General features: G+C 37.7%; 2 protein-coding genes across 5 annotated transcripts; both read right to left on the bottom strand.

Moving 5' to 3' along the window:
- Positions 1 to 4,671: 4,671 nt before the first annotated feature.
- fkbpl (FKBP prolyl isomerase like) lies at positions 4,672 to 16,252 on the bottom strand. 2 transcript variants are annotated; one of them, XM_028801261.2, is made up of 3 exons: positions 16,158 to 16,252; positions 6,722 to 7,085; positions 4,672 to 5,757 (listed from the first exon to the last, which is right to left on the bottom strand). In XM_028801261.2, exons 2-3 carry the CDS (start codon positions 7,025 to 7,027, stop codon positions 5,161 to 5,163), a joined length of 903 nt encoding a protein of 300 aa, XP_028657094.1. In that variant the 5' UTR covers positions 7,028 to 7,085; positions 16,158 to 16,252; the 3' UTR covers positions 4,672 to 5,160. The 2 variants fall into 2 exon arrangements, with proteins under 2 accessions (XP_028657094.1, XP_028657096.1); XM_028801263.2 differs by lacking the exon at positions 16,158 to 16,252 and adding an exon at positions 16,119 to 16,142.
- Positions 16,253 to 21,421: 5,169 nt separating this feature from the next.
- Positions 21,422 to 71,708, bottom strand: LOC114651316 (class I histocompatibility antigen, F10 alpha chain-like). 3 transcript variants are annotated; one of them, XM_028801250.2, is made up of 13 exons: positions 71,520 to 71,708; positions 53,513 to 53,554; positions 49,373 to 49,636; positions 45,332 to 45,610; positions 43,921 to 44,187; positions 40,094 to 40,213; positions 37,719 to 37,748; positions 27,827 to 27,853; positions 24,924 to 24,950; positions 24,203 to 24,253; positions 23,167 to 23,193; positions 22,406 to 22,450; positions 21,422 to 22,088 (listed from the first exon to the last, which is right to left on the bottom strand). In XM_028801250.2, the coding sequence occupies exons 1-13, from the start codon at positions 71,572 to 71,574 to the stop codon at positions 22,051 to 22,053; spliced, it is 1,272 nt and encodes a 423-aa protein (XP_028657083.1). In that variant the 5' UTR covers positions 71,575 to 71,708; the 3' UTR covers positions 21,422 to 22,050. The 3 variants fall into 3 exon arrangements, with proteins under 3 accessions (XP_028657083.1, XP_028657089.1, XP_051788733.1); XM_028801256.2 differs by having other exon boundaries at positions 22,406 to 22,447; XM_051932773.1 differs by having other exon boundaries at positions 53,513 to 53,545; positions 71,520 to 71,707.
- Between the last annotated feature and the right edge of the window lie 381 nt (positions 71,709 to 72,089).

The raw sequence follows: 72,089 nt of genomic DNA, 5'->3' as shown, positions 1-72,089 counted from the left end.
TACTTTTATAATAATTGTTCGATACATTGTTAATTTTATTTGACTTGTTGTTAATGGTTCTTTAATGTACATAATTTAAAAATATAATTATTGTCTTACAGTTTACTCCTCAAATATCCATCCCCAAATCTGAGTATATGAGAATGTCTAGGGGGGACCACTCCCAATTTTTAAAAGACATTTAGAAATATAGTATTAGTATTCTAGTGAAGGCCATGTGTGTAGGTCTAGTGGCGGGAGTCAATCAGGTTGCACGCATTTTGGTATGTTATTGGGTGGCATTGTGTGGGAAGGAAGTGGTTGTTTGCAGACTTTGGGTATGAACGCTTACATAAATGCTCCATGCTTAGGCCTAAAGTGCCACAACCCTGACGGTGATAACAACAGAATTATCTGAAACTTTACTGTTTATTGTTTGCTGGAGACATTGGAATTTCTGGAAAAACTCTTTTAGTGTTGGAATCTGTTATCGCGTGAGTATTTCACCTATGCAGATTTGGAGGACATGCACAACAATATTTTTGCTCTAGCTTTAAAAGCATAAAACTCTTGTTATTTTCCTATTAATTTACTTTTTTCTCTGTAGTTTGCTAATTTAATTGTATCCTAATAATGAAAATTAACAACAAGCAGTGAAGATATCTGGGGAAACAACAATCAATGCTGAAAGCCAGCAACTGCATCATTTTCATTGGTAAATACAGAGTCTCCACAAAGTACTCAGACTCCGACACTTTTGACACATTTTGTTATGTTGCAGCTTTATGTTGAAATCACTAAAGTTTGTTTGTCCATTGTTAAACACTCCATATCACAGAACAACAAAGCAAAAAACTGTTTTTTAGAAATTTTATTAAAAATAAAAAACTGAAATATCACATTGACACAAGTATTTAGACCCTCTACTCAGCACTTCATTGAAGCACCTTTGGCGGCCATTAAAGCCTAGAGTCTTCCTGGCCATGATGTGACAAAGTTTGTACACCTGGATTTGTGGATTTTCTACTAGTCTTCTTTGGAAATCCTGTCAAGCTTTGTTCAGTTGGATGAATAATATCAGTGGACAACTAGTCTGTTGAGATATTTGTAAGTCTAGTCCTTGGCTGGGCCACTTAAGAATGTTCACAGAGATGACCCTAAGCCACTCCTGTGTTGTCTTTAATTTTTTGCTCAGGGTCAGGGTCTTGTTGGAAGGTGAATATTCAGCCCAGTCTGAGGTGCAGAACACTTTGAAGCATGTTTTCATTAAGGATATCTCTCTATTGGGCTCTGTTCCACTTTTCCTCAAGCCTGGTTAGCTTCCTAGTCCCTGCCACTGAAAACCAACCTCAAAGAATGATGATGCCACCACCATATTTCAGCATTACGAATAGCATTGCAGAGGCAATGAGTGGTGTATGGTTTCCTCCAGACATGTCATTCCAAATAGTTCAATCTTGTTTCACATTGTAAGCTTTCATGTGTTGGCTGGACACTATGCCAAAAAAACTTAGATTGGTGAAGTGTTGCAGTACTGGTTGCCTTTGTAGTCCTCTGAAGATCTGCCAGGGTGATCATTGGGCTCTTGGTCACCTTTTTTACTAAGACCCTTATTCCCTGATTGCTCAGTCTGGCAAGAGCAGCCAGCTCTAGGAAGATTCATGGTATGTGAATATATAATGTAAAGTTGACGGTCTCATTTGCTCACTCATCAACAAAAACACCATTTCCTGTTTAGTTAATTAGCTGAAATTGGGCAGGGTGGCACATCTAGGCCAGTAGGTATCCACTAAGAAAGGACATTTCAATTGACGAATATTTAGTGGTAAACCACCCTTACAAAAGAAAAAATAAATACCCCAAAAACTTTAAAAATGTTTTGACTACTTTGATTGAAATTTGATGACATTATAGAAAAAAAAATTAGTTGACACATAATTTTACTTTTCGACTAGCTGAGCTACCCATCTCAGGAAAATGACGTGAAGTGGATGAAAGAAAGTTAGGTGAAACTCAAAGAAGACGCTGTTAGTTAAGAAGCCTCCTTGGGTATGCACAGTACTCCATCTTCTGTTGGGTTTCTTCTTGCTGCTCTTATGCACTAAAATACAAATTCATGCTGGACTGGTTTGTTGAGTGCCCTTATACATATAACCTTCAAAATAATTGGGGTTGGGGGTGGCTTGGTGGTAAAATACATGTAATACTGTGGAGAACTAAGGTGTTCCTTGGAGGTCAGACTGCAATGTGTCACTACGCTCTGGTTCACAAAGCAGAAACAGGGAACTGTCCATACAGCATACCAGCCCACTTCAAGGCCAGTGTATACCACAAGCCAGGAGTGACGGCATACCTTGGACAGTTTAAACACTTGCACAACTCAGGAAAGGGATTCCCCACTGACAGAACATAGATAAGATGGACAATGTACATAGTTCACAAAATTATTACATTTCTACTGTTCTGATCTGTATCATGCTTAAAAGACTGAAGTCATGTCATGTGCAAACTGTAAACAATAGCGCTGTATGTAATATTAAATGATACTATAATTTCCCTATAAACCCTCTGTAGAAAAGGCACTATATTGGTGCCTGACCTGGCACAGAAGGACACAGAGGCACGTATAAAACACGGACTTTTTATTTTTCTTCTTCACCCGTGGGCGCACGTCTTCCCCGTGATCCACAGGCAATACACAGTCCCAAAAGCACTTAGTATAACACAAACAACAACAGCAGCACTCTTTTCTCCTTTCCCACCACTCCTCCACAAGCGTAGTCCTCTTCCTCCCGACCCTGGCTCTTTGAGTGGTGGTGGCTGGCCCTTTTTATACCCCACCCAGAAGCGTTCCAGGTGCTTGATCACCTGGTCCTAATTGCATTTCCAGGTAGGGCTGAAGATTCGACCAGCCAAGCTGCAGACGCCATGCAGCTCCCCCTAGCGGCCATCTGAGCCCCCAACCAGGCTATGGAGGACTCCATTTCCCATGGAGCCATGCGCCAGGTTGGGGAATCATCGTCCACCAGGGAGGCTGCCACCAAGCGTCCCGGGGGAGGTACTGAAGTGTCCATGGCTGCTCCCCCGGAACATATGCAGCAGGGGCGTCCCTGCCGGGCATGGGACCCGGCTGTCCTTCACACCTCCAAAACTTTGCAATGGCACAAGATTACAGATCAACGTATTACAATGAAATCTGACTGAAGATACCATTTTTAGAGGATCGGCTACATGGTGAAATTATATTTATAGCCAAAATTCCCATTATTCTTACTAATTAACCGTTGAGAGAATACACTTTTCTCTCAAATTGTGTTTTGCAGTGCCCATCAACAAAAGTCAAGGTCAGTCACTAGGAAAAGTAGGAATGTTTTACTCATGTGCAATTGTATGTAACATATTTATGTATAGGGGCTCCAATGAACTAATAATGGTAGCGTCTGGGAAGAAAAACAAACGAGTATTGCATACACAAAAGTATTTAGTTAGATACATTCATCATACTTCTGACTCATCCAATTAACTGACGGCACTATAACTGAGATCCCATTGTCTTGGGAAATTTCCCAGGTGAAGCTAGTCTTTATTAAATACAGTTGACCATTCAAATAGTGTATGTATGCATGTCCTGGATTAGGTACCACTAATATTCTGTGCAGCCTTTACCACATTCTGCAGTGCTTTATGATCTTGAGCTGATTGGTGCCACACCAGGATGTTATGCAGTCAACTAGGGCAGAAGACATTTTTAGTGTGTTTAATGACATCCAGAATGTGTTTTTGTGCTCATTTCTGATCATCATTGATGGTCACTCCAAAAAACTGAAAACTGCTGATCCTCTTCACAACAACTCCACCCCCCATGTTTATGCATAGTTCAGTTGAGCTAGTTGCCCTGCTACCGCCGTGTCAAAAGTCAAGTTCTCTGCAATCTCCTTCATCATTGCAGATAATTATGTCATAATCATAGTTAATGGTGCAGTTGTTCCATCATGCAGTAGTAATAGGTGACCAAGGAGGACTGCAGGGGGGCTCAGCATACTGTAACCTTATTTATGGGGCACCAGGAAGTGACGCTTGCAATCTGTCAAAGTAAAGTTATGGATGTGACATTAAATCCCAAATCTAGGAGCTTTAACTTTAATAATGCCTAATGTATAAACACACCACTGGCATAGCGTTTTTTTGTTATCCAGGTGTGCCAAAATGGTATAAATTGCAAGGAAATATGGCATTTTTCTATGGACCGGTACTATCTAGAATATTCTGTTAAATGTATTATCTGGCACCAGCCCCACATCAAAATTGGAGTGAGTGCCACCCTTCTGCAATCTATGAGACAATCCACATTTGCTTTCCTTTGGCACAAGTTAATTGTTGTTTTTGTTAAGCAAGTGGACACCACTGATTCTCTCCATGAGATATTTAAAATGAAACTGAAAATACAAGGTAACCAATCAGTACAGCTTTTTAAAATGTACACTGAAACTCTATCCAAACCAGTTGCTTTATGAATGCTGACTTGTTTAAAAATCATTTTAGGCCATTTATATGCTGTTCATATTTTGAGTAAATATACTTTAAATTTATTGTGTCAAAGAAGTCAGCCCATAATAAGTCATCACCACAAGAAGTAAAATTTGTTTTTCCATACGTTCTATCTAGTTTTAAGGAAATGATCATCTATAGAAAGCAAGAGAGACAATTAATTTTATTTATAACAGTCAACAATTCAGCACAGCAAGATAACGATTCACAGTTGTTATTTTTTTTTGCTCAGTGTATAGTTAATAGTTTTCTTACATCTTCTCCTCCTTGTAATGTAAACAAGAGCATCCCAAGCAGGGTACAGTGACTAGTGTTATATATCGATAAAATTAAAAATATAACTTTTAATGTTGCTATTACACAACACGATTATTACAGCAAAAGATGTGCGATAAGTTTTGTTGTTTTAATTTAACATCTCAACAGCTCTTTAAACATATTAATAATCATTAACATCCCCAGACTAAATGTAAAAACAGAAACACAACTTCCAAAAAAATGATTTGCCTCTGACCACACACTGCTATTTACATTCAGTCGTTCTAAGAGGTCAAGCTGATCACACGAAGGCTCTGGGCCCCATCTGGAAGAAGACTCTAGTGGTTCAATGGAGTATAGTTTTAGAAGATCTTGTCAGGTAAACAGCTTGCTCATGGCCCTGGCAAGTTGGGCATTTTCAAGTTTTACTTTTGCATCCAAGTCCTTCAGAGCCTGGACGGCAGATCTGGAACCTGGCTCTAATTCAAGTAATTTTTTGAGGTCCACACGTGCCTGATCAAACTCCCCTAGTGACATATAAGCCATTGCCCTTCGGTACAATCCCTTCACGAGACTGGAGTCCAGTTTGAGAGCTCGGGTAGCACTTTCAAGAGCATTGTGGGGCTGCCCCAGTTTTAGCTGGCAGGCTGCTAGGTTGGCATGGAGCATAGCTTTAATTTGCTGGTACTCTGAAGCTTCTGTAGGTGGGAGTAGGCACTGCATGGTCACAAGAAGTCGCATGGCGCGAGCATACCTATCTGCTGCTCCCCAGATATCACCTGCTTGAAACCTCTCTCCACCTTTCTCTTTGTAATGTAGAGCTGCTTCCCATTTTTCTTCAAATGTCATTTCCCAGGATTCCTTGCCACAGGTGAAGCATTCCATCTGAACAGTATATTTGTATTCACGTGTGTCATATGGTGGTGATAGACTCTGAGCAGCTGTTTGAGTAGGTAAGGGTCTCACTAGCAACTGTAAAAAGGCCAAAACAAACAAGAAAAGGCAAAATAACCAAACTGAATATTTTCTTTCTCATTCTTCCTATAGCGCTATAATGCATTACTTTAATGTGTTGCATATTTCAAATAAAATAGATTTATTGTAATATTCTTTGTATTTCACAGTCAAAATTTAAAACAAACTTAATTGACATGGTCGTATCAGTATCAGTATCAAAGGAATGCCCTTCCCAAAAATTATATTTTTTTATGTTACTTAATCCATGTATTTTGTAGTGATGGCCAAGAAAATATTTGAATCTCATGTTTTCATGCAGAATGTGAGAAAAAAAATTATATAACAGATCTTAATAGCGACATGTGCAAACTACGTGAAAAACCTCCATGGAAGAAAGAAAAAAATTCTCACGTTACTCATGTCTAATAATCCACATGTCTTAAACAGGAAAGCGCATTCCCATAATTCTGTGCTTTTGAAATGAAGACGCATCTCTCCCCATCATTAACTGGTTAAGAGTCCTGTCCTCTATTCAAAAGCATATAATTATGCTTGTGTACCATGAATGCTGCGTAGTTCAGCAAAAAATGTATGCTTTTTCCACATTTTGAGCATACAACTAGATAACGGAATATGTGGATTATGCGACACAAACTTACTTTTTTCCCATGGATGTTTTTCACATCATTTGCTGTTGTGTAGCCTGTGTCGCAATTATGGTTTATTATATCATACATTTTTTCTTTAGTTCTGCATGAATGGAATTAAAAAATTTTCTCGGCCATGATTACAAAATACATGAGGCAAGTAACATATTCAGATTAAAGAAAATATTTGGGTGGAGTATTCCTGTAGGGATGCAGAGTCAAAAACTAGAAACCCCCATATATCATAAAAAAGTAAAATACCAAAGATTTGTCATTAGTTACTGTAAATAACATAGAAAAGGAGAAAATATAGCGGTTTGAAGACGACCCACCTCACATTTCTCCCCAAGTGACATTCCCTCGAGACAGCCTTCAATGACATCACATTCTCCTTCTCCAATTTTAATTTCTGTTACTTGATTTATAGGATAAGGGAGAAGAAACTCATGGGTGTCCTCTTCTGAATTTTCTGACTGAATAATTATTTTGCAAACTGATCCCACCTTTGCTCTCTCTGTTCCATTTCCTTCCTTCAATATTCTTCGCTTTACTTGACAACGATTCCCAGCAGCAACGGATGTCCATGATTTGCTAACATTATTCAAGTCCTGTGTGTCATATTTAGCAGCCCCTTCCATTGGTCAGTGGCGTTCCCAGTTTGTACTTTGCATTTATGTCTCCATTACTATGGCCTGTCTGAAAGGTAGAATTTATAATATGTAATTTTTAAAATGCATTTATGTCTCCATTATTATGGCCTATCTGAAAGGTAGAATTTAGGTGTGTCATTTGTAAATCCATTTCTTTAAATGTAATGAATAATACCATCAAAAGTTTAAAATGCAATTTGTTTAGACTAAACAATAAAACATATGCCTTATATTATCTAAACACAAAATGTAAAATGGAATTTCTTCTTCACTGAACTTAAGCCAGATCACTGTCACAAATGTGAGGTTCACAATTATGCACACTTTGAGTTGAGTCCTCCATATTAATATCAGGCCCTGCAGGTAATGCAGATTGGTGGTGTGTCTACTTAGAATTTTATTGCCAACATATTACTAAAATTTCAACGCACATCTCAGATTTACTTGTAACCTTAACATCTCAACCAAGGCTGGACGACATATCGAGTTTTTAAAAAATATCGACATTTTCATACGAGATATAGTTTATATCGATATAGTCTATGTTGCGTTAAAATTATACTCATACAGCCGCCAGTTCACCTTTCTCTTCTCCCCGTTTGTCTCTCGCACAACTTCACCCTGCCCCACCTCTTTCCCTCTCTGAACACAATTCACCCCTCCCCCACCACTTCACTCGGTAAGTCCTGCAGGCAGCGTCAGGATGGAAATGGATAAAGACACGAATTAAGCTATTGAAGAATAGTTGATTGGTAAAAAGGAAAACAATGGCTCAATTATTTGGAGATGGTTCAGGTTCAAAATGTCAGATGAGCAGCAGAATAATGTATTCCATAGAGAATGCAAAAAACAAGTCCCAACAAAAGCTTCGAACACTACTAAACTTTTCTACCATTTACAACAGCACCATAAAGTGCAGTACGAAGAGTGTGTGAAAATATGTGCTGCTGCCCAGACTGTGAAGCTTTCCCAGCCTCCTGCCCCAAAACAAACCACGTTACAAAACTCATATACCTGTACTGTCCCTTATGAGAGAAAGAGTGAGAAGTGGGGTGACATTACCAAAGCAGTGGCTTATTATATCACTGATTTTTTTTTTCCCCTTTTCTCCCAGGGATGAATATTTTTCCAAAAAATTCAGGTTTCTAAAAAGCATACATGCATCACAGGAAAATTAATGGAAGGAATTATTAAGGATAAGATTGAGCAACACCTGGCAAGGACAGGAGTTATTCTGAACAGTCAGCATGGGTTCAGAAGAGGGAGGTCGTGTTTTACTAACATGCAGGAATTCTATGAGGAGGCAACAAAAGGATACGATCAAAGTGGAGCTTATGATATTATTTATCTGGACTTTCAGAAAGCATTTGATCAGGTGCCACATGAGAGGTTGGGCATCAAATTAAAAGAAGTGGGAGTTCAGGGTGATGTTTTTAGATGGGTGCATAATTGGCTCAGACACTGGAAGCAGAGGGTGATGGTGTGAGGAACCTCATCAGAACTGGCCTATGTTAAGAGTGGTGTTCCACAGGGGTCAGTGCTAGGGCCGCTGGTGTTTTTAATATATATATAAATAATTTGGATAGGAATATAAGTAACAAGCTGGTTAAGTTTGCAGATGATACCAAGATAGGTGGATTAGCAGATAATTTGGAATCCGTTATATCATTACAGAAGGACTTGGATAGCATACAGGCTTGGGCAGATTTGTGGCAGATGAAGTTTAATGTCAGTAAATGTAAAGTATTACACTTAGGAAGTAAAAATGTTAGGTTTGAATACACAGTGGGTGGGGGAGTACACCTTATGAGAAGGATTTAGGAGTCATAGTGGACTCTAAGTTATCGACTTCCCGACAGTGTTCAGAAGCCATTAAGAAGGCTAACAGAATGTTAGGTTATATAGCATGATGTGTGGAGTACAAGTCACAGGAGGTTATGCTCAACCTTTATAATGCACTGGTGAGGCCTCATCTGGAGTACTGTGTGCAGTTTTGGTCTCCAGGCTACAAAAAGGACATAGCAGCACTAGAAAAGGTCCAGAGAAGAGTGACTAGGCTGAATAGGAATTAGTACAGTGGATTGAGACTGTTATTTTAAAATGAGTTCATCAAGAACACGGGGACACAGTTGGAAACTTGTTAAGGGTAAATTTCGCACAAACATTAGGAAGTTTTTCTTTACACATTAAACAACAATAGACACTTGGAGTAAGCTACCAAGTAGTGTGGTAGACAGTAAGACATTGGGAACTTTCAAAACTCGACTTGATGTTTTTTTTGGAAGAAATAAGTGGATAGGACTGGCGAGCTTTGTTGGGCTGAATGGCCTGTTCTCGTCTAGAATGTTCTAATGTTCATAAATCAATGTAAAACGTTTGTTGCTGCATGCAGTGTGCTGTTGCTGCATGTTAGAGATCTGGCAGTGGCTGGGCATGTCAGCTGGGGATTGAGCAGATAAAGCCAGTACCGCACTTTCATTTTAGATCTCGATCTCCAGATCACTTGCACCAAATCATAGTCCAACAAGTCAAAGTCCAATTCAAAATAATAAAATATATGCAAAAATGTTATCCACCGAGTATTTTGCTTTGCACATTCGTTTCACTCTCTCGTCCGATGTCGATGCCATTCTAGATGTTATTTACTCTATGCTACTCTTACACATGCAGGGATTCAACATCAAGGAAACAAGTTTAACAGTCCTCCAAACAAAGAGGGTCTACCTATAACGTAATGGTGAGTTTTATTGACATTTGCAGGGTTTTTTTTCGCCCTCCTCCCACCTTAAAAGAGTTAAGTAAAAAGTTTTATAGAACCACTTACAGAGCTAAATATGCCTGTTGACCACAAGACAATTTGAAATGTTTAGGCTCATACAGCTACCCACTTATGAAATTGAAACTTTGTTACATAAACTACCGGTCCTATTGGAGTGCTTGCGTGTGTGTGTTAGACTGAGGATTGTGACACTGAATGAGAGCCCCAGCTGAAAAGGGACAGGAAAAGGAGGGGGAACATGGACCGTGTACAGCGTGTAGCTGCACCCGTCACACATAATGCACAACAGGTGATGCCTCGGCACCACGCAACTCTGTGTGGAGCTGCATGAAGGTTTTTACAGCGGCTGGAGTGCCAATTCTACTACCAACCCCCAAGTTTTCCCTGAAAGTTCGAGGACCGCTGGCAGGGCCAGATGCAGGTTAACGTCATACCCAGGACAAAGCAATTGCGATTAAGGGTCTTTCTCAAGTACCCAAAGAAGTGTTCCGGCAGTTGCAGGATTTGAACCAGCGACCGCCAGAAATCCTTACCACCAGAGCCACCACTCCGCTACTACTTCAGGGAGGTCCATCGTAGGGCCCATTAATATCCACACTCAGAAAAAGGCTAAATTGGATTTGGCAATTAACTTAACCAGCATGTTTTGGGGAAAACCCAGGATAAAACCTATGGGAACAGTGAGCAGGATCTGCACAGGATTCAAACCCAGAACATTAAACCTGTGAGATGGCTTTATTACCTGCTGTGCCAGTGTGCGGTGATAGTGACATTAGCTAAATCCTATTGAAGTATTAAAGAGTTATTTTGTACATGTTCAGTCCTGTTTCAAACTGTAAACACTGAGATATTCAACAAGATGCCCTTCATGTTTTATTGTACCAATTTGTTTTAGCATTCCAGAACTCAGAAGTATCGTAATACAGGTGTTGTTTATGTTACTCGACAGGTGGTCATCGAGACAATACACCCTTTAAATCAAATACTCTGGTGGTGTTTTCCTTAATCTGTGTATTATTATCCTCAAGTATAACTAATAAGCCTGTTTCAAATCTTTCCAGAGTGAGGTGAGGTACAAATGCCCAATTTCGTTAAAAACTTTGCGTAAATCAAAGGTGTATGCACACTATGTTTCATTGAAATGCAAACAGCATGAAACTAAAAGAGGTGGAGCGTACACAACACAAGAAGGGGCAGCACTAACGGGTAATGCTTGTAAAATCCTTGTGTACACAAATGCAAGAGGTCACAGAAATGTTGCTTAAATAAGTATCCTATTATATTCAGCTTTGTAACAGCAAACCTAAATCACTTACTTCAAACAGGTTTAGTTGTACCTGCATTGAACTGGAGAGGCTTTTTGGGTTGAGTGGTAAGACTGGGATGAAACTGGAATTACTCAATGAAATGAGTCAGTGATCTAGACCTTTTCTCTGAACTGAAACAAATGCAGTAATCAAGCATTTTGGTGAACACAGCATGCCCATCACTAGGCAGCATTACCAGGTAGTGTATGTAACTTCAGTTTTAAATTAGAGCAACATTATATGCGGTGCAGTGCTGAAGTGAAATAAGCCTGGTGCACGGATAGCAGTGTTGTCGAGCTGAGTGGAAGGACTCTTTTTTTGGCTTGGCTGGTTATTATTGCTTTCCAGAGGAGTACAGGGAACAAGTTTCTGTCCTGCTCTGAATTATTAGAGATACATAATTTAAATGCATTGAACAGAACACAAAACTGTTATGCTGAGGTACAACTGCCCAGATTTAATTAGACAAGTACTAATTAGAAATAACAAGACAGCCTAGTGAGCAGTACCGACATCTCACAATGCTTGGACCCCGAATCATTTCTAAGTGTGGGTGCTTCCTTTGTGGACTTTTCATGTGCATTTTCTTTCAGAGGCCTCAGACATGTTTTGTTTTTTAAAAAGCTATTAAATTGCTTAATAGTATGCTTTCAGAAAACAGAATGATGATTCCTTAACCTGTAGCTTTGACAGGTATCATATGTGTTTCCAATACCAGTGTTGTCTGATTCAAGAGCTTACCTTAGCAGCACTGACTGCAAGACAGAAAGTAACCTTGACTGTGTAATTAGGTCATCACAAGGCATATACTCCAAGGGTCACTCACATTGGGCAAAATTAGCAGGCCCCATCATCCTATCCTGCACGCCTTAGTGATGTGGCTAGAAAACCCATTCAGACAGAAGGGGAACATACATGCTCTGGACAAACAGTGACCAGACCTGAGACATGAACCAAGTCTTCTGATGCTGTGATGTAGCAGCACCAACCACTGTGCCATCTCTTTATTAGTAGTCTATTTTTAATAAGTGTATTCTATTAACTAAAATGTGATTATTTTGAGTTTTTCATCCTAGTACAGCAAGTCTACATTGCACATGAAAGTCTAACACTTTCACAAACTATTTACCATCTTGTACGTAGTATTTCCATTTAATTATACCTGTTTAAAATTGCATTTTAAACTTGCTATAGTATATACCCCCACATATAGGGAATCCATTCCCGGGCTCCCTTCCCTCATTCCCAGGAATGAAACTGCTGGAATTCCCGGCTGAACGGGAACGGCCAAGCTTGCATATATAACGTGTAAAAGTGTAAAAATCGATCAAGAAATAACAGAGTTATAGTTGAAAATAATTAAATGGCATGTTTTTTTGGCCCATGGTGTGGTGTGTTGCTCATTAATTCAGTCAACAACAGACCAGCAGCAGTCAGTCTCCCGGCTCCCACTAAGACTGAGCACAGTGGACTGGGAGGTGTCTGTACTCTGCAGCTCACAAATGCCGGGACGTGGCAGAGTTCATTGACGTCTGTGTTGTTGACAGCTTTGAACAGCAACTTGAAATTGCAATGCGTCAGTCTGTTGCATCGCCATTATCTGTGCCAAGAAACTTGCCATCACTGAATGATGACAAGAAACTGGATGCATCAGTAAAAGCTGAAATGGCGGTGTTTCAGAGCAACGGCAAGCACAGGCGTTGTTTAGAACAAGTATATCAGTATCTGATGACTGTGCCGCCTACTTCTTTCTCAGTGGCTGGTGTACTCTGCACGAAGGTGCGCTCTCACCTGGACGACCGCACGCTGGACATGTTGTGCTTTCTATGCTCTTATTACTGCAACTAACTAGATACATGTACTTATATGACAGCATGAACTGCTTGTAGTTAAGGATAGTCTTTTATTGGTGTCAACATATTGCAGTAGTTTTATTAAAAATAAGTGTCACACGTTCTAAAACCGTTCACATGTGTCATTCCCGGGAGCCCCGGGAATGACATGTGGGATTCCCGAATTCCCGGGAATGGATAAACCTGTCCGGGAATGGATTCCCTACCCACACATTATTTCTTGTTAGCATCACCTAAAAGCCAATAAGTTCAGTAGGTTACAAGTCAGGTATGACTATGCAACTTTGAAAATATTATTTCAGAACTAATGACCAGCTCACAAACTTATGCTCAAAGACTACACTTTCCTTGCACCTAGAAAAACTACATCAATATTAAATAACATAGATTTATAAACATTGCATGTATGTTAAGAAATTTGGATTATGACTCTCAACTAGAGTGCATGAGCACAACACTGAGACCACTGGTGTTATCATAAAAAAATCAAAAATATCTAAAATGTGTCAACATTAAGTATTTACTATACAGTACGTATATATAGGATGACATGGTAGTACAGTGGTTAACATACTGGTTCAAATTCCACGTCTGGTTATTGACTTTTCATGTTTTGCCCTCCCACTTTCCTCAAAGACACAAATGTTAGGTGAACTGGAAATTCTAAACTTCTCTCAGGAAAGTGTGGGGGATGCAAACATAACAGGACACTATTACAGATTAGCACCCTGCCCAGGATTGGTTCCTGTAAATTTATTGAAAAAGATAAGAACTGAAAATTCCCCAGCTATCAATCTAAGTAGGACTAGGGTGTTGTACCGTGTTAGCCATTATGAATGTAGAGAAAAGCCAAGCAAAATGACACCTTTTATTGGCTAACTAGAAAGATTACAATATGCAAGCTTTCGAGGCAACTCAGGCCCCTTCTTCAGGCAAGATGTAATCTAAGTAGGCTAACAGTAAGGTCTATGTAACTACAATCTAACACTACACTCACACGGCTATATTTTCATTTAAAAATGCAGACACTGGTGTGTGTTTTCACCTTTAATCCACACTACCCTGGTTCTTTTAACTCCCAAAAATGGAGACTTTTGAAAATTCTCTCCACAGCCTTATATTTCTGAAAACACAAGTGCAGCATTGCAGTGAGGATTGGCGAAAACAGAGAATTTTGAAAACACAGACTCTATATGCACTCAGATTGGTTTGTACTTATTACATGACTCTTTCCTGACTGATTCTGCTCATTACATTTTCCAAGATGCTTTGTTCATCTTATGCTCGTGTTTTACTCTCCATAACAATATCACCTCATTGTCCATCCTAACAAAACAATCTGTTTTTTTTTTTGTATTCACTAATCGCTGTTCTGTGTATGTAAATGCAAGCTGCAAATGAACACCCAGTGTCACTTCCTCTTCTTCTCTTCCGATGCATGCATGCATGCCCATTGTAGACAAACGGCTATATCACATGCATTTCAAGTTATTTTTGTGCAGGTGGAGGTACTTTTAGAAACTACTGTATATAAAAATGCTTATGTGGACAAATGTGTTTTAAATCCATTCTTAAATGAAGATGTATTAGTGTGGATGTAGCCTTAACTGAATAAGAGTGACTGTGAGACATGCCAATGAACGAACACTTAGGCTCACAGGTAAATCTGAAAAATTTAAAGAGAATTTCAGAGTAATCAAATGAACATTTTCATAACTATGGTGTGATTAAGTATTGTGAACATTACAGGAAATAGTTTTCCCTGGATTCCAGAAAAGTTTTGATGACCACTTGATAAAGCACAGGAGGCATGCATAGTAAAATTAACCAAAATGCAATGTGGGGGTGTGATGTTTGGTTACTGCCGAGATTCAGGCATCAACATTCTTATTTACATGAGCTGCACAATGATCAGGGGATTTTACAAATATGTTTTATCAACTAAATGCAACAGGTGATTTTCACCAAGCCACAATGAAGTCATTATGGAGAAATCACTGTCACAGTGGCCTTGCATGATGTTTAATTTTGCTTTAGTGTATTTTTAAGACATTTCAGCATTTTGCCAAGAGAAAACTCCATAAGCAGACTCGAACATGTAAAAGGGGTGGGGGTTCATGAAACTAGCCTCCTGCCTTAACCGGGTAACACACCTTATTCCAGTTTTGTGTGTGCATGTAAACGCACTCATCGAGTACTTTCAGCCAAAAAATGATTCTGCTTAAGCATGTGAAGAAGCAGTACTGGGGCTCCTTCTTACCTATGGTAATAAGTTTTTTAATGACTTACTGTGACTTAACATTGCCCAAGTCAGGATCCTTTTTTTTTTTTTTTGGTAATTCGTGTGTTTGTTTTTGGGTCAGTTATTGTTTCTTATTTCTTATATTTCAATATTTCTTGAGCTGCAATTTCTGTAAAACCTAACTTTCCCCTTGGGACAAATACATTTCTTTCTACCTATTCACGTAAGGATTACTTTTAAGACTGTAATTTGATTTAGACCTTTTCCCGCGAAACATTACGTGTTATTTTAAACGTGATTTTGGTTGCAAGGGTCTTGTTCGGGAGATGATTCTATCTGTATAACGTCACTAAATGCGTCTCCTCCTGCCGGCCTCACTGGCGCGGAGTGATCAATGCGAGTAGTGGAAGCTCTCAGCCCGCGGGCGTGGCACTTGTGACGATGTCAAGTGTGTTTATCTGCTGGTATACATAGAGAAAACATACAACGCATACCGTACATACACTACTATATGTCAAAGACCCATGCAGGCAATACTGAATAAGAAAACACTAAGCATGCCATACACCACGCCAGACACTGTTAACTGATTCTTGCTAAAGGACTAGAAAGCCGATTCTATAAAATTCGTTCCAGTTTTGCAGTGAACGTTTTTTTCTATGGCTAATGGCACTCGCGTCACTAATGTCGGGCACCCAGTTTTATTTCCGATTTCTAATTTTGAGCACAATTAATGTTTAATTTACTGTAATAATCTTTCAGAAAATTTCTTTTAACATTACCGACATGCCTTCAAATCTCTAAAATCCGCATCTACCAGAATTAGGGGAAAATGTGACAAAACGCTTTTTTAGCTTATTTAATAACTTATCTGTGTAATATATAGAGAGACACTCACACTTGACTATTACTGAGACATGACAGCGACACCACTTACCTCACGTCCTGCGGCTCCAACACACGACGGTGACTCACGAGTGACAAACTTCCTGTTGACATTTAGAGGTGCAACTTCCGGGTCGCATCGCTTCTTGCATCATAGCAACGGAAGAGCTTTTCCTTAACAACGGATCAGACTGGAACATACAAAAGCGACACCCAGTGTTGGATCGGGAATGTGCAGAAGTTTGACTAGGTTTGTGTGTTCCAGTTCGAGGTTCTTAAACTTTTTAATCTGCACTCTAAAAAATACTATAAAAATACATTACATTAACCGTATATATATTCGCAGTAAAAATATAATACAATAAACAGTTAAAACTTTATATTTAACAGTAAAAATTTATATTTAAGCAGTGTTTTAACTGTCAATTACTTCAACATGCAAGACTATTTTATGAATAACTGTAGCATTGCCGTAAATTTGTAATGGCTGCAGAATCGTCATGTCCAAAAGTTTTGAGAATGACACAAGTATTGGTTTTCACAAAGTTTGCTACTTCAGTGTTTTTAGATCTTCTTGTTAGATGTGTCTATGGTATACTGAAGTATAGTTGCAAGCATTTTATAAGTTAAAATGCTTTTATTGACAATTACATTAAGTTTATGCAAAGAGTCAATATTTGCAGTGTTGGCCCTTCTTTTTCAAGACCTCTGCAATTCTCCCTGGCATGCCGTCAGTTAACTTCTGGGCCAAATCCTAACTGATGGCAGCCCATTCTTGCTTAATCAATGCTTGGGGTTTGTCAGAATTTGTGGGGTTTTGTTTGTCCATACGCCTCTTGAGGATTGACAAGTTCTCAATGGGATTAAGGTCTGGGGAGTTTCCTGGCCATGGACCCAGAATTTCAATGTTTTGTTCCCCGAGCCACTTAGTTATCACTTGTGCCTTATGGCACGGTGCTCCATCATGCTGGAGAAGGCATTGTTCATCACCAAACTGTTCTTGGATGGTTGAGAGAACTTGTTCTCAGAGGATGTTTTGGTACCATTCTTTATTCATTCTTCAGGAAAGATGTAATAAGGGGCCTGAGTTGCCTCGAAAGCTTGCATATTGTAATCTTTTTAGTTAGCCAATAAAAGGGGCCATTTTGCTTGGCGTCTCACTACATTCATAACGGCTAACACGATACAACACTCTAGTACTACAGACACTTTTAACACTGAAATAGATCAGCCCCATAAAAATGATAACTCAATCCAAACCTACAAATATTATGACCAAGGAGATGCATGTAGATAGAGAACAGCAGAGAACCAAGGACTTGTGTGACTGGCGCTGTTGCCCGAGATTAATAAACTCCTGCCTATCAGTCAGACGGGACTTAAATCACTGGAAGGCAGTGCCAGAAATACCCAGAATGTAACATTGAAGTAGTGGCTCTGCTTAACATTCAGTGTCATTTGCAACTGTGTCTGCACTGCTCATCACTGATCATCAGCAAATTCCATAGGAAAGGGTGAATTAAACAGAATGTGGTAAAAGAAAGATAACATTTAAAGAATTGGCAAAAATGCAAAATTCTGAATTTTTGTTTACTTGTAAATATACCAGGACATGTTTCTGAAAGCAAAATACGGGAAGAAAAATAGTAATTACTGTAGAAATATTAGAGGTTAGACTGAACTGTTTATTTGTGAAACTGATTCTAATGAAAGCCCACAGCCGTAGTGGTACCCTGTGACTAAACTTGGGAACCCCTGGTATATTTGATTTGTATCATGCTGTAATGTTTGGTTTCCAGATGGACCTGTGAAATGATAAGAAAGAGTGCAGTCCTTTGATTATTTTTCCTGGTTCATGTTTTAAAATGTTGTTTGGTTCAGTTAGATCTCTTCTTGCTTATAACATACCAGAATATGAATGTAAAAGCTGCTTTATGGGTTACACTGAGAAAAAAAAGGGGGCAAAGTGCTTTGTATAGATAGATAGATAGATAGATAGATAGATAGATAGATAGATAGATACTTTATTAATCGCAAGGGGAAATTCACATACTTCAGCAGCAGCATGCTGATAAAGAAAATATTAAATTAAAGAGTGATAAAAATGCAGGTATACATATATATTTAAATGTGACATGATAAAACTGAAAGCCCATTTTGCTCTTGTGGATTACAGCAGCATGAAGGGTCTATAGATGCACACTTTGTAAAATTTACATCAATTTCACAGGTTCTGCTAGTATGCAGTAAGATAAAACATTTACAGTATGTTTTAATTACTGAAATCAAACTGAATAAAATGGAATTACCTCCCATACCAGTGACGGTGGGCAGTCTGCACTCAGTTAAAGTACCTGAAAGGCAGGCCATTATCTAGAGCAGGGGTAGGCAACATCGGTCCTGGAGTGCCACAGTATGTGCAGGTTTTTGTTCCAACCCAGTTCCTTAACGAGAACTCAATTATTGCTGATGAAGCACATATTGCTTAACCCTTTGCGGTCGTTAGGCCAGAAAACTGGCCTTAGTAAAAAGTGCGCTATAGGTCGTCAGGCCACCGCTGGTGGCCCTGCAAGTTTCTGACCGATTTGCACAGTCGCCTGGTCGAGAAAAGTGGCCTGTGTTATTCCTACGTGCTTGAAAAAATAACTGCTGTAATTATTGGCGTTTTTTCAATAATTAATTACGACTAATGTAGCGTGACATTGAAAATTAAATACGACTGCAAAGGGTTAAGTGACATTTTAATGCTTCATTTTAGTGGTCTCGCTTGTTAAGGTTCTCCAACCTTAATTGCTTATTTCAATCTTAAACTGCTGCATTCAGTGTTTTAATTGCTCCTTATTAGCAATAAGATGTAAAAGACAAAGCAGCCAGCAGTTCTCCAGCTAGCTTTTTTCCAATTACATCTGTGTGTGTTCATCATGCACGGTTTGATTTAATAAAACACTTAATAGAAAAATGTGACAGACTGAAAATGATCTGTTTTAGGCTTCAAATCATTTGGATGATATCCTTGGAAAGGAAAAAAATCTACGATATAAAAGCCTTACATTGCACAGACTAACAAGCCATAAAATTAAATAAGGTCTGAGATTGGCAATGATTGGTTTCTAATTAAGCAATTGGGTTGAATGAAAATCTGTAGCCACTGCGGCTCACCAGGACCGACATTGCCTACCCCTGTTTTACATCTTATTGCTAATAAGGAGCAATTAAAACACTGAATGCAGCAGTTTAAGATTGAAATAAGCAATTAAGGTTGGAGAACCTTAACAAGCGAGACCACTAAAATGAAGCATTAAAATGTCACTTAAGCAATATGTGCTACATCAGCAATAATTGAGTTCTCGTTAAGGAACTGGGTTGGAACAAAAACCTGCACATACTGTGGCACTCCAGGACCGACGTTGCCTACCCCTGATCTAGAGTATCAACTTTATTTCCAGATTTGTTTTTTAGAAATAGCAATGTTGTAAATGTCTTTATATATAATACACTACCATGGCTGTTCATTTGTCTGTCCAGGATTTTAAATCACCTGTAGCTCGTAAACTGTTTGAACTATTGACCTGAAATGTGGTACACATATACTATGTGTCGCCTACTATCCGCATTCAAGGTGATGATTGACCTCCAAGGTTATTCTTCTTTTTATTTTTATTGTATTTTATTGTAGAATCAACTCTCGGCAGCGGCCAGCAAGGCAGCCATGCAGTGCATGCATATGGGCGCCGTTCTCATCCCTACCACCTTCGTCGTCACTTCCCCTACCTCTTCATATCTTAAATCATTCTTGAAGCAGATTGAAGACTTAAGTGCCAGCTTAAGTGAAAAATGAAAAAAAAACGTACTAAGTATTTGCAACACAAACAATGACTTAATCAGTTTTAACGTGAAAAGATGCCGACGACAGAAGAGAAGAAGCAGGCCACTAGGGTGGAGAAAAGAAGAGCAGCTCAGGAAGCAGCAAGCGCATCAACCTCTGAGCAAACGAATGCTAAACATACAGAGAAAGAGGATGAATACTATGAATACTCAAGTCAAGTGTATTCACTGCATGTTATCATGCAGTGCATCATTACTGGTTTAATTATAATATATACAGTATGGTAGGCTTCAGCAAACTAGTCAGTGGACCTTGGGAAATATTTCTAACAGTTGATGAATCACAGTGAAGCTATTAAACTTGTAATGAAACTGGAATAGTTACGAAGAGTCTGATATAGTCAAAATTCAACTACAAGCAGATTAACAGTAATTGCTAACGACAATAATAAACAGAACATTGTGTTGGGAAAGTTCCTACGATGCACAACATTTGATAATAATCCACTGTAAACATTGACGTGCTTGCTGTATTTATAGTCTTTGATTTACACTGTTGCCATGATATGGCTGAGAACAGGGCCAGATTTAAGCATAACCTAAACTAAACAAGCTACATCTTATTTCCTTTTCTATCGTTGGCATCTCTGGCCAAGGCAGAAACCTGTCCTGAATGGGGAGCTAGTGAACTTTAGTGTCTTACACACAAACCAGCATCCACATTCACTGGATCAGCTTAATAGTTGGTTGTTAACCTATCACAAAGATCTCTGGGATGTGCAAGAGAAGCAGAATGTCCCCAAGGAGATACATGACAACTTTTGGTTTATCACAAGAATTAGATGAATACATACTATATCTGCTGTCACACATGTGTGCATGGGAGGCAGCTAAAGGGCTTGAGTAAGGGCAGTTCCGAGTCATATCAGGATGTGGCAGAGTGCACTGACTCTTTCTTCCTTTCCTGTAGACCATTCATGGGAGATTCCACCTGGCCCTCTTGACGTCACTTCCGGGACCGAGCCTATGGAAGGAGACCTTGCTGGCTCCGGCCCCTGTGATGTTGCGTCCTGTCTTCCCCTTTAAAAGCCTCCACCTTTTCTCTATTCCCTAAGTTCTGTTTTGGACTCGATTTTGTGCACAGCAGTGCTATCATTTAAACAACAATTTGCAGCCAGGATACCAAATATACGGGTGGCTGCCCCAAACCTTGCTATGGCTCTTTGTGGCTTTTGTGACACTGCTTAATCAAATACACAAATTAATTAACTAATGTTAAAACATAGAATTACTTACCTGAATAATTACTGCTTAGTCATCAATCATTTTCAAAAAATAAATATTTGTTGTAATGTTTTTTTGCACAAGGTCAGCGTGGCCTTCTATATCAATCAGCTCTAAAGTAAAAATCAGTATCTGAAGGCACAATTAACTTCTGGTTTAAAGGATTAAACAGAGATATACCAATGAGTAAGACAGAAGACAAAGAGATACCAGAAATATCTTTATTTACTAAGAAAATTCCATTAATTGAATACCAATAAAAAAATATACATCAGCTACCTTAAAAATATACAGGGCTTCAGAAGTAAAAGGGCAATGATTCTGTATCTTTAATTATGCTTTAAAATTGAAAGTGTTTCCATTGTTTTTTTGAATACCACAACTATGGATTTGTGTCAGAAGGTATGGTACAGCACATTGAACAATTGTTGTGATTTTGTTTTTGATCATTTGTCCCAAGAGGGAAATTTACTGTAGCTTTTTACTCAAGAAATATGTGTTTAAATATTGCAAATAAGAACAGAAGCAACTGCTGATTATAAAAGTTACAAGAAGAAATAAAAAAATAAAACTGTAATGGCTACTAATTGTACCATTACCTACCCCAAGGTCTGAAGCACAATGTTTAAAAAGATGACAGTTTAAGAATAAACTAAAACAAACTTAACAAAAGAACCAGGAAAACTACATTTTTATTAAAATAGGGCTATAGTTTTGTTCTTTGAGAGTTCAATGGGTGGAAGAAGAAAGGCCTGATTCAGAGAATCTCCAATGATGGAATGGGTAAACATGACAAACATGAGAAATCAACTTTTATTCACAGCCCAATGAAAGAATCAGTCTTCTGACACTATTTTCATTTTTACATCAACCCCTAAAAGAAAAAATACATAAGGCTTAGAGCACATTGATTTGTTTTAGAATCACATTGAAACAATTGGTGTCACTAACAGTGACATATATAGGAAGTAAAAATTCACAAAAGAGAATAAAAATAAAAAATACAGGCTTTTAATAACTGATTTCTGTTCTTCATAAATGCAAAATGTGTTAACAAAAGATGGGATATGCAATCAAAGATCTACATGGAATGAAATTAATAGGCAGTATGTCAATGTTACACATTTTCCTCTTAGTGTTACTTGAGTATACAATTTATAATATACTTTAAGTTAATTTAATTCTACATACCAGAATCTGCAGAACCAGTCAGGCTACACTTGCTGAAATCATCTTCTGATTATGGAAAAGAAAAAGAAAAAATAAAACTTCTATTTTATAGAATAAAAGGTACCTTACAGGGTAGACCGATTTTTTTCAGCATAGACACACAATTATATATCAGTACACAAGTACACACACACACACACACACACACACACACACACACACACACACACACACACACACACACACACACAGAAGTAAGTGAGAGTACCATTAAATGAGTGATGATATCACTAATGCTGCAAGTGGCTATTATTGTCAGAAATTACTAATTTATAATTCACAGGTGGCTACAAAGCCCTATTATCGATTACCACTACTCCAGGGTCCTAATGGTAAACTCTCTTAGCACATCCTTAATTTATCATGTTTAAATGCTAATTGGTTATTAGAGGAACCTTTGTAATTGTGTTAGCACAGTTATAACCTGTTAGTCTGTTTAACAAAGCAAGTAAATTACCTTCCTGTGGGCTGCAATGTACTGGCACTTCTGTTCAATTCAATTTTGGATTCACAAAATGGGCAAAACGAAACAGCTTTCTCAAGCAACACGTTTGTATATTGTTGTTTTTCGAAATAAGGGTTATTTTTGCACAACTGCCAAATTTAATCTAGAATAACCATAAATCTTGGATAGAAAATGATTCTAGACTCTTATTAGAATAATCAAGTACAGTATATCTCAGGTGCAATTAACAAAGGTAACAAAGGAGAAAAGAAATTACCTGTTTTCAAAAGTGAACTACATTCACCTGCAGAGGCAAGAATAGTAGAATAAATGCTTAAAATCTTAAAGTAGAGGGTTTTTCGAAGTTTGGTTTACTTCTTTATTATCTTTTCAAATGACAAGGTGTTATTAAATATGCAAAATTTAGTTTCATTATATTTCAGTAGCTTTGTTGATGTGACCTCCATTTACATATAACATTTTACCATACCAAGGCATATTCTCACAGGTAGTGGTACTGTACTTTTAAAGCGGATCTACAAATTATGAATTACTGACTCTGACATAATATTTATATTTTGCTAGTTACTGTAAAATAATATATTCCATGTTCAAACTATTAATTCTTAAAAAAAATGAAGTTGACTCGAATAGAGCTACAGGGGCAGAACAAGGTGGACAAGTGTAAGTGTAAAACTGTATGTGTGTATGTGTATATATTATACGTAGAGGGTGAACTCCAAGAAATATTGCAAACCTTACCATGTGCATATGTATGCACATCTTGAGTTTTTTTTTTTGTTAATCAGTGTCAAAAAAGGCAAATTATATATATTGTGATTCAATGTTGCATAATAATAAAATGTGAAAACATCTAAGTGGGGGCAAATACTTTTCATTGTATATACATATTTAGGCACATAGTGTTTAAGTAGTAATTGGGAACTAAACTTTAAAATGTAAACTTCTTCACATTATAGATAATTTTGCCATTAAATTACATAATTGATACATCATTTAGCATATGATAACGTCCTGCTCATCCAAACTAAAGCACAGGATTATGAAATTTCATTGCTATGACCCACTCAGAGCAATACAGTTCAAACTGTGGTGTACATAATTATTGGGATTGAAAGCCCAGAGTCTGGTAAACATTTTTGTCTTTCTGAGGCATGCTATAAAGTGGAGTCATAATACATTATTGCAGTTGTATATAAAATGCTACATTTCTGAAATAAAACTTAATAAATAAAACTTTATGAAACGTATATAAACTTATGAAAGACTATAAAACTCAATATTCTACTTACCCAAGTTAGTAACCAAGATTCCAACATGTCCATTTGGATAGCCAGACAGTCCTGTGAACACAAATTGTTTTTTTTCGAAACAAAAAAGCATATCAGTCTTAGTGTTCAACTATCCATCCATCCATTTTCCAACCCGCTGAATCTGAACACAGGGTCACGGGGGTCTGCTGGAGCCAATCCCAGCCAACACAGGGCAGGAACCAATCCCGGGCAGGGTGCCAACCCACCGCAGGACACACACAAACACACCAAGCACACACTAGGGCCAATTTAGAATCGCCAGTCCACCTAACCTGCATGTCTTTGGACTGTGGGAGGAAACCGGAGCGCCCGGAGGAAACCCACGCAGACACGGGGAGAACATACAAACTCCACACAGGGAGGACCCGGGAAGCGAACCCAGGTCCCCAGGTCTCCCAACTGCGAGGCAGCAGCGCTACCCACTGCGCCACCGTGCCGCCCAGTGTTCAACTATTGTATTTCAAATAAAAAATAAAAATAGAAAAACATTCTGAATACTTTATATATAGTATGTAAAAATCAAAAGGGTTGTTGACAACCCACAGATGTAGCAGTGACAAAAACACTGCAAATAATCATGATTTAAATTCAAAATGTTTTAATAACTTTGATAAACATTCCAACATGTTTGAGACAGACAAATTTTATCCTGTACTTTGCACAGTTTCAAGTAAAATGAAACAAGAAAACTTAAATTTACCTGTAAACAAGGGATTGTTGGATTCACCTATAAAATAATAAAATATGACTGTGAGCCTTTATCCAATCAATAATGAAGATGTGTACATATATAAAAGTGTCTTGTGGAATCCATTAAATTGATAAAGAAAACGGTAAAAATTTGTAATAAACTGAAAAAAATCAGTCCATCATTTCTAATATGAAGTGTTAAAGTAAAATTTAGTATTTTCTGCTTTCTCAATGACAGTATACTTTATTGATATGCATTCAGAGAGTTGTATTTTACTAGCTATCACCTTCCAAAAATAGGGCATAAGAATTTGAGCACACCCAGAATGAAAATGTCATAACAGGGAACCCCCCACAGAAGACAGCTCTACAAACTGAGAGTGGCTAACAGTACTTCAGTTCTTGCAGCTGACACTCTAATCACTTCTATTGTGGTCTTTCAGTGCTCTAGTTAGACCTGCGCTGGTGGTGTTTTTGTTTTTATTTTTAAACTTAACTAGAACCATCATATTTAGTCAGGTGCAACATCCGAGTATCAGTCCACCACAGGGTACTAAACATTATCATGTAAATATTACATGCATGATTAAAAATTAAAAATACACCTGCAGACAACTTCAATTGTTTTTTTTTTTCTGTACAGAAATGACTTTTATTTTTTCCCAGAAGCATGCTGGCACAATACCTTGCAAACTACTGACATGTATTAATGTTTAGAATTACTGTTGCACCTCCATGGAAAAGGCTGTAATGGCTGTAACATATGTGATATTGGAGACGCTCGATATCTTTAAAATAATATTTAGGTTTTACTGTATATAAACAGTGTGTTTACATACGTACATAATTTCAATGAATCTTTCCTAATATCTAAGAGAATACAAAGGGTTTATGCTGTATAATTGTGCGGGAAATGTTTATATGAGTGTGGGAGAGTTTATAAGTGCTTAAAATACATAAAAATAACCATATAAACATATGGTTTTTACTTCGCGGATTTTCACCTTTCGCGGGGGGGGGGGGGGGGGGGGGGGTCAGGGGTTCTGGAACGCAACCCCCGCGATCGAGGAGGGATTACTGTACATTTCCCTAAAAATATTTTTTTAACATTGTAGCTTGTAGGTCTGACACAATTTGAATTCATTTTAGAGTTTACAATGTTTCAAGGATATGTAGACTTTCCACATCCACCACATTTAATAACTTGACTCCATAATAAAATGTCATAAACTGCACTAATGGAACTTTCACATGTGTCTCTCACTGTGCCCTACCAACATGTCAACTTCCTGTAATGCTTTTTGAGAGAATTAGCTCTGTAAATGGACGGATAGATTCACGTCCATGCTTAGTGATGTCACAACAATGTTATTACTACATGTTAGTTTCTCGCCGATCCTCAGAGTGTCTATGCCTGTGTTTGTAAAGTATTAGTGTCTGCTTTGCTTAGATCTAGAAATAAACCCTGTAATGCAATTAGGTTGGACAAAGGTATTGGGAGTGTTATGTGAGCAAAGAATCAGTGCAAGAGTGAAAGGTAAAGTGTATAAAGTAGTACTCACTACAACTGGATGCTACAAAAACGACTATGTTGAGATGAAAGAGTGTAGTAACAAATCCTGATAAGATCAGGAATAAGAGAATCAGAGGTACAGTTAAAGTTGAGAAATTTTTAAAGAAAATACAGGAAAGAAGGTTAGAATAGTATTGGCATGCCATGAAAAGACAGGTAAATAATGTGGAAAGAAGAATCATGGATATAGAGATGCAGGGAGAGAAGAGAAGAGGATGATCAAATGGAAAAAGGGTGGACTGCATAAAGGAGAATATAAGGAAGAAATGGGGTGTCAGGCGAGAAAGTGTACAACAGGCTAGGATGGAGGAGGCTGGTCAAAAATAGTGACTCTCCATGAAAGTGGGAAAATATTTACAGGAAGAAAATTACTAGTGCCCCTCACCAAAATGACAAAGGTAGTTTTTGTTTCAAATCCTTCAGCCGTGTTTTTCTATTAATGTAAAATATCAAAGCTGAAGTCAGTAACTGGAGTTAACCCCTAGCCCCTCAAAATTCTTTAAAATTGCTTTATAGTACGAAAATAATCTAAAACAATATCAGCACAACCAAAGAGTTCACTGTAAGAATCACTGGCAGGATTTAAAGTCTTGCACTACCTCACATTATTTTAGCTTTCCATTACCTCTTGCCCTCAGGAGTTGCATGTCAATGTGATAATGGTAGAAGCTGTTTCAGTGTAAATTAGCTCCTACCATTCTGAAAGTTTAATTAAGTACCTTGTTGCAAGGAACATTCTATTATGAGAGTTCTAAGAATGAATAGTAACTGTCCTTATGTTGGGGAGTTTTACTAGAAATTAGGTCTAATTTAATAATTTCTGAGGGGCTCCAGTTGTGTAATTGGATTATTTGCACTCCAATTTTCAGGGCCAACTCCTCCTTCCATGCTATAACCCAATAGTTTAAGCTTAATGTACTCAAGGCCATCTAAATGCAATCCTAGAATCCTAAAAAACAATGTTTTTTTTTTTTAATATCATGCACTATTGTGCATTTTTCTACTTAGCTTAACCCACTAATGTTACCCCAAGCTTCAAAAAAGTCTGCTGAGCTGTTTATTGGACAATATGGTAATAAACACACATAAAGACAGACAAACCTAACTTTTACTTTATTTATACAGATTCCAATTTATTGTTACATGGTGTTATGTCCTAGTTTGGCATTTACTAATAATTTACTAATTTATCCCAGACTTGGCAATTACTAATAACAGAAGTAAATATTTTAGATTCTGTATGTTTAAAAAAACGGCTTGCTAGAAGTTAAATTTTTAGTCATTTAGAGAAACATAACCATTGTCTGTATTTCATGTTAGATGTCTGTTTAATTACTTACCATTTTCTGCTTTCAAAGTAGCATTTCCTGCAAAAAGAAAAATATTGTTTTAATTTTAATTGAATGAACAGTAGCAATGTACTGGAATGGAAGTCAAATATACAGGCAATGTGAAAGAGAAATGCTGGAGACCTTTCTAAGTCACCTCATGTCCTGCTATTCTGGATAACAATTTAAACAAAACACAGAAGTGACAACCCGGATTGGAATTAAAAAGTGATGCACCAAGGATACACATTTAAAATAGAAGGATGAAGAAAGTATTCAGCTCAAGGTAAGTTTGGGGAGAGAAGGAAAAAAAACACCAAAGGAAAGGCATATTGGCTTTTCTTTACTTGACAAAATGATGCATTTTTGCATAATAAATTTTACATGTACAAAAATTCATAGTGAAAAAATTAAGAACTGACTGGGACTTGTGAAATCCTGTGAGTGAAATATGAAAAAAGAAGAAAAGACAGGTCTGCACTGAAGGCACCAAGTTCCATCAAAACAAAGGAGGAAAACATCTGTTAGAAGATTCAGTTGTATGCAAATATTTGTGAACCTATTATTAAATTTCAGGTTTTATTGTATTTCCGAGTAGAAACAGGTCAATGCAACCTCTGTGACATGCAAACATGAACATGAAGTACAGTGGAACCTCGGTTCACGACCATAATTCGTTCCAAAACTCTGGTCGTAAACCGATTTGGTCGTGAACCGAAGCAATTTCCCCCATAGGACTGTATGTAAATACAATTAATCCCTTCCAGACCATACGAACTGTATATATTTTTTACGTTTTTAAGCACAAATATAGTTAATCAAACCATAGAATGCACAGCTTAATAGTAAACTAAATGTAAAAACATCGAATAACACTGAGAAAACCTTGAACAACAGAGAAAACTAACACTGCAATAGTTTGAGCTATAGCGCTACCAACTTCTGGCTAATAACACTTTTTTTTTAATGAGTTTTAAGCACAGGGAAAAAAATGAACATTTGAAAAAATCCGTAATTTAATAAACCACCAAGAAAAGTAACAATGCACGCTACGAAGTGAAAACAAAATCAAGCCCAGTGCATTCTTTAACTGCCTTCCTACCTTATGTGTCCAGCTCTCTCTCTCGCGCTGCCTTTGTGTGTGCGCCTCTCTTTCGCGCTGCCTGTGTGACTGCGTCTCTTTCTCGCACTGCCTGTGTGTCTGCATCTCTCTCTCACGCTGCCTGTGTGTGTGCGTCTCTCTCTCGCACTGCCTCTGTGTGTGTGTGTGTGTGTGTGTCGCACGCTCTCTCTTGCTCGCTGCACAGGAAATGCACAGGGAGAGACTGAACATGTACAAACCGAAAGGGAAACTGGCTTGCGTATACCGAGTGTGTGATTGTGAACCAAGGCAAAAGTTTGGCAAACTTTTTGGTCGTAAACCGATTTGTACGTGTACCGAGACATTCGTGAACCGAGGTTCCACTGTATTTCTAAAAATTTTAATGCACAATTATTATTTATTTGTTGGATTTAATAGATAGGATTTTGTTTACATTTAGTCAACTCCATTCTTTTGTTTTATCAACACAATGTTTCTGCTTCCATGTGTGTGTTTTGAGGCCTAAGTTTTATATCAGTTCATAGCTCTTTGAAAACTTCCGCCAATTGACTTTTTTGGTTGGATCTTTATGACAGTTCTTTCATACAGTCATTTTTGTGTAAGTAGTGGTCAAATAAAAACTTTTAGACCTCTACTCTGGCATTAGCTATACATTTTAGAAAGTTCTCTGTAGTGATGTGTGGATTTTGTTTTGCATGCCTGGCCCCATCAGCTCTAAAACAAATTTTTCTAGATCTAGCAAATAACTTCCATTTCTTGATGGTGTTTCTGATTGTGGAAATTATACGCTGTGAGTGCTTCAATATCATTTTATAGTCTTTGGCTACTGTGTAAAATGCCATTTATCTTTATTTTTCAGTCCTCAGTTAGCCGCTTATAGGAGCATTGACAGTGAGCATTACATACTGAGAAGTTGGAAGAGTCAGTGTTTAATCAACTCTGGATTTGTCTTTACGTGGGTGGATTTAAAGCCCGATTAGTCAGGCTTTTGAAGTCTTAAAAATAAGTAATGATTCGACTGGACAGGTGCCAGTTTTGCACATGAAAGAGTCACAATTTTTTTAAATCTACTAAATTCGACACACAGTTTTAGTATGTAAAAGTGTGCAGAAGTGTGTCTGTTTTAACTTGCAGAGGCAGTGTTAACTTCCTGAAACATGCAATACGACAAGACGCAGAACACTTTCAGCAATAAAGCAATCTGCCATTCATGTTTTTAGTTGCTGCATGGTATAAATGTGAATTTCCCATTGGGATTAATAAAGTATCTATCTATCTATCTATCTATCTATCTATCTATCTATCTATCTATCTATCTATCTATCTATCTATCTATCTATCTATCTATCTATCTATCTATCTATCTATCTATCTATCTATCTATCTATCTATCTATCTATCTAAATCACAAGCCAGGCATATTGCTAGCAGCTTCCAGCAAGATAATCTGTATATGAGATCAGCTACTTTGCAAAAATGTAGTATTAAATTCCAAGTTGTTCGGGGGGTTTGGGAGGGGGGGGGGGGGTTTGATTTATTTTTAATCCTATTCTTGTAAAATTTATCTATTTGTATGGAATGTTGTGTGATTTCAATAAAATAAAAAAAATAAAATAAAATAAAAAAATAACATATTCATTGTGGTAGATAACAAAGTATCATTTTTGCCACTGATTGAGAGCTGTAAAGTTATTTGAAAAAGTAGCTGTGAATATGCACGTGACTTTTGACTTATTAAAGAAGCATCATATATCCAAAAAACAAAGTTCCAAGTTGTGTACTTGGTCTTTCTAAAATGATGGAGCAATCTGTGTTCTGGATATTTTTACTTTTGATTTTCTGGTTATTCATTTTGTTAACTGGATTTTAACAAAACATTCAGATCATTACAAAGAAATACCGTATAGCAAATATGTTGCAAAAATAAAAAACATATCTTACTTTTGAAAGATAAATTGCAACTTTTCAGATGCAACAACAGTAATGTAAGAATTTCAGTAAAGTAAAATCGTATTTCAGGACCTTTAAAATTTTAAACTAGATAATTTTACAGCCAATGGTCCTCACTGGTATTTTAAAAGCTCACTATATCTGAAACATTCTGAAACCCGTCAGACTAGAATGTACAGGTTACTGTTACTTGCTCTAACATCACTGTAATTTTTCATTTTACATTTTAAAATTGTTTCAAAGTGTAGGCTATCCAAAAAGTGCAAAAGTATGACTCTTGGTCACAATAATAACAGAAATTAAAGAGAAAATAAAAATGCTCTGCTTAGATGCATTTTCTTTCTATTGTATTAAATTAATACAGAACATTCAGTACATTTTCATAATGTGTATTCTATTTTGCCTGTGTAACAGCTCAGAAAAGTGTAGCACAAATTATATATCAGGAGATATTGTTATAATATGGACAGATGATTGTTTTACAAGGGCAGAAAAATATTCTGTTGAGACGTGTCAATACCTCTGATGTTACATTGCTGCTTAAATTAGATTGTTACTATTCCTGCTGTGACTGCTATCTTTTTAGGGAAACAAATAAAGCGTGTCTAATCTATCATGGAGAGTTTCAAGAGGAATAAGTACAGATGGACGTTTGATCAGCACATACTGTAGAAGGTGGAAATGATTAAGCATAAACACACATTCATAAAAAGTAAATGATTAATAAATCTCTCCATTTTATAAGCATGCATTGTATACTGTAAGTCTACAGGAAGCTAAAAGCCTGTTTCAGTATCCACAGGTGCAGGACAAGAACCAGCTCTGAAACGGTACACTTAGTACCATGTATACAGTACACCCCATGCAAACTTAAGTACAAACATATCTGCTTATACACATTCATTTAGTGTTGCCAGTTAACACACACAACATTTTCCCCCGTGGTTATATTAAAAAAATAAATAAATAAAAAGCACACACGCAGATTTACTAAAGGTACTACAATGTAATTCACACATTTCTAAAATGTGCACGTTTGGTTGACTGGTGACATAAGATTGGCTTTGTTTGAGTGAATGCGGATATGTGACTGTGCCTTCTTGGCATCCTTAAGAGGACTTATCCCTGACTTCCATTCAGTACTGATGGGACAGGTTTCAGCTCCCTTTGACCTAGTTGTGGAATAAATGTTTGAAAAATGAATGAATAAATGTTGTTTTGCTATTATGCATGGAAATAAAATTATTATTGATGTTTTTATTAAAAATGTATACAGTAATCCCTTGCTGTATCACGCTTCGACTTTCGCGGCTTCACTCTATCGCAGATTTTATATGTAAGCATATCTAAATATATAACTGCTTCTCTGGTTTCTGCGGACAATGGGTCTTTTTACTTCTGGTACTGTACATGCTTCCTCAGTTGGTTTGCCCAGTTGATTTCATACAAGGGACTCTATTGGGGGATGGCTGAGAAGCTACCCAATCAGAGCACGCAGTTAAGTTCCTGTGTGCTGATTGGCTCAGCGATGGAGCGCCGAATTCGATTCTGCTGCGTTAACCAGGAAGTCTCGTCTCGCTCATTCAACATCAACATGTTTCACTGTGTAAAGAGTTAACTTTTGTGCTCTTTCTTGTTTATCTTTGTGTATAGCCAAGCCCTTCGTTATGGCTCCAAAACGATCTGCTCCTGCTACTGCTTCAGGGGCCGTGCCCAAGCGCAATCGGAAGATGCTAACGATTGCCGAAAAGGTAAATGTTTTGGATATGTTGAAGGCAGGGAACAGCTACTCCGCTGTAGGACGCCATTACGGCATCAATGAGTCCACGATTCTTTTTATTTAAAAAGGAGGAAAAGCATATAAGATCTACGGCCACAGTGTCCTTTAACCAGGGCACGAAACAAGCTGTAAGTGGACGTAATAAGGCGGAAGTCCGGATGGAATCTGCTTTAGGGATTTGGATTGAAGACTTCTGGAAGAAGAACAACGGCGGTGCTACACAGTCGCCTGAAGAGGCTCCTTTAGAAGAGCTGTAACGCTCTCCTTTGTTGTGCAGTAAAATTAAATTCATTGTTATCGGACAAGTCGTCGTGTCATTGTTGGTGAGTAACCATAATTAATTTTCTACGTACAGTACTTATTACATGTACATAGTTTAATGTCACTGTACACACATTTTACTGTATACAATTTTTCTTGCATTGTACGTATTTATTACTGGTGGCCTGTCTGTTGTAATGGCTGTAACATATGTGATATTGGAGACGCTCGATATCTTTAAAATAATATTTAGGTTTTACTGTATATAAACAGTGTGTTTACATACGTACATAATTTCAACGAATCTTTCCTAATATCTAAGAGAATACAAAGGGTTTTGCTGTATAATTGTGCGGGAAATGTTTATATGAGTGTGGGAGAGTTTATAAGTGCTTAAAATACATAAAAATAACCATATAAACATATGGTTTTTACTTCGCGGATTTTCACCTTTCGCGGGGGGGTTCTGGAACGCAACCCCCGCGATCGAGGAGGGATTACTGTACATTTCCCTAAAAATATTTTTTTAACATTGTAGCTTGTAGGTCTGACACAATTTGAATTCATTTTAGAGTTTACAATGTTTCAAGGATATGTAGACTTTCCACATCCACCACATTTAATAACTTGACTCCATAATAAAATGTCATAAACTGCACTAATGGAACTTTCACATGTGTCTCTCACTGTGCCCTACCAACATGTCAACTTCCTGTAATGCTTTTTGAGAGAATTAGCTCTGTAAATGGACGGATAGATTCACGTCCATGCTTAGTGATGTCACAACAATGTTATTACTACATGTTAGTTTCTCGGCGATCCTCAGAGTGTCTATGCCTGTGTTTGTAAAGTATTAGTGTCTGCTTTGGGAGATGAAGATAATTAATAACATCCAATTACTAACACATTTTTGTACAGCTGAAGAGATCTTCCTATATATCATAATTAAAAGAAAAAAATCTTGTAATAAATAACAAACCGAGTGTCTAAAGCAGGGTGTAAGAGTTTAGAAAATTTGTATTTCAAAATATTATTAAAAATACCAATATTATTTCCTAATAAGCAAAAGTCACAGCTTACTAATTTTGTGTTGATACTACCAGTTTACAAGACATTGTATGTTCTATATAGACCTTAACCCATCCATATTACTAACCGAGAATGCTAAACCGGATGATGGACGCAGGCACATCCGGCAATGGGCCGTAGCTGCAAAAAGACGTACTGCGCAGGCGCAAAAAGAGTCCGCGAGGGTCGGCTGAGGAGCCGAGAAAGGCGGATAGAAGAGGGCGAGAGAGGCGGATGAGGGGCCGCGAGAGGCGGACAAGACCACAGAAAAAAGGAGTGAGCACAGGAAAAATTGAGAAATGAGGCGCAAAGAGCACCGAAAAAAGGAAACGGCACATAAAAAAGTATTCAAACGCAAGCAAAGCACGAAACACATTGCACACGAAACTAGACCCAAAAAAAAAAAAAAAAAAAAGAGTCTCGCGCACAACAGCAAGGCACCCCCCCCCCCTACAGGCACCGGACGGGACACACACCAAGAGGGGGATTCAACAAGCCCATGGAACACAAAAAAAAGAACACAAAACCACCCCACAGACCCTACAAGCAAGGGACGGGACACACACAAAGAGGGGGATTCAACAAGACACAGGAACACAAAAAGAAAGAAGACGCTCGCGCGACAACAATCCTCAACCCCCCCCCCCCCCACACACACACACACACACACATCCATAAGAAGTGACACCCAAAGCCACATATTCTAAAGTGAACGTCATCACCTTCACACTAGACAGCATAGGTGTCAGCATTGGTGGATCTCCTTACAATAAAGCACTATTAACGTTCAACTGCAGAAAAAGAAACATATTAACAGTGACTGCGATCCTTCTTATTACTTATCCATATTTCGCATGCTGAGAAAGAAACAAGTCATGAATATACGGTCACGGGTACAAAACGAAAAGGAAAGGATAACAGGAACAAACACACGAAAACGAAAGAAACAACAAAATAGACGGCTATGCAGCATAGGTGGATCTCATTACAATAAGGCACTATTAACCGTTCATCCGCAGAAAAGGCTCCATATTAACAGTGAGTGCAATTCTCCTTATTACTTATCCATATTTCTAAAAGAAAAAATGTCTCGACTCCAAAAACGCAAAGCTCAACTAAAGCTTCTAACTAACGATGTACCTAAAAGTAAAAACTTTATGAACTGCATTAGATCCTACAATAGTTCATTTGCTTTTGCATATACCGGAGTAAATATCAGGCCACCAAAAGGCAATGGCCCATACTACTTTCGCATATGTGCACAAATACTGCATCGCATTGGAACAGTGCACCCTGAAACAAATCAACAACGCAAATATGCACAAATCTACATCCTAGATCCACATGACGCAATCTATCAATCAAAGTGCTGCATCGCAACAGGCACGGATTCAAAACGAAACACCTCCCGTCTCAGACATACGTTAATGGCAGAGAAGGCTACAACGGGCTTCTCACACAGCACAGGCAAATCGATTACAGCTCCAAAACTACACGTCCCAAATACTGGACATACAACGACGCGCCTCTCAAACGGCACAAGGAAAACATACACCAGGAAAATTCATTCGGATTAATGAATGTCATTTGCAATCATTGTCATTCAGTTCACTTCCCTGAAGAAACAACTGGAAATACAAGTTATACATTTACACGTTGTTGTCAAAAGGGTCAAATTAGACTGCCTTCTTTACATTCATATACTGAATATCTACAGAGGCTTATAACTGACGATGTACCTGAAAGTGAAATCTTTATCAACTACATTAGATCCTACAAATCGGTATCCACTATGAACATTAACGGTGGCACTGCACATGACATCCGTCTTGAAAAAATGTTGTTTATTGATGAATGTTCAATGGCATGAAGTCACTTACTCAACACCATTCATAAACTTCTACAAACGTTTATGAATAATAATATTCGATTTGGAGGAAAGGTACTTTTATGAGGAGGAGATTTTAGACAGTGATTAGCTATTCTTCCAGATGCCATGCACTCAGCTATTGTTCAGTGCACCTTAAAATGCGCAGACAATTGGCATTGCTTTCAAAAGATACAGTTAGTAAAAAAGATACGATGTCCAGAACCAGATCATAACAATTGCTTATTACAACTGAGAGATGGTACACTCACCAATACAGCTGGACTTCAGGCACATATTATTACAATTCCTCAAGCCTTTATCTGCGACAACTTAATTACAGAGACATTTCGAACAGCAATCTCATTAGACCAAATGCCCCTTTTAACACAACGCACTATATTATGTCCAAAAAATATTAATATGGAAAACATTAATACCAAAGTCATTCCATTACTTCCTGGAGAGACACAACTCTTTCTAAGCTCTGACAAACTTGACTCTGATCACAACAATAACCATCTTAAATGACCTTACAAGTTCTGAGCTGGAATTACCTTTTACACTTAAACGGCGTGTACAAAGAAATTTTCAAATAAACCTTTACACTGTGCCACACACTTTATTGTTTGATTTCTATTTGCATCATCTACACCGTCACACTATTCTATATCTCATTCATACATCACGCTCTTTGTCATTCCCAACACCAGGGGTTGGCGAGCGAAGCGAGCAGGGGGCGGAGCCCCCTAGTATTAAAATATGTATTATCTGTCTAATACACAATGCATTTCATTTATATTTATGTACTTTCTCATTCATAATAATTGTGCTTAAGTTGTTGATAAATTAAAGTGTTCTTATTCTTTCATTTTTAACTTAATATCACATCACTTTAAATATTTTAACCTGTGGCATGCAACTGCGGACCAAAATGTCACCTACTGATTTTTCTTCTTCATTTGTCACCTGACATGTCTAATCTAGCTTGGAAAAGTTTGCACTATTTTGTGTGATTTTTCTTAACAGCCTTTAACAGCTTTTCAGTTAAGGTCTGAATCAAAAGTCAAAGTGTATGACTGAGAACTGTGCAGATAACACTTAAGTTTGGAATTCCACAATAATTATATACTGTACCTTATGCCTCCCATTGTCAGGAGGCTGTGGATGGACTGGTGGCTCTGAGGCTAGGGATCTGCACTGGCAATTGGAAGGTTGCCGGTTCAAATCCCATAAATGCCAAAAGGGACTCTGCTCTGTTGAGCCCTTGAGCAAGGCCCTTAACCTGCAATTGCTGAGCGCTTTGAGTAGTGAGAAAAGCGCTATATAAATGCAAAGAATTATCCTTTAGCCTTCCTTTTGCTACAGGGTCCCTCCTATCTGGGTCTGTTACACAGCAACATTTGCCTGAGCATTTACAATGTTGCTTCTGTAATAGCCTCTTCTCGATTTCTTTCTTTATATTAGCCAGTATTTAGTTTTTGCCCTTTCCATGTGTTTGAAGAAATGTGTGCCCAAGTCTTTCTGCCCTCTTCATTATGATCTCCTGCCTGTATTGCTGGATTCTGACTTTTGGATTATGAATTGGTTTTGATTAACAATTTTTCCATTTCTCATTATGTCTTTTTATTGAGGGCTTATACTAATCTGTATTGCCTTCTGAGAATGTGTAGTCAGCTGTGCTCATTTCCACCTGTATTGGTCCTGTGATCCAGCAAGTACCTAACAACCATGTCTAGCATGTGTAGGGTCTTTATATATTACTATTATTTAACTGAGGCAAAAAAAAAAAATAATGACACCCAGGTTTCAAACTCCATCTATAGTCATTAAAAAGTGCTACTGGAAAAAAGAAAAAAAAATCTAGTAAACTTACCATTACTAGTAGCACTTGATGTTTCAGGTGCTGTATAAACAGAAGCAAAAAAGGTGATTACTGATCACAAATTATGACACCTGACATCTGTATGAAAAAAAGCTATATGAGAAAAACAGGATATTTTGATGAGTTTGTAACAGACAGAGTCAAACTGCTCATCAGGATGTTTTACAGTACAGTAAACCTTTACAAATGGCATTCACTTTCTCTGTATGTAACCCTCTCTTTACTTCTTCAGACCCACTGCGATATTTTCTAACTTTGTCTCTCTCTGTTTATTCTTTCTACTTCTAAGTTTTTACCTCATTAATGGATGGATAGCTACCTTCAATATCCATCCATCCATTTTCCAACCCGCTGAATCCAAACACAGGGTCACGGGGGTCTGCTGGAGCCAATCCCAGCCAACACAGGGCACAAGGCAGGAACCAATCCTGGGCAGGGTGCCAACCCACCGCAGGACACACACAAACACACTCACACACCAAGCACACACTAGGGCCAATTTAGAATCGCCAGTCCACCTAACCTGCATGTCTTTGGACTGTGGGAGGAAACCGGAGCGCCCGGAGGAAACCCACGCAGACACGGGGAGAACATGCAAACTCCACTCAGGGAGGACCCGGGAAGCGAACCCAGGTCCCCAGGTATCCCAACTGCGAGGCAGCAGCGCTACCCACTGCGCCACCGTGCCGCCTACCTTCAGTATGTGTCTGTCATATACTTTGCTGCATTTAAAAAAATAAAGTTATTAAGTATGAAATGTTGGAATAATTTAATAGAGAGATTTACTGCAGAAAATGAATTGACCTTCCTATCCAAAGGTTCTCCTTATCTAAAATAAGGACACTACTGTTAAACAGCCCTAAGGAAAGAGGGGCAATGTCAAATTTAAGTGAATTTAAGTTAATGTCTGTAAAGCAGTTTACTCATAGAGAGAGGTTAGGAGCACGTACCGATACAGCACATTGCCACACCCACCACATGACAGTGTGTTGCCATGTTTTTTATTTACATTTACATTTACATCATTTAGCAGACGCTCTTATCCAGAGCGACTTACAACAGTGCTTAGTAGTCTACGACTGTTCTTCAGTCTTTAAGGCTAGGATTAAATCTACTGTCATTAAACAAGTTACCGCTGACCAAGTTGTATACAAAACCCTGCTAGAAGAAAATAGTAAGTTAGTACAAAATTTTTTTTTTTTTTTTTTGAAAAAAAAAAGGGTAGAAAAAAAAGTATGGGGACTTTAGTCCACGTGCTGTTGAAAGAAGTGTGTCTTCAGGCGATGTTTGAAGACAGTGAGGGTCTCCGCTGTTCGTACAGCAAGAGGAAGTTCGTTCCACCACTGAGGAGCCAACACTGCAAAGAGTCTTGATGCATGTCGTCCTCTTCTTTTAAGTAAGGGTGGTTCGAGACGTGCAGTGCTTGATGTTCTGAGACAGCGAGAAGTGACACGCTGCTTGACCAGTGCTGATATGTAAGGTGGTGCAGCTCCAGTTTTGGCCTTAAAGGCAAGTGTTAGGGTTTTGAACCTGATGCGGGCAGCCACAGGGAGCCAGTGCAGGTTCCGCAGCAGAGGTGTAGTGTGCGAGAATTTGGGAATATCAAAAACGAGTCTTGCAGCTGCATTCTGGATCAGTTGAAGTGGTCGTGTTGCCGTGTTTTATGGTGGCTGGAGTGCCAATTCTGCCACCAACCCCCAGGTTTTTCCCTGCAGGTTGGAGGTCCTATATGCAGAGTTGGATGCAGATTAACGTCATACCCAGGACGAAGCAATTGCAGGTTAAGGGTCTTGCTCAGGGGCCCAACGGAGTAGAGTCACTAAGGGCGTTAATGGGATTTGAACCGGCAACCTTCCAATTACCAGTGCAGATCCTTACCTCAGAGCCACCACTCCGCCCATAGAGTGCCCATAGAGGCACTTAAAATAATTACAATTATGATCACAATTAAAGATAACAATGTGGAAAAAATACTGTTCAATTTGTGCTAAACATGGGTTAATAAAATTAAAAAATTCCACAGCACATTCAAAGCTTCAAAATTTAAAGATGCTAACATCTACCCAGGTTTGGATTTATATATTTCAGTTAAAAAAATCTTTAATACTTTAGTCAAATGTCAAGTATGCATGGAAACCAAAATGAAGACCTGTATATTTTAGTATACTGGGCTACCTTCTCTTTATATCAACACGCCAAGAACTGAATTTTCTAACCACGAAGAATGGTTAGAATTCTCCTGTCACAGTTTTAATAAATTTAAAAGGTTAACCTTTTAACAGGGAATGTGTGCTTTTTATGTAACTTATGAAATAGCAACATATTTAAAAAAATACCTAAAATGTTTAAAGAAAACATTTTCTTACCTGTTTTCTGCCTGTATTTGCAAACAAGAAAAGCCATAATACAGAAAAATAAAAGTATACAGGCACTCATGATGCCCCAAATCATTCTATTTTCTTTATTTTCATTCAATATTGTTCTATCTGAAAAATAGATACAAATGTCCTTATTAGAATCAAAACAGTTTTGGGGGAACTACCATTACTGCTGACTATAAAAAGCAGTGCTGGAGAAAGTCCACAAAAGATGCTGATTTCACAAATGCGAGGAATGACTGATGTAACCTTTGGGGAATGAATGAAGGAGCTAAATCTTTTCAGTTTATGCAAATGGAGATTAAGATGTAGGACAAATGTTACTGTAGTGAAAAACTGTCAGGTTACATTACATTTATAACGTTACTCTAGTGGTGTGTACTATACTTGGAACTTCGTGGTTAACAGACTACTAGACCACAGCTACTGCACTGCAAAAAATGCCACTATAAATTAAAGATAATCTGTTCCTGTTTTGGGAGAAAATTGCCTAATACTAGCAAAATTGCCTTGCCAGTGCAGTGACAACATGGCTTTGGAAAAAATTCCTAGAGTATGATCAAATTTACTAAAATAAACAAAGAACTAATGAAAAATTAAAAGACTAAAATCAGAAAAAATTAAGTAGGTTAAGTTGGGATTTAGGCAAGAAAAATTAGGTGATTTTGTGCAAAAATAGATAAAAGCCACTACTAAACAATAATACTAGCTTATTTAAAAAAAAATAATAAACTCTTGATATTTATGTAAATTATCTGAAAATAAGGAATGATTTACTTTAAAAACCACAAACAAAAATATGCCAAAATAACCTTTTATTTACTTAAATATATTTTGTGATCAATGCAGCAACATACTAGCCATAAACAAATAGCTGTGGGTCTGATTAGTTAAACAAGCATTAATGTCTTGAATGTGTACATTTAAATTTTCTTTATCAAATTTATCAAGTTTGCTTTATCTTCAGAACTTCTTTTTCTATAGTGTTGTTTCTCAGGCATTCTCAGAAGAAGCAAGATAATCTTACTTACCCGGTGTTAAATTGTATAGTATAAATGTAAGAAAATCACCCTTACCCAGATTTTAGTTTTTTGCAGTGTAGACTAAAAATGCTACATAACCACAAGTAAAATTACAGATTACAGGGTTGGTGTGCAGGAGTTTTGCCAAATTTAGCTATAATGTTCAGGGCAAGTTGAGTGAGACTACAGCATACAACTTACGCAAAAGACTTTCTGCATGCAAAGTATTTTGAGTCTGCCTGCTATGAATGGTGAACTGCCAGACATTTTAACTTATGTTTCATTCAATCATTTTTCACTGCTTATCTGGGACCAGCTCACAGGGGGCAAACAGTGCCTGTAAACCCTCCACAGGCAGGTGTCCAGGATGCATCCATATCAGATACCCAAACCACCTTAATTGGCTCCTCTTGATGTGGAATATCAGCGGCTCTATTCCTAGCCACTCTCTGATGTCTGTGCTTCTAACTCTAAAAGAGGGCCCAGCCACCCTGTGGAGAAAGGTCACTTCAGCCACTTGTACTTGCAATGTTGTCCTTTCGGTCATTAAAAAAACGAGAGTTTTGTCTTCTGGCTCAGCTCCATTTTTACCACTATGGATTAGTATAGCGACCACATAACTGAGCTCGCCACCCCAGTAATTCACCTCTCACTCAGGGAAGAGAGTCCACCTTTTTCTCACTGAGGACCATGGCCTCAGATGTGGAGATGCCGATTCTTGTCCCTTTTGATTCACACTCTGTAGCAAACCATCCCAATGTGTGCTGGAATACCCTCACCAGGACCAACATGAGGGCAAAGAGCTTGTCCAATGTTCCACATTGAAGGTTCCACGACTAGGCAGAAGTTCCTTTCCAGTACCCTGACGTAAGCTTTCCCAGGGAAGCTGAGTAGTGTAATACCTCCAATAGTCGGAACACAAAATTTGCTACCCCTATTTAAAATTAGAGACCACCACACCAGTCTGCCACATCCAGGGCACTGCCCTCGACAACCATGCAACATTGAAAAGGTGAGTCAGCCATTAGAGCCCAAGAATGTCCAGAGACTTCAGTACTTCTGGACAGAGCTCATCCACTCCCAGGGGCATTGTCACTACAGAGTTGCTTAACTACCTCAGCGACCTCCCTCAAGGAAATAAGCATTGATCCCCCATCAATTTCTGTCTCTAACTCTTCCACAGAGGGTGTGTCCATCCAGTGTAACTGATATTTAGTGGCAAGGAATTCCAGTACAACAGATAGGAAAAACTCAACTTCACTTTTCTTGCCTTCACAGACTCTTTAGCCCTGGTAAATGCTCCTCATTGACCTTCTAAGAGACCTGTGAGATATGATATGTTAACTCACACGTCTGCATCCTCATTTGAAAATTGAAATTTAATGGCTGCAGATGACAGGAACGTGAAAGGATTACAGGAGTCTTCCTGAAGGATAAACTAATTTAGCTCAGAAATATCCCTGAAATTAAATATATTCAAGCACCACACGAACATTCTCCAGGATCAACATTAATAAAAAAGCTAGTACTGTCATTACAAAATTTTTATGATGTATCCACAAGAAAACTTGTAAGCCTTTTGTTATTTCTATCAGGATGTGCATTTCCAGATTTTAATGCAACACACTTCAGTACTTCCCAACAGTTGCACTGTAGTTTCTATAATGTTGTACTCCTCACCTAAGGATATGAACAATATTTCTTATATTTAGCAGCAGCAGCAGAGTCCTGGTATTTGTCATTGAAATCCACATAATGAAAATAGAGCTGTTGCCGGCAGTTATGCGATAATTCAAAGAGTCAAAGAAAGTTGTTGTCCCATTGCAAACAACAAAAAGCAAACAGAATTTTAATGAATTCCTGTAACTTTCAGGTATGGGTTTACTCCAGTGACACTCCTTTTTCACCCATGTCTGCTGCTAACAATCTAGTTATGTTGCTTAATAATGTGGCAGTCATGTGAATGGAGAAAAAGAAAATAAAAAGAACACATCCTTAGTGTTTGCTCTAGCACTGTACTTCACCAGATTTGAAAGACTAGGACTTAGTGTTTTGGCACAGTGCTTTAGTTTTGTAGTTTTGTATTTTGTCAAATTCTGGATCTCATCTCTTCTTTTCTAGATTTTACATCTACTATTTGTGGCTCCTTACTCAATGTTTATCTCAGCAGCTCATCTGAACCCACTCTACAGAGTGATGAGAAATGCTTACAAGATGGCCAGTCTTTTTGCCAATTGGTTAAACTATTGCCACAGATCAGCAGAAGTTACACAATTAGCAAAGAAATATGAGGGAATACATGCATTTAAGGCATTTTGAACTGTTGTGAGAAGGAGAAAAGCACTTAAACAAGCAGGTTATCAGGACTTAAACATACAGAGAGAAATAAAAGGGAAAACATAAAGTGAATATATCAAAGAGATAACAATTTTTGTTAACTTGTTCACAAAGAAAGGAAATAAAAATTAAAAAATTTGAGACAAACTGAAAACGATGTTCTGACTAAGAAATAATGTTGAACTGCACATATGCTGGTTGTTTAGTTGTCATATAGGATCTGACAACTACAGTAATTATGATCATCAATCTGGTTGAGAAAAATTGTTTATTTAAAAGTACAGTTTAATGGAGAGTGTTGTGCTATAGTTTCCAATCATTGTTTTCAAGAGGAACAAATAGCTTTTCTAAATGATTATTAAAGAAAAACATCAATTAATCTTTAAATTGACTGTAGAAAGTTTTTATTTGTTCAGTTGAATTAATCAGTTAATATTTACAAATTTAAGAACTTACCCCATGGTACGATTATTTTTTTTTCCAGGGTGTTGTGAACCACCTCACAGGCATATTTGCTTTTGTCATCTGGATTAATATCTATGTTTCTACGAGTCTGAAAGGTGTGATCATCATTTGGTAGAGGGTCTTGTTCCTCTGGGGTGATTGTTTTCCCATCCTTTGTGATATAAACCTTAAAATCTCTGGGATAAAAGCCAGTTGCCAAGCAAGTAACTCTGACCTTATCAGTCATACGCTTGCCAAAAAGGCTCACAGTAGGAACATCTTAAAATAAAAGAGAGTGAGAGAGTGCACACAATGTCAATAAGGATTAAATAAATATTTGTTTAGGACAAGAAGAACCAATATTTTACCTGTACATCTCTTATAGTTGCTGAGGTGGCTGTTTTTATTAACCAACTGTCCTTGCATTTTACTGTAAGCTTGTCAAAATGATCAACAGCTCACACTTGTACTAGCTGCTAACAAACCCAGTGTCAGTTTTTGGTGCCTTGAGCACCAATTGTACTGTTGGACAGGTCATCCAGGAGCCTTAGTAGGCAGATAAAGTATAACAAATATATCCTAATTCCTGGGTCAGAATGACCTGCAGATGGCATCCCTACACTCCCGAAAATCTGCTTGGGCACAAGTGGACATGCCCTGCAAAACACTAATGCTGTAAATATTTTGTGGAATTACAATCACTCCATGTGAAATTCTTGCAAATCACAGGAATGGAGACTGATAACAAAAGTCAGTATTCCATTAAAAAAACTGTTTAATTTATTAACATTATTAGTATGCTTATCATAATTCTCACTCACAGCACAAACACGTGATTTAATACCAACTTTTAAGGAGTGGACTACTTCTAAATGTGTCACCTTATAAAATGGAAGTCTAACACCTTAGGTTGTTGAAGTCCACTTATTTCTCGTTTTCCCTTTTTATCTGCGACTAAACTGATGGCTGAAATGCAACATTGTAGCTGGCAATCTATTTTTAAATATGGTCGTCTGTGTTTTCAGGTTTCTTTAATACATTAATGACTTTACTTATATGAACTGTGGACATAATATATGTTTAAAAACCCAGACCTTATCTATAATTTAGAAGCTCTTTCATTCTTAATATAAAGAAACATCATCATATCTGAAGGTAACTGTACAACCAGGTTGAGACTGATTCTGTAGGCAGCAGTGGATAATACAGAACAAAGACAGGGCCTTAAGTGCCCTGATAATAATATGAAAGTAAGCTCTTGAATGGGCATCACAGGTAGCCAAGCCATGACCTTTGTTAGAACAGAGTTACAGGGGTGTTAGAGCATCTATTTATGAGCCTCCTTGCCATTATTTTGTATATGCACACAGGTCAAATATTGCTTCTCCTTGTTTCAACCCTGGAAAGAAAGATAATTACTTACTGCTCTTGGTGGTCTCTCCCACTGAATAATTCATAAACTTTTTAAGCCAGTCAACACATTCATTTTCTAGGTATCCCTTGGTATATTGGTTCAAGATTTGTTCTTTGTCCCATTTAATCTTTGTTTGAAGTGCTGGTTCAACTGGGGCAACCCACTGCATATTTTCCTTATCAAAAGACAGAAAATCTTTTCCATCATAACTGTACATATCCATTCCTTTCACAGATCCCTTATCAAAGTCAACTTCACATCCATGCATCCACTGTAAAACATGAAGGTCTGAAAACAAACATAATTACAGCTCCAGTTAAATGGTAAAGAGGCTTCATGCTGTGTCTCATTCAAAAAGAAGAGGGAGGTACCAAAAGGTTAGGATAAATTGCAAATATTAAATTCTGTTACTGATTTATATTTTAAACTACATACAATGTTGCAATAGTTTTTACATTCATTACTATTTCCACTTGCCTTTAATAAAACCCTCCATTTTCACTTATACCTTTCTATTTTGCACATTATACTGCAAGAATAGGACCTGACCTTCCACAGTCCTGAAATGGTTTAAGTGGGCAGGAGAATATTTTTTAAAAATAAACCTTTTCACATAACTAGCATCACAAAAATGCCTGGACACCTGAAAGCAAGTTTATGGGAAACATGCACTTTAAAAAATCACGTAAAGCATTAATAAAATCTATATATAGTCAAGCATGTAGGAGTATGACAGATTTCCGGGCTCTGGACAGGTAATCAATATCACCCCAGGACAAGAGGGGGCACTCTTGCTAACACTATCTTTTTCCTTCTGCAATTTGGAGTGACATCAACTGAAAATGAGTGATGGCACTTATGGGTTTTCGTGACCAACACCTGTCCCTTCTGGGAACCAGTCCTTTAATGCCACCCAGTACCGGAAGAAGGATGTCATTCTTTAGACTAGACTAAATTACTTTTATTAAAATGTAAAATGTTTAAAATGTTATAGAAAAATAAATATTTAAAATGTTATAGAAAAAAAAACAACTAACCAACCTATATATTTTTTTAATTTGTCCATATTTGTCAGTAATTATATTGCAGTGAGTGGGCAATTCTTAGGGGCTGTATCCTTTTTCCTGCTGAACACCAAGAAAGAAGAGACGTAATCCTGCAGAGAAGTGAGACTACTGCCTTATGCTGCTTTATGCAAACAATGGCTGCTACCAAAAGCAAAAAAAAAGGAAAAAAGTTCCACAAAGCTTGAAGAAATCATGCTTAGCAAGTTGCTAAGTTACTCCTCACGATGTGTATAAAATACCTACAAACTGAAGCCAGATTGGATTGTTAAATGAATCTACATACAGTACATATATTTCAAAGAACAGGGGCTGGAGATAGTCCTGGTGGTAAAATGCATGCAATATTGAGAGAACTAGAGTGTCCCCTTGGAGATCAGATCCTGATATGCTGTTACACTCAGGTTCACAAAGCACCACCCATCTTCGAGCCCTGTGTACAACACAAGCTAGAAGTGACAGTATGCTTTGGTAAGTTTAAATGCTTGGTCAGCTCAGTAATGAAATCAATCAAGAACAGAACATAAAGGAGTTGGACACTGCTGTGCTTTTTAGTGGGCAGCTACTGGCACCAATTTCAGTTTCTACTTAGGGTGCGTTTCTTAGTGTACTGGTGAGTATAACTTATCTCCAACTCTTCGACCGAATGTATTTTATCAGAGCAGATTAACTTGAATGGGGTACACACCCTACGTCTCCTTGATCTAACGATAGTGTAGTGTGGTGCTCCAAATACCCTCAACCCTTCAACCACCTGCTCAACTGGTATGTCATGTAAAAGTAATAACAAAAGGTGACACTTATGATACAGAGCACCACCAGTTATTTGGTTTTACTTCAAGCACTAGGACATTGTACATAGTTTATTACATATCTTTTCACCAGTTTTTTTCTGTACAATGCTTATAATGTTCAGCCTGTAAAAGTCAATGATTTATCCAATAAGTTAAAGGGACCACAATTCCGTGTATATTGCTTTTTATTCTAAACCCTCTGAAACCTTGTAATGGCAAAACATTGCAGATCAAGCTGTTACATTCAATTATGACTAAAGCTACCTTTTAAAAAAAAAAAAATACACAGCAACATGGATGTGCTACAATGTGAAATTCTATTTAGAACCAAAATGTTCATTAGAATTCAAAATAATACAGTTTACTGTAAAATTGTATTTTCCAATGACCATCAACAAAAGCAATGGTCAATCAGCAGGAACTGATCTACAGCATAAATATTTTACTCCTGGATAATTGTATGTTAGCATGTTAGAGTAAGGAGCTCCAATGAACTAATAATATTAACCACTGGTAAAAAAAGAATAAATATCGTATACAGAAAAGTACTCAGTTACATAGTACTTCTGATACATCCAATTAACAGCACTGTAACTGAAATCCATTGTCTTAGGAAATTTCCTGAGTGAAGCCAGGTAATACAGCTAGTTTTCATAAATAAAAAATAAAAGTACAACAAAAAATTCTGAGCATACTTTGTTAACAAACACAAATAATTAAAAAAATCATATGTAAGATATAATTCCAGTAATTCACAAAATACTAAGAATATTTTAGTCAGGACACAGGATATTAAGAGGATGCATGACATAAAAATATTTTGTTCATTCATTTCATTATAAAGCAACATCCTCATTCAGATTGCCACATACAGTAATGTAGACAATCCCCACCATTGCTCAGGAAGTACTGTCATTCCAGGCTTGAGTGCTTACAGCAGTGGTTTAAAGTGAGAAAGTAAGAACACTGTCTTTTGGTACTATTGTTGAACATGTCAGGACATAAATAGTAATCACCATGTCCTCACCAAGTCAACAGTGATGCTTATGCTCAGGAGAAATACACTAAGGCATGTGAAGTGAAGGTCAAAGATGCCTGGGTGAAGTGGTGCACTTGGATGGAGTTGGAGGAGATAAGGAACAGACAGAGACTGAAGCAGATGTAGCTGCTCTCCTGCATATGAAAAAGTCATCTCGGATGAAGGAAAGATTCTCTCATCAGATTGGACGGCCAGCACAGACTCCACTATAGAAAATCCAGGAGCAGGTAGGTGGCCAGTTGTCCGAGATCTCCATGACTGTGACTTTAGTTTTGACTTTCTCTTGTATGATTTTACTCCCCACCACTGTCAGCTGACCATAGTTCATCAACTAATTAATGTACTGTAACAACTGAAGACCTTTTCGCTTTGTTCTTTACTTAAAATGGACACTCCTTGTCAGAGTGTGAATAGTAACGGAGCTTGTGTTCAGTACAGTAGCTCACATTTTTATTAGAAAAAGAATAGATAAAGAAGAATTTGCCCCTTTTGCTTACTAAACAATAGACTTCTTAGCTTAGGAACCAAATGTGCCAATTTTACATGTAAACTTGTTAAGCATGTTAGCCTTGTATCTTCTTGATAAACATCTTATGAACATTTTATTAGAACTGTGGCTTGTAATTATGAAAGAAATTTATTTTCTTTCATGGCATGTGTATTATCCATACATATTTTGTCTAAATTTTTATTAGCTTAAAGATGTATGTTTAAGGGGGATTTTATTTATTTTAGTATTTTTATGGACACTGAACAATAAGCCTACAGAATTTTATTCTGTTAATAAAAAATGAACAGGTAATATCTGTGGTCTGCAGTTTAATTGTAAAAATACCATTTTAAATATAGAATATACTGTAACACTTCTGCATGGTTAGGTATGCAGAAACTTAGTTTGGAAAAAAACATTGAAAAAAACAGAAAACAAATTGGAATCAGTATTAGAATTATAGCAACATGAAATTGGTGATCTGTATCGGCCTTAAGTAAGCCTAAAAAGTTGAAGCATCCCTAAAAATTAGGCACAAAAAATATATAATATTATTACATATGCCATTCAAGACAACACACAAAAAAGCATAAAACTCAACCTATATTATACACGCAATTTATCCCCAATTACCATAAGCCCAGATGTAAAGTAACATCTCACCTTTGGTACTATTAATTCTCGACTTCAAGATACCAACATTTACACTGAACCACTGCTCCTTGCTTTTGCGAGACAAAGTGCCCTTCTTCCAATATTCTTTATTCATATTTTTTTTCATCCATGCTTGTCTAGGAACTTTTTGTTTTGTGTTGCTGTCATAGTAATCAATTTGTCGATCATCAATGAGGCCCATGGCCACAAATGTTGGGAGTTTATACTGGTCAGAAGAAACAGCACTATAGGTATAGTGCAGAGAGTGGACTCCTAAGGAGAAAAATAAGTCTTACATAATAAAAATATATACTGTACATAACATTAAACAATTTGTTACACTTCTTAGTTTTCTGAAACTCTGAATCATGCAGTGATAGCTGAATTCCTAATAAAACTGTAAACAAAACTGTAATCTCTGTGGAATCTTCTGGATTCTGGGATGTATGGCTCATAAATGTGATTTGATCTTTAGTCAAGGTTTAATAAAGACAATTGTATTTCTTTAACCCTTAAAATACAAGTGAACACTTATGGATCAAAATTATCAGAAAAATCTTTTGGTAAGCTCCACAATTTTTTTAATCGTCTTTTTCTTCTTTTGGCTGTTCCCGTTTACGGTTGCCAGAGCAGATCATCTTGTTCCATATCTTCCTGTCATCTGCATCTTGCTCTGTTACACCCATCTCCTTCATGTCCCCTCTCACCACATCCATAAGCCATCTCTTAGGCCTTCCTCTTTTCTTCTTGCTTGGTAGCTCTATCCTTAGCATCCTTTTCCCAACATACCCAGAATCTCTCCTTTGCAATGTCTAAACCAACTCAGTCTCACCTCTCTGACTTTGTCTCCCACCCGTTCAACCTGAGCTGACCCTCTAATGTACTAATGTACTAATTTCTAATCCTGTCCATCCTCGTCACACCCAATGCAAATCATAACATCTTTAACTCTGCCACCTCCAGCTCTGTCTTGTTTTTTGGTCAGTGCCACCGTCTCCAACCCATATAACATAGCTGGTCTCACTACCGTCTTGTAGACCTTCCATTTCACTCTTGCTGATACCCGTCTGCCACAAATTACTCCTCACACTCTTCTCCACCCATTCCACTCTGCCTACACTCTCTTTTTCACCTCTCTTCCATAATTCCCGTTACTCTGTACTATTGATCCCAAGTATTTAAACTCATCCACCTTCACCAACTCTAGTCCCTGCATCTTCACCATTCCACTGACCTCCCTCTCATTTACATACATGTATTCTGTCTTCTTTCTACTGACTTTAATTTGTCTCTTCTCTAGAGCGTATCTCCACCTCTCCAGGATCTCCTCAACTCTCCCTACTCTCACTACAGATCACAATGTCATCAGCAAATATCACAGTCCACGGGGACTCCCTCCTGTCTTATCTCGTCTTTCAACATGATCACCATTGCAAATAAGAAAGGGCTCAGAGCCCATCCCTGAGGTAATCCCACCTCCACGCTGAATGCATCCGCCACTCCTACCGCAGATCTCACCACTGTCACAGTTCCCTCGTACATATCCTGTACAACTCTTATGTACTTCTCTGCCACTCCCGATTTCCTCATACAATACCACAACTCTTCTTGAGGCACCTTGTCATATACTGTTTCCATGTCCACAAAGATGCAATGAAATTCCTTCTGGCCTTCTTTACTTCTCCATCAACACCCTCAGAGCAAACATCGCATCTTTGGTGCTCTTTCTTGGCATGAAACCATACTGCTGCTCACTAATCATCACCTCCCTTCTTAACCTAGCTTCCACTACTCTTTCCCAAGTTCATGCTGTGGCTCATCAGTTTTATCAGCCTGTACTTACTACAGTTCTGCACACCCCCCTTATTCTTAAAAACTGGTACCAGTACACTTCTTCTTTACTCCTCAGGCATCCTCTCACTTTCCAAGATTCCATTAAAGAATCTGGTTAAAAACTCCACTGTCATCTCTCCTAAACAGTTCCATGCTTCCACAGGTATGCCACATGGACCAATGGCCTTTCCATTCTTCATCCTCTTCATAGCTGCCCTTACTTCATCCTTGCTAATCCGTTCTACTTCCTGATGAACTATCTCTACAGCATCCAAACTTCTCTCTCTCATTCTCCTCATTCATCAGCCTCTCAAAGGACTCTTTCCATCTGCTCAACACACCCTCCTCGCTTATGTGTATGTTTCCATCTTTATCCTTTATCACCCTAACCTGCTGCAAATCTTTCCCAGCTTGATCCCTCTGTCTAGCCAATCAGTACAGGTCCTTTTCTCCCTCCTTAGGGTCTACCCTCTCATACAACTCATCATACGCCTTTTCTTTAGCCTTCGCCACCTGTCTTTTATGCCTTATCTCTTTGTACTCTTTACTTTCTGCATCTCTCTGACTATCCCACTTCTTCTTTGCCATCCTCTTCCTCTGTAAACTCTCTTGTACTTCCCCGTTCCACCAACAGGTTTCATTTTCCTCCTTCTTCTGTCCAGATGTCACACAAAGCACCCTTCTTGTTGTTACCCTTACTACTTCTGCTGTAGTTGCCCAACTTTCTGGTAACTCTTCACTGCAACCCAGTGCCTGTCTTACCTTCTCCCTAAACTCAACCTTGCAGTCTTCCTTTTTCAGCTTCCACCATTTGATCCTTAGCTCTGCCCTCACTTTCCTCCTCTTCTTGATCTCCAACGTCATCCTACAGACCACCATCCTATGCTGCCTAACTACTCTTTCCCCTGCCACCACTTTGCTGTCGTTAATCTCCTTCAGATTGACTCTTCTGCATAGGATGTAATCTACCTGTGTGCATGTTCCTCCACTCTTGTACGTCACCCTATGTTCTTCCCTCTTCTTAAAATCCATATTCACCACAGCCATGTCCATCCTTTTTGCAAAATCCACTATCATCTGACCTTCTTCATTGCTCTCCTTGACACCATACCTACCATTACTTCCTCATCTCCTCTGTTCCCTTCACAAACAGATCCACTGAAATCCGCTCCAATCACCACTTTCTATCCCTCGGGTACACTGTCCATCACTTCATCCATCTCACTCCAGAAATCTTCTTTCTCATCCATCGAACACCGAACATTCGGGGCATATGCACTAATAACATTCATCATCACACCACCAATTTCCAGCTTCATAATCATTATTCTGCCTGACACTCTTTTCACCTCCAAAACAATCTTGACATACTGTTCCTTCAGAAGAACCCCAACCCCATTTCTCCTCCCACCCACACCATGACAGAACAATTTGAATCCACCTCCGATCCACCTGGCCTTACTCCCCTTCCATTTGGTCTCTTGCATGCACAATATACCAACCTTTCTTCTGTCCATCAAATCGGCTGACTCTCTCTCTCCTTACCAGCCATACTGCCAACATTCAAAATTCCTACTCTCATTTCCACTCTCTTTACCTTCCTCCTATCTTCTTGCTTTCTGACATGTTTCCCCCGTCAATATGTGAACAACTCAATTTATTTAACTGTATGTAATAATAAACAAAATGTTACATTTCTTTTTTTTAATACTTGTTATGCAATGATAAACAACTTGCATTTATTCTGCAGTTTGGTACATATGGCTAACCTCATTACCAAATGAATGTAATATCAATTCAGACTCTTTAGTAAGAAGTGTAGGGAAAGAAGTCTAATGGATTAGCCAGCTGTTTCACTGAATGCTTCTGGAAAATGCACTACCATTTGCGAGTTCATTCATTTCATATATGTGGTACGTAGGGTAATATGTTTGCCACTTCAAGAAAATGTTGGTAGATCTGAAACACAACATGCTATACAAAAAGATAATTTTCAACTGTGGGGTCTACATTATAATAAGGCTTAAATAATAATAACGCTTGTTTTTAGATATCCCCAGCTCACACCACGTCATATTGGTTAGTATTTTAAGAAAACTGAAATCAAGTCAAAGCCTTTTTTAAATTTTAAAAATAAAACTGAACATTCATCTTTATTACCTAATAAAATTCACAAGTGTACTAACACCATCCTAAAATTTTGTAGTCATCAACATAATCATAAACATGATTGTTGTGTTTTGTGTCCAACTGTACCACTTTTGTGCCTTTATTTTACTTTTATGTAATCAATAACTGTACATATAAAGCACTTACCAGTAAACTTCACATCTGGATTCTGCGGGAAATCTGTAACATCTAAACAAAAAATAGATACATATTGTAATATACTACTGAACACTTACTGTTATTTTAAATATGTTACTTATCCATTTTAATCTCATGATTTCATGGACAATGGAGATAAAGTTTCTAACAGAACTAGCACCTATGCAGACCAACAATGTACAACAGCAAACAATATTAAAGCATAAGTTTAGTATTTTTCAAGTCAAAGTTGCATTGTAAAGTACCAGTGCGGGCAAGATATTTTTAAATTTATAGAAAATAAATGCAAATGCAAAACACATCCATGAAAAAATCTTTCATTACTCATGTTGCATAATCCATTTCAAGTCATCCAGTCACATGATGGCATTGTGCAAAACACAGGCATTTTTTGCTAAAATATTGTTAAAAAAATACTTTTGGGAACACAGTAGTACACGAACAGGAAACAGGAAAGGTACTGACACAGGACTGAGCTTTTGAATTGAAGACAGGGCTCTTGAAGAATGAATGGGGGGAAGGGGGGGCAGGGTCATGCATAAAACTCAAATGACCCAAACAGAACCAGAATTCAATATAAATTTTTAAACACAAAGTTAAGAAAAAGCATTTTTTGCCGGCCATGCTTTCTTTCTCGGGGTGGGGGTTAATTTGTTTTCGATCCTATTTTTGTAAAAATTGATCTATCTGTACGGAATGTTGTGTGATTTCAATAAAATCAATAAAAAAAGAAAAAGCATGTTTTAAAAAAAGAAAGTCACGGGTTGGAGAATGACTGACATGAAATCATTTAAACAGTTAAAACAAAGCACATGGCGGTTTTAAAATGAAAATCAGTTCTTCTCTGAAGTTCCATATTTTTTGTAAAATCTTTTCCATATCCAGGGGGTCAAATCTAGCAAACTTACATAGGAGCCTACAATTTATTTCTTTTAATCAGAGCTCTTAGTGAGGATAAGGAAGGAGCTTGACTGATAAATACAAAGTTACATTTGCGTATTTCATTCCCACTTTACCACCCTGGAAAGCAATTTTACTGTACTGATTCATTAGTAACATTCACAATCAACTCTACCCTTACCTGGGAATTAGACTTACAGTCCTCCGCTAGGGATGGCTGCTTTGTCATAACCTGCATAAGAAAAGCCATTCTCTAACTATGGCTTAGTCTGAAGAGGAAAGGGTGTCAGTATTATCACTAATGATGAGCGAAACAGTAGAGTTTTGTTTCTAATATAGTTTTGTCAAGCAAAATGACAACTTTTATTGGCTAAGTGAACCTATTACAATATATACGCTTTTGAGGAAACTGAGACCCCTTCTTCAGGCAGGTTGTAATATAGTTTTGCAAAACTGACCCTAAAATTAGTTTTACACATGATTTTGCAATTGCGAAACACAAAATTCATCAAAACTACATATCTGGAATGTTTTACGTTTTTCGCATGAAACGTACAGATATTGCTTCGTAAGGGTTATTAACCTGAAACCACTCTCTGCTTCTTTGGCTGCCCACCAACGGCTGATCATCCGCAACTCCTTCTATGGATTTCCACGTGCTCTCATCTGTGTCACACACTGCCTGCCTACACATTAATGCCACCGGGTTCTGCCTCATACCACTCAGTTGGTGTCAGATGCTTATTTTTTCCAATTCCATAAGCTAATTGAAGCCAGGATCTTTCTGGAACCCTAAACGGGCAAATGCCTTTTAACAGCAGAGATGCTCATCCAAAAATGTCTCTCTCTCCTCAAATATATAGACCAAATGGCACACAACAGAACTGTGTTCGCAAGAGGAAAGAAAACAAAAGTCATCATTCAATGTTCAAAAGCAAGAATGTACTTAAGATAAGGTTAAATATGGGGATTAAATACAGTAATCATGTAATTGTTACATTGTTCTAAACTTTCTCTTAGGAGGGTCAGTTTGAGAGCTCTCCATATTCAGATGACACCACAAATGAAAAACTCGGAGGACACCAGAAGCTGGTAGAGGCAGCTGATGGTCAAGGAGTAAATCAATGGACATTCCTGATCCTACAAGTGATTTTGAGGCTTGATCAGAAATGACTTCAGAATGGTGTTTAAGTCTGCCACGGAGGCCATTTGATTGCATAGCTGAAAAGAGTGGGGCAAGCTCTTGAGTGGTGGAAAGAGAGAGGCCAGGGTTTGAAGGCAGGGGGTAAAACAGAGGGTGAGAAGGAGAGTGTTTTGACATAGCAATTTGGAGCAAAATTGGATGAATCACTCCAACCCATAGACAGTGGAAAGCATATCTCTCTCTTTTATCCAGAGATAATCTGTGGGAAAGTAATTTTGATCTGTGAAAAACTGCTGGGTGCTTTACTCTACTCAACCACTTATCAGTGAGGCATCCCTTCACACTTTTGTTATTGCACATATCATAATATTCATACCCAATTAATTCAATTCAAGGTTTCAGAGGAACCTATCTTGATGGCACTGAGTGAAAACAAAGAACCAGCACTAGACAGGATGGCAGTCCATCAGAGGACTTATTTACACACCCATACTTAAAATCACACAGGGAAAATATGAATCTATAATAATAAAAGGCAAAGCCCTCACTGACTGACTCACTCACTGACTGACTGACTGACTGACTGACTCATCACTAATTCTCCAACTTCCCGTGTAGGTGGAAGGCTGAAATTTGGCAGGCTCATTCCTTACAGCTTACTTACAAAAGTTAGGCAGGTTTCATTTCGAAATTCAAAGCGTAATGGTCATAACTGGAACATATTTTTTGTCCATACACTGTAATGGAGGATGGAGGAGGCGGAGTCACATATCGCGTCATCACGCCTCCTACGTAATCACGTGAACTAAAAACAAGGAAGACATTTACAGCACGAGTCACACGTGGGAACGAAGGTAAATGACGTTAATTTTTGACTGTCTTTTAATACTGTGTGAGCATACATATTAACACATGTGCAATTAAACGTGTGCATTTACGGGGTGATTTCTGAGGCTTAAAAGCTCACCTTTTATCAAACGCGGGAAGAAAGGTAACTGAAGTTGTTCACTGTCTTTTAATACTGTGTAACCATACATATTAACACATGTCCAATTAAACGTGTGCATTTACGGGGTGATTTCTCAGGCTTAAAAGCTCGCCTTTTACTAAAAAGGTAAATGCAAAACTATTTTCAATCAGTTTATTGAAACGCTCCCGTTAAGGATTGCAATAACATATTCGCGAGATAAAAGAACGAAGTAGGGGGAAATGGAGGAACAGCCGCAAACAGCGAAGAGCAAAAAATTTATTAAACAATTGAGAACGGAGCGAGTTAAGCATACAAGCATGTTCATAAGGGAAACAAAGCACGGTGTAAAACGTAAGTTTAAATTAAGTTTATAGAAACGCTCACGCTGCGGATTGCAATAACATATTCGCGAGATAAAAGTTTAATGAGAAGACACGAGGTATAAACGAAGCACACGCCGTGGCGCAACGTTAGGGGCAACAGTTTCAACCATTCTATGATCTGCTTCTCGCAACTGAAAGACGGCACATGGCGGATGTTAGCCGACTTGCTGACCGCAACGTTAGGGGCTTCAACTATGGCGCTGACGCAACATCTCAGTGCCAACACTTTGCAGACTGTACTTAAAAGACACGCCCTCCTCACTGGACAGTTAAAAACACCAATCAAACTAACGATGACATCAAGTATTACCCAATCAAAAGTAGGAAAGGAGGCATCTTCATAAAATGCGTGTGGGATGATTTGCATGAGACGCTGCTTTAAAAAAAAAATGATACAAAAAATACGGGATAAATCCCGTCCAGTATTGATTCAAAACGGGACGCGCAATTTCATTCTCAAACGCGGCACGATTCCGTATTTTAAAGGACGGGTGGCAACCCTACAGTGCCAGGTAACCACCCATACAATCAGATTGTGATTCAGACTAGGAATGCAATGAATGTAATTACCCCGATCTACATACAAGGCGAAAGTCTTGCAACATTCAAAGATCATGGTTTGGGATAATTAGTACTTATTAAGTACGACATTGAACATAAAAGAGCTTATGAAGCCTTGAACCGAAAAAAGCAAGATCTCACAGATCGTAAAAAAAAAAAAGGAGGTAATGTCGTTTTACTCGCTGTAGATTTTAGTCAAACATTACCAGTTATTCCACGAGGGAGACCAGCAGATGAACTCAACGCGTGTTTAAAATCCATGCTTCTCCCACGCTCGGTTATATGTCGCGTGTTCTCGGGTAGGTACACCAAAAAATGTATACATTTAAGCATGTAATGGGCAAAGAAAAAATGAGGTATACCCGAAGGCACTGCAGTAGTACTCAATGTAACTTTACTTCTTAAATGTTAATGTTTTACTGTTTAATAATTTATACGCTTCTTATATATTGTTCAAATTCTTTTATCAAAATACCAGTGACAGCGCAATGCACGATAACATGGAGTGAATACACCATACGCATCCGCCCACGGCCGCCCTGCTGTGCGCAGATAGGAGTTGATTCTAAAATAAAATAAACATAAAAAGAGTAATACATTCATCACCCATAAAGCGGATAGCAGACGTGACGTATTATATGTGTACCACATTTCAAGTCAATACGTGAAACGGTTTGCAAGCTACATGTGATTTAAAATCCTGGACAGACCAACGAAAAGCCACGGTAGCAAATTATAGAAGAAGATTTTACTGTTTAATAATTTATATTTATATGAAATGTGCTTCTTATATATTACTTCATATTCTCATATGATAATGATGTTAATGTTGTTTATATTGATTTCTATGTTATTGTAAGTGCATCTATGTGTGTATATGTATGTATGTATGTGTATATATATATATATATATATATATATATATATATATAAAAAATATATATATAAAAAATATATGTGTATATGTATATATAATATATCTGTATATGTGTGTATATGTGTGTGTATATGTGTATATGTATATATATATGACAGCAACACTCATAACAATGACAACACAATTACATTGACAATCATGTTACGTTATTTTTAAAATGTTTCCTTTACTTTTTCATAACCTCTTTAACACACTACTTCTCCGCTGCAAAGCGCGGGTATTTTGCTAGTTGTCAAATAAACTGACACATATTGCAAAGGATGTGGGAGGAAAACCAAAGTACCCAAAAATATGTACACACAAGGAGAAAGTGCATATTTATTATGGACCTGTGAGGCAGCAGTGATGACCACTGTGTTACCATATTGCCTCTAGTTTAATGTTTACTTAGATAATTGTACAGTCGACCCTTGATATATGACCGGCCTGACATGCGAACAACTTGATTTACGACCAAAATTTTTATTTTGATTTATGACCAACATCTTGCGTTACGACCTGAATTCGGTCACGTGTATCCGCTTGCGCGATTGTAAGCAAACAGCCGATAGCATTCGTAAGCGTCAGTCAGAGCCCAGATACATGTGTTTGTGGACGTAATTTCGGTCAGTGCAGTGATTTATATAATTTATTTCGATAATTGCTAAGGAAGGAAGAGAAGGTAACGAAGGTAAAGAAAGCGATCACAATCGAAACGAAGAAGGAAATTGTGCGGAAATATGAGAGTGGTGTTTGTGTGACCGATCTCGCTAATATGTACAGAATGTCGAAATCCACCATCTCGACAATTTTACAAACAAAAGATTTGTATAAGGAGGCTCCTTCCAAACAATAACCACCTTCCATTTCATTCTCCTCCTCCCTTCCTGCAGCCCAAAGATGTCAAATTAAATGGTGAGTACATTATGAAATTGTTGTTTCTGGTAGGCTAGGCACTTTTTATAACTTTTTGGTTAGTACATTAGAAACATTATTGGTGTTTTGGTAAATTATGCACATTATACAACCCTTTTTTTATTATGAAAAGGTTAAGTAAGTGTTGCTGTGGGAGGTTCGGAACACATTAAGGGTATTTCCATTATTTCTTATGGGAAAAATAGTCTTGACTTACAACCAACTTGAGTTACAACCAGCCCTCGCGAACGAATTGAGTTTGTAAGTCAAAGGTCCACTGTAATTGTAAATCCTTGTAAATGCATGCAGAATGCTCTTAAACCTGGGATACAAACACTGTGAAGAGGCATATAGTTAAAAGTTAGCAAAAAATAAACTTGGGGTAAATTTTTGTTAGGATTGAAGACTTAATGGGTAAGATATAAAAGTGCAACAATGGGCTTTTTCAGACCATGTAATAAATTAGTGTATAGACAGCTGTTAAAAAGACATTAAAAACTCAGTATACAGTGATCCCTCGCTATATCGCGCTTCGCCTTTCGCGGCTTCACTCTATCGCGGATTTTATATGTAAGCATATTTAAATATATATTGCGGATTTTTTGCTGGTTCGCGGATTTCTGAGGACAATGGGTCTTTTAATTTCTGGTACATGCTTCCTCAGTTGGTTTGCCCAGTTGATTTCATACAAGGGACGCTATTGGCAGATGGCTGAGAAGCTACCCAACTTACTTTTCTTTCTCTCTCTCTTGCGCTGACTATCTGTGATCCTGACGTAGGGGGTGTGAGCAGGGGGGCTGTTCGCACACCTAGACGATACGGAGGCTCGTCTAAAAATGCTGAAAGATTATCTTCATGTTGCTACCTTCTGTGTGCAGCTTTTAAGTATGCTGCACGGTGCTTCGCATACTTAAAAGCTCAAAGGGCACGTATTGATTTTTGACTTTGTTCTTCTCTCTCTCTCTCTCTCTCTTTGCTCCTGACGGAGGGGGTGTGAGCTGCCGCCTTCAACGGTTTTGTACCTGCGGTGCTTCGCATACTTAAGCAAACAGCCCTATTGATTTGTTTGCTTTACTCTCTGTTTCCGTTGAAGAGGAAGATATGTTTGCATTCTTTTAATTATGAGACAGAACTGTCATCTCTGTCTTGTCATGGAGCACAGTTTAAACTTTTGAAAAAGAGACAAATGTTTGTTTGCAGTGTTTGAATAACGTTCCTGTCTCTCTACAACCTCCTGTATTTCTGCGCAAATCTGTGACCCAAGCATGACAATATAAAAATAACCATATAAACATATGGTTTCTACTTCGCAGATTTTCTTATTTCGCGGGTGGCTCTGGAACGCAACCCCCGCGATGGAGGAGGGATTACTGTACTATAATGTCAAAACATTGTTTTCATTAAAAGGTTTGAAGATTATTACATGCACACACTCCAGAAGGCATTTCAAGTGGTAGTAATACCAGCTGAAGGTAAACTACTTTTTTTTCTTTCTCCTGGGCTGATGGAGGGGAATGAGGTGTGCTAATGAATTTATACTGTGTCATGATATAATGCTGCCTTAGCTTAGACGAGACTTGACTGACAGCTGAATATGATCAACAAGTCTAAACAACTCATCTCAGCCTGATAACACCATTTCACGGAAAAAAAGACATGTAGCTAGACAAAGGACATTCACAAGAAATTCCTGCTTCTTTAGTTTAATTTTCAAATCGTTTCTGTTTATTAAAAAAAACCTTTATTATAGCCACTGACAAATGCTGAAGCATATTTATGGACACATGCCATCGGTTTAATTTTATTTTAAGTGATAGTCAATGTGTTTTCTGCATATTATATAATATTGGACACTGAAATTGGCCCTATGACCATCACACAGATTAAATGGGCTTAGTAATGGATTAAAGGTTGACACATTTTTCATTTTGTTCAGAATTATATTTGAAATTCTTTGCTCTTTCAACAGAACTTCTCTAAAGCCGATGCCACATTATGCAACTTCTTCCTAGTCGTTAAGTATTTCAGACTTGCCGATTGCTATTGCTGGTCTCCTTGCCTGACCAATTTACATGACTGGGAATCACTGGTAATGTTACATTTATCAGCTGCTTGCAGACCATCCAGCGCAGTCAGGCTCACCTCTTTTTATGACAGCCAAGAAAGTGCTTCCTGTACTGTGCAAAGGGTTAACATGCATGTCAAGTTTGGCTATAATTTCGGCACTTTTTTCTTTTTTCCCATTCTCCATTTTGTTGTACATCAAACAGACAAGCTTCTCTTCTGTTTGTGAGGTCCAAAACACCTTTACTCCTCATTGCTGAATTACATGCCCCGCACTTTCAGATGAGCATTCATTGGTTGTCTACTCTTATGTACACAGAGCCCACCTATACGACTAAAGACAACATCAAAAACTTGGAGTAAGTCATGGACTACTTGGAGTGAGTTGCTGTACATGACACATTATGTAACTGGCTTCACGGAGGCACACTGCCAACAGCCACCTATTCACTAGGATTATGTAACTGAAGGCTATGCTGAAAATCAAAGGAATTATTGTCAAATGGGACATGGCCTTAAGACTCAAGCCCAGAGGAGATACAGCAAATTCTAAATTTTTTTTCTTCAGGCAACAGGCAGTATGTTGATTAATACACGGAAGTAAGGATTTCATGGTACTCTCCACATGTCAAAATACTGACCCTATAAACATATCAGCTGATCAATGTCATAACATGGCATGACAGAAACATTGACTGACCTTACAGTGGGTTGAATCACGAAAATCAATGTATAATATACATTAGCCTAGGGTTATTGAAGGGGTGCCCATAAATGTTTTTTAAAAAGGAAAGAAGTGGCTTTATTCTAATTTTACTTTGATTGTTGCTATTTCAATTCTTTTAGCATAAAGCAGGCAGAAATAATTGATGGGGAAGTCTGATATACAGTATCACACAATTTCAAGCTTACAGGTTTCAAGAAAAAGCACTCTCTCGATTGCATTATTAATAGAACAGGCTCCAAAAACTTTAGGACACAGTCATGTCAGAGTTGGCCACATAAGTGTGGAACACACACAGGCCCTCATAGAGTCCTTGACCCGAACTGTTCTTGGGGCTAGATTACTGGCATTTCAGCATACTGTATATAATTTCCAAATCCACAGACTACTGAATTGATGATTGGCACATTTTGATGATCCACCTTAAGAAGCAGACACAACTAATATTTCAAGTCTTTCAAATGTGGTACTCACTGAGAAGTTGTTAGCAGTGTGAACATCAAAATGAACCAGTAAAATCCTATAAAACAAGGGTGTCAAACTCAATTCCCATGGACTTTAACATGGCCCTTGATGACAGGTCTGTCCCCCTTTGATGTTTCATATATTGATTGTTTCTGTATATTACTGTACATTTACACCAGCAATTAAAATGTCTCTTTCAGTTTTCAACCATGTTTATTTGCACAGTACATCACACTAAATTGTAAGAACAAAAACTGCTAATGATCCAAAAGAAAAGAAATGAAAATAAGATGATATGCCACACTGCCTTAAAGAATGTCAGTGTTTTAACACAATGACAAAGATGTTACAGTCTCAGGTAGACAGATGCATGCCACTTTGCTTGTGTTTTAAAGCTGAACAGAAGTCAGGGATGGCTGCTCTTCCAAATTGCTGATAGATTTGTACTTTCTGTGATTTTAAAAACAGAATTCAGGCTTTCAGACTCACATGTCCTTGTTTTGCGGATGTCACATGTATTCACAATACTAAAGTTAATTCTGACTGTGAAAATCTTGGTCAGCCTGTGGCAATTCAGGAATACAAAGATATTGTTCTGCCAGTGATCACGGCTGCTTGCCTTGCCATAAACCGTTGCTTAGAAAAGTTCTTATCTCATTTCTCAGAAGGCACAACATGAAACGTCACTATGCATCAGAAAATGAAAAATGAAACAAGAAGAGAGAAAGACAACAGCAAGTAAAGAAAACAGGTGTTTTTTTCCCGTTTTTCAAATGTGAACATCTGATGAGCGATGTGTCAAAAGCACATACAGAAATCAAAGCTGTGTCTGTTACTTGTAGTAGTAATGACATAAAATTAGAACATTACCGTTACCAAATGAAACTTGGAATAGGGTGTGCAGCTCACTTAAAACAACAGTCAAAAACTATGTATGTTTCACTATAACTCACTAACATTAAACAAGTTCAGCAATTCTAGTGTCTGAATGCTCTGCAAATAAACATTTTGAGAAAATATTTGATGGTTTTGTGCAAAAGAAAAAGGCTTTGTACTATGTTTATTATTTCTGTGTGCATCACATACAGTACTACAAGACTGATAAGAAACAAGCACGGCATAAGTAAAATTAATAATTACACCACAAGAATTATGAATAACTAATAAGTACAATGTAAAAAATACCAGTAAAATGCATTAAAGGAATATCTAAAGAGTAATACTGTAGCACAGTTAATGGTAAAAAAATAGTTTAAAACAAATAAATGCATGTAGATTTACATTTACGCGGTGATTCAGATGCCAATATCAATTAATTACGGTATTTAAAAATGCAAGCATATTTCATGAGTAATTGTTATATTTCCATAAACTCACAATAATGTTGATTTAAAACAAGAAATGTCAGTAAAAATAAAGTACATAACACAAAACATGTAAAATCCATGGATTATCTCAAAGTTCTGATCAACCTCATTTAGTTTTTTCACCATACTACTGCATATTCCAAAAGTGAAAAACACTAACATTAAACACTTTGCAATATTTTAATGAATGGATCTATAAATAAGACCACTTTTGTAAACCATCCATCCATCCATTTCCCAACCCGCTGAATCCGAACACAGGGTCACGGGGGTCTGCTGGAGCCAATCCCAGCCAACACAGGGCACAAGGCAGGGAACCAATCCTGGGCAGGGTGCCAACCCACCGCAGGACACACACAAACACACCCACACACCAAGCACACACTAGGGCCAATTTAGAATCGCCAATCCACCTAACCTGCATGTCTTTGGACTGTGTGGAGGAAACCGGAGCGCCCGGAGGAAACCCACACAGACACGGGGAGAACATGCAAACTCCACGCAGGGAGGACCCGGGAAGCGAACCCAGGTCCCCAGATCTCCCAACTGCGAGGCAGCAGCGCTACCCACTGCGCCACCATGCCGCCCCTTTTGTAAACCATTTATTTTTAATAAAAGTAATGCGTGCTAAGCTAGTAGCTTAGCCAAATACTGGTCTTCAACTGATATATAGTTGATTCCAATGATAATGATGACAGAATTTTAGGGGTAACAGATATAAACTGGACAGCATTCTGTGTTCTGACAGTTTTTTGGTAGCTGCATGATTAGAATTCTATTTCAATTAATTAACTATTAAATTACTGTAAGCTTCTTTACTATAACAGTGGTTCCCAAACTCAAACTTGCAGTCACATGGAGTCACAAGGACTTTGTTCCTACCAGCTTAAAAACACTGCAGAAGAAATGCTGTAAAAACTCATTTAAAAATGGACACTAAATGATCCCCTTATAACATACATAAATGCCTGGTACATTCTAAATAATAATAAAAAATATATATAAAAAATTTAAGTAAAATGATTTAACTAACTTTAATTATAAATGCACTAAAAAGCAAAAAATACATTTTTCTCTAGCCACAATTTTTGTGGTTATATGTGACTAAATAAAATCTTGGGGCGCACATAAATTAATTCATTCAAACAATTTTTGAAAAATTGTTTAGCATTGTGGGGAATTACAATATAAAAAAAAGAACAGCATTGTATGACGAAAGTAGCTATTCTATTAATTTATTGAATGAATTAATTTATGTGCGCCCCACAATTTTATTTAGTCACATATAACTATGAAAATTGTGGTTAAAGAAAAATGTATTTTTTGCTTTTTAGTGCATTTATAACTAAAGTAAGTAAAATCATTTTACTTACATTTTTTTTTATATATTTTACTTTTTACTTTTTAGTTTTTGAGTATTTTGCCAATGATTTTTCTTTAATCATTTTCCATGAATGGGAAGCTTCTTTAAAAGTTTTACATCTTCTTTCCAGAATTATTTGAATACTAAAAAGAATTATATTTTGGTATCTATTTTTCTGTTCATATTGTTGTAGGATTAGCGCTTGGTCGCTGCGAAAAAATAAATATCAATGACAGAATGGCAAGCTTACAGCAGTACTTCCTCACCGTGATAATCAAGGCTACTTCTTCATAAGAGTAAACAAGTAAAGTCGGCACGCAAATTTACCCACTCCACTCACTGGAAGAGGAAACTGGGGGCAATCTGATGCGTCCGTCACTTGTATGCTCCTATATCTCACTATATTCTCTCTCCGACATTGTTGTGTATGCGTTAATTGGAATCACATATCCATTGATTACGACGAAATTTGTTACGTAATTGCATCGGTTTTGACGGATTGTTGTATTGTCATCAATACTGAATACGTATGCAAAATTTTAAGAAATGTGCTGCGCCAAAAGTGGGTTTAAAATCAGCTGCAAGATTTCACCCTGACAAACAAACAGACAGATAGTCAAGTTAAATAAAACCGTTTAAAAAAATTAAACTTAGTTTTATTATTTCTACTTTGACCCCATAAAGTTATACCTGGAAAATAACAGCTTGCTTAATTAGGCAAGGAGTCCAATTAAAAAAAGAAGTTGGTTGGAACAAAAACCTGTAGCCACAACAGACAACCAGGACCAAGTTTGAGAACTTCTGGACTAGAGAAATGTGACTTGCTTATTGCTTCTGAAATCCAAAGTAAGGTCGTTTAATTACAGGGTCCATTTTCAACCGAGTTAAAATCACTCATATTTGGGGGGGGGGGGGGGGGGGTTTAGTGAGGGGTAAAATAATAGAAAAAAAAATCGAGTTTTCCATATTTTGTACCTAATCGAATACAAAGGAGTTGCATCAAGTTGGACCAATTCTGTTGTTTAATGGGCACTGTAAAAAGTTAGGTGATGTTGGGCAGCCCTCACTTTCACAGCTTTGCGACAAGACAGATGTTTTTATTATATCTGAGTTGGGTATATGGGTCAAATTGACAGGCAAAGTTGGCACATTCCCTTATCTAATTAATAGAATTAGATGTTTAATGGGCACTGCAGAGGGTTAGAGGGCATTTAGCTACACTAGTTTTGAAGAAAGAAAGATATACCTTTGTTAAATTGCAGTTGAACTTGGCCCAATCCAAAGTGGGTACATGGATCAAATGGACTGACAAATTTGTCATATTCCCATATATCTAATGAATAGATTCCACTGTGATGTTCAACTAGCATTATGAAGGGCTGGATACCATTAACCCACCCTAATTTTCAGAGAAATGTGAATACCTTTGTTAAAGTGCAGTTGAGTTTTGCTGCTCCAGTGCAGTTACATGGGTCAGACTGATTGGCAAACCTGGCAATGAAGGAAATTAACTGATGTTTAATGGGCACTGTAACAGGTTAAATGGTGTTGGACCACCCTATTGTCACAGTATTGAGAAAATACAGATGCCTTTGTCAAGTTGCAGTTGAGTTTTGCACAGACCAATGTGAGTACCTGGCTCAAATTGACTGGCAAGTTGTCACATTCCCATTTCTAATAACTAGGATTAACTTTGATATTTAATGGGTAATGTAGAGGGTTGTGCAGCATTTTGCCACCCTTATTTTCATAGCTTTGTGACAAGACAGATTCCTTTTTTTATGTTGCAGTTGAGATTTGCCTGGCCCAGCATGAGTTAATGGGTGAAATTGGCTGGCAAACATGGCATATGCAATAAATAGGTTTCACTGTGATGCTCACTTGCCATTGTAAATGGTCAAATGGCACTGGACCACCCTAATTTTAATACATTTGTGACATGATGGACACCATTTTTAAATTTCTGCTGAGTTTTTCTTGGCCCAACATGGTTACATGATGTCATACTGACTGGCAAAGTTGGCACATTGTAATCTGATGAATAGGATGTGTTCTTTAATTGGCACAGACAAAAGAAAAGGAAAGGAAAGGAAATGAAAGGAAAGAAAAGAAAAGAAAAAAGTGCTTTATGCTTCCTAGGATAGGCTCCAGCTTCCCTGTGACTCTGCAACTCCTCTGGATAAAGTGGGTTTAGAAATTGGATGGTACGATGAATGGATAAATACGCAAATAAATACATGAAAATAAATTAAAGTATTGTGAAATATGACAATAAATAAATAGTAACAACATGAAATGCAAGTATAAATAACTAAATGGGTGACAAAATATGCCTTTTGTTCCTCATTCCATTATGTCAGTCAGTCATTTTCAAATCCGCCTAGTCCTGAATAGGGTCTTGGGGGTCTGCTGGAGCTATCTCAGCTAGCACAGGGCGCCAGTCCATCGCAGGGTCAACATGTGAACACATACATACACACACACACACACACACACACACACACACACACACACACACACACACACACACACACACACACACAATTTATTACCACCAAAGCACCTAAACTACATGTCTTTGGACTATGGGATGAAACCCCAGCAGACAAAAGGAGGATATAAAAACTTCTATATTCAGTGTTGTTATGTATTTATTGTCATATTTCAGAGTTCTTTGATTTATTTTGCTTATTTATTTTTGTCCTAAATATTCCTCCATTATTCTGAACACTCTGTCCTTGATCTAACTCAGTGCTTCCACAGCAAAATCGTGAGCATTAAAAAAAACTCAATTAAAACCAGTGCCGTCACGAGGGGAATGCTTCAGAAGTTTATATTGTGCAAAGCCTCCAATCTTTAAGTCTGATTTGTAGTTTTTTATATATTCACATCCTCTGTGAGGAGTGGTGTGGGGTCATAATTATGTTCCTCCCCCCAACCCCGAAATCTATGACCAAGAGTGCCGAAACCCCAATTGTGGGAAGTGTTCCGCAACATCTCGCTCTTCTCTACACGTATAACAAACAATTGGACACTCGGCAGAGACGTTTTGTAAATATCAAAACGCAGCGCTTGGATGGCGATGTTAATTTGTTAATTTCATGCCCTCACTTTGATCTGCATCCAGTCCTGCAAGCAGGTCCTCCAGCTTACAGGGAAAACATGGGGGTTGGTGGCAGGATTGGCAGTCCAGCCATCGTAAAAAAAAAAACTAAAAAAAAAACCAAACTGTTCTAGTGTGGTGCTGGGGTGTCACCTGCTGCACTTGGGTCCTAATCCAGGTGGCTCATCGTGTGGTGAGTGTGGCAACGCACTATCAGCGAATGCTCCTAACCTCCTCCTCTCACTTTGTGTTGATTCCATGCTCTCTATTTTTATTGTTAATTGAATATTGTCTTTGTTTTATTTTATTTTTTTAAATATTGTATCGGTTTTGTTTTTTTGGGTTTTGGAGCCACTGTAAGGGAGCCAAGTATGAAATACGATCACTGTCAAAAGTAATTCCATCTTTCTACCTTTAACAGATGCGTAGTAACAAAAATCGATTGTTTCTTTCTCGATAGCGAATGCTTTGTGCGTCCAATTACGTGTTTTTGACAGTTTGTTAACGCTTGAGAATTATACTTGTAATTTTCAGAAGTGCAAGCGTAACAGACACGTGTAAGATGTAAATTTGATTTAAATTATTACGAGTTATTTTTCACAGTGACCTTACTCCATACAAAACTGCTTATCCTTAGCAGAGTCATGGGGAGGATGAAGCCTACTACCACGGCAAGCATCGTACACAAGTCATACAAAAATCAGTGGACGGGGTGTCTGTCCATTACAAGTTAACGATATAAAATAGTTATGGTGCACAGTGTTAACAATATCGAAGAATACAAATAAAAACGTAAATAATTTTCTCACAGGGTGAAACAGTCATTTTGCAACATTTTACAATGCTTGTATTCCAGCTATGCTCCTTGCTGTGGATTTTGCACATTTCTCCCCATGTGATTGTGTTTTCATCACTTGGTAATTAGCTTCCACCAACAGTTTATATACACACATTAACCTACTGACTGCAATTTCAACAAACATGGGTATCTGCTTGAGTGTACCCTGCAAAGGACAGTATCCCTTCCAGGGGTTGACCCTCCATGAATGTAAAATTTGGAAGAAAAGTAAAAACATACAAAACTATATCTAATGTAATCAACAGCATAATGTATTCAGTACTTGACTGAAACATTAATTGAAAAACAAATATTGTACTTTTCATTATGAATTATGTTCTGACAGATGTAATCTCACCGTGATTGGGGAAATTCTTAATTTATGGTAAACTGTAAACATTAAAATTTAAATATCATACACTGCACTTACATAGGCCACAGATGTGTTCAGGTACATTAATTACTAGCAATCCCCTGTAACACTACCAGATCTTTATGTAAATGGGTTAACCTGTGTAACAGGCATCATTACAAAAGGATACCTAAGGTCAGAAAATAATGCTACAGTGATTTCCCTCAGCACTAATGGAATAAAAGCAGCATCATAAAATGAAGACTTGGACGTTTGGGTTTTGAAATGTATTTATATCTACTTTGTATAAAGCCTTAATAGTGTGCTTAGTAAAAGAAGCTCTAAAATATAAAGTTTGATTTTTACACTTAGCATTTGCTATAGATACTTGCAGTACTGCTATTGAAAAAGTGAATTCACAGAATGGACTGTGTTTTCTGGGAAAGAGATAGCTGTTAACTTTATTTGCTTGATCTTTTTAAAGCCTTTAGATAACCTGAGAGGCAGTAATCATTGTATTTATTACTCAGAGTACATAGTTACTATCTCCAAATCCAAGAATGCATTAATGCTTAGAATCAATGCAACAGCTGATGTATTTTGTAGTTTTGAATATCATATTGTAGTCATTCTTGTGTGTAAGACACTTTGGCACTGAGTGTTCTGTCAACGGCATTATATAAATTAAAACCTAAATTATTTTTATACTGAGCAAATTATGTAAATAGTCAACTGAAATGATGAGTAATAGTTGAATTTCTCATTACTTGTATAAACACACAAGGGAGATAGTATGGTGGCATTTTCTCATGTTCTGTCCTGGTAATGTCCTGTGGCTTCACATTTCGACTGTAACATTTTTTCTGTCAGATGCCTAATTTAATTAGGCAAGCAGCTATTTCCCAGTTTTTAAGTGAATAAATCCTGAAATAAAAAGTTAAGGTAAATGTTTGCTGAATGTACGAATTAAAGTGTATAATATAATTTTGTTACTGTACATGTTGTTTTTTTTAATGTACAGGACATTTAAGCGATTGTCTACTATATAATAATCCACGTGGGTAACACTGAAATAGCTTCCCTCTATACACTAGTCTAGTACCTGCTCTGCATTGTTAGCATTCTGATATAAACTTTACAAATAAAGACAGGTTAAAAGAAAATAGTTAAAATATATACAGATATGACAAACACACACTTTTAAACTTCTAATGAATATAAATCTCTCAGTACTGCACTTTTCTGAATGCAAAAATATGAGACGGGAAAAGTCGGCAATTTAAAAAAATGTAAAAAAAATCAAGGTAAAACGTCTCATTGATGGCGAAACGACAATGTAAAAACGACAATCTGCGGCCACCGGGATCCTCCAGGACTGAACTGTATACCATAAGAGGCATACGTCATACACAAAGCAATATAATTCAAACAAGAAAAATACATTTCACGTAAACTAATATTACATGCATGCGGATGACACTTAAATCTCAGAAAAACCCAATGCATATTACACGCAAAAAAGTGATTCGAGGTCTGTTTGTCATCTCACAATACCCAAAACACTGCGATATGTTGAAGGCGATTGTTAGAAACTATGCCAACAGTTGGGCCACATCACAACAATGATCAGCGTTCTTAAACCTTCACATAACATGCAAACAACTTTCTGCGTAATAAACCGAAAGAGAATGGGAGAACAGTCGACTTGTCCATATGGAAATGAAAGAAATCGCATCCCAACGCAGAGACCTTCTATCAAATAAACCCCGAACATATGAAACTATCAAACAAGCTTCATAAAAAACAAGTAAACGTATTTGGACACTGTTTTGCTTTAATTTTTGAAAACTGTAACATGGTGTCACAGAAAACAGTTTCACTTTCTATTTTATTTATATTTTCTGATACAAGTTTGCGCCCTTCAACTTACCTGAAGACACTGCGCTAAGGCTAGTCGCGACAAATATCCAGATAGTCCACTTCATTTTTAGTAACTTTACATCCGTACCCAGAAGAAAAGACCATTAAAAAGAAATAATACAACAAATGCGAAAATTTCCGTGTACTGTATGTTGTTCAAAGGTGTAGGTCGCGTGTGGTGAGTCACGTGACAGGCTCTTGCTGGGTGTTTGCAACCAATAAGAATGCAGACGCGTCGTCTCCGGTGATAAGTAATAACTAGGCAGGATAACGAGAGGCAAGTTCCCCAAATATTATTGATTGGTTAACAACGGCCACCACCAGTACTGTTAGCCAACAAGGTTGCTGCGTGAAACAGGTTTATAATCGTGAGAATCTATGTGGGGATTGCTGTAAATGTCTGTACTGTCGGTAAAAATTTGGACTTTTCTAGTAATTGGGAATTATTCCTAAAGCTTATATGCTCAGGCTCCTTTGCGAGCCACCCTTATAGTAAATACACTCGTGTGTAACCGGTGTCTAAAGTCATTTAGTGTTTCGTTAAATCATGATTTATATATGTTATGTTGTATGTTATCTT

Source organism: Erpetoichthys calabaricus, chromosome 1, assembly GCF_900747795.2.
Source record: "Erpetoichthys calabaricus chromosome 1, fErpCal1.3, whole genome shotgun sequence".
Classification (NCBI taxonomy): domain Eukaryota; kingdom Metazoa; phylum Chordata; class Cladistia; order Polypteriformes; family Polypteridae; genus Erpetoichthys; species Erpetoichthys calabaricus.
The sequence above is the reverse complement of the archived record's forward strand: the minus strand, read 5'-3'. Positions and strand labels throughout refer to the sequence as shown.

Coding starts and splice junctions, on each gene's coding strand:
- fkbpl (XM_028801261.2), bottom strand. CDS start 7,027: ATGGAAGGGGCTGCTAAATATGACACACAGGACTTGAATAATGTTAGC. Junction 5,758..6,721: donor CACTTGGGGAGAAATGTGAG/GTGGGTCGTCTT, acceptor GCCTTTTTACAG/TTGCTAGTGAGACCCTTACC.
- LOC114651316 (XM_028801250.2), bottom strand. CDS start 71,574: ATGAAGTGGACTATCTGGATATTTGTCGCGACTAGCCTTAGCGCAGTG. Junction 53,555..71,519: donor CCTTAGCGCAGTGTCTTCAG/GTAAGTTGAAGG, acceptor TTTTTTGTTTAG/ATGTTACAGATTTCCCGCAG. Junction 24,951..27,826: donor TACTTTGAAAGCAGAAAATG/GTAAGTAATTAA, acceptor ATTATTTTATAG/GTGAATCCAACAATCCCTTG.